This window comes from Haemaphysalis longicornis, unplaced genomic scaffold (assembly GCF_048455015.1).
Source record: "Haemaphysalis longicornis isolate Haplotype H1 unplaced genomic scaffold, Haemaphysalis longicornis Haplotype H1 scaffold_6, whole genome shotgun sequence".
NCBI lineage: Eukaryota > Metazoa > Arthropoda > Arachnida > Ixodida > Ixodidae > Haemaphysalis > Haemaphysalis longicornis.
The window spans coordinates 101,104,966-101,177,054 of NW_027526407.1; the positions used below are offsets into that span (position 1 = coordinate 101,104,966).

The following is a 72,089-nucleotide window of genomic DNA, read 5'->3' on the forward strand; positions in this document are numbered from 1 at the left end:
AAGAAAGGTTTCGCTTATAAACTTCAGTACTGTCATATTTGCTCACATTTGTTTTTACCCTTTCATTCGCGCTTTCTTCGACAGTGGAACCCGTGGAAGCAGTGGAAAAACAATCGCCGCACGGACCACGGGCCATACGTCTAGCATCTGCACAGGTCGCAATTACTAATCTATAATTGTTTCAAAAATTTTCGTTTTCAGTTTTTCGCTGTGTGCACTTGAACTTCACATTCACATGGTTTCGGCTACGTGAAGGGCGAATGAGTAGCAATAAACCTCTTTTTTTGGCCGAAACGTAACTTCACGTATCGTTTTCCGCTCTCCTAGATTTTATTGTGGTGTAGCGAAACAAATAATTTCGCACCTTCGGTCTTAGACCTAAACGTTTCTCTCTTAGCATGCGATGGATAATTTTAGCACACAGAAATATTGAATAAACGGAGGTTTGAACGCAAGTACGTTTTTTTGTTATTTAACTGAGGCCGACACATTGACTTTGGGAATGAACACGTGCCTTTCCAAAGCAGAGTGAAAATGGGTCGAAGTAATTTATATTATCACTCGGCGCAGTCGCTCCCACCACGTGTGTTGCACTTCGAATCGACCTCAGTTAAACTACAAAATCCTTCTACAGGACCATAAAACCTGCGAACCACAACCGGATGAACAGGTCGCTATAAACCGGATGCGTATAAACCGCAAGCACAGGAGAAGATCGGGCGAAACAACTGCACACGCAGGTCGGAGAGTATACAATCAGCCATCCACTGTGTGCGCAAGTTTGCTTCTAGCTCTGCAATGGCTCAACCAAAGCCCGTTTGACCAACAGCTACGAAAGGTTTCACTCTGCTCTCATAACATAGGGTGAGTGTGTCGATGAAAAGTTTACTAGCGTTTGATAAGGAAAGCTTACCACTCTGTCTCGAGTAAGGTTGCTTCTTCCAAAAAATTTTGGCGCTGCATATTTTGATAATTTCTTCTGGTGTTTTGATACATGATAGTTCGGCCACCAATATATTTCATTTTTTACAGTTGCTTCTGGCCAGAAGAGCATCCGTTTGATTGATGCAGAATGTTGTGCTTTTTGAGATAATAGGGGTGTGTTTTTATTTGTCTCTCAACAGTTAATTACCAAGAAGGAGAACTTGGGACAACAATATTCAATTCATAAAAGATCATTGAAGTTACCTCGGAGCAGTAGCCTTCAAAAAGTTCACAAAAGAGCCGCTTACTTAGCTGGTGCATAAGCGGTTGCATTTAAGCGTTGAATTCGAATCGTGCATGATTTGGTGATACGTACCATTTTTTTTCTGTTGTACGCCCTGTGAGGGTGACATTTCTCGATAAATGCCTTGCTCCTACTGTATTAAAAAACACTACAGTGCTTTAAAGTACACTTGCTGGTATTACAAAAAAGAGAAACACGACGTACAAACAAAATGGCTGGTAGTCCCGTGGGATCTAAGAGGCACGCGTGCGTATTTGCTCTGGTTTCCTGGCCAAAGCTTGTCAGGTTAAGGTTTTGCACTCGGCTCCGCTTTTAGCAGATCTTTAGATCATGCTTGGGGCGTCGGCTTCTGTGTCAGAAGTGACACGTGCATATTCAAAGTTAAGGGTACTCACCTTGCCTACAGAGTATGCTTTGCGCTGTTCTTCTTTCTTGTGTCGCTTGCCTTTCAAAAGAACACGTTTCATATCTGTTATCCCGCGATCATAGACAGGACACGGCCACTTTCCGGCGAAAAAACAACTATGCTTCTCATATCATTTCACCAAGAAACGGTTTTTCTTTTAAAGACAATAGTTTTTCTTGGGCTGCCTAAACAAGAAACACTTGGTCTGTCTGTCTGTCTGTCTGTCTGTCTGTCTGTCTGTCTGTCTGTCTGTCTGTCTGTCTGCCTGTCTGCCTGCCTGTCCGTCCGTCCGTCCGTCTGTCTGTCTGTCTGTCTGTCTGTCCTTCCGTCCGTCTGTCTGTCCGTCCGTCTGTCTGTCTGTATGTCTGTCTGTTTGTCTGTCCGTCATTCTGTCCGTCCATCTGTCCGTCTGTCTGTTCATCTGCCTGTCTGTGTGTCTGTTTGTCTGTCTGTCCGTCCGTCTGTCTGTCTGTCCGTATGTGTGTGTGTCTGTCTGTCTGTCCGTCTGTATGTCTGTCTGTCTGTCCGTCTGTCTGTCTGTCTCTCTGCCCGTCTGTCTGTCTGTCTGCTGTCTGTCTGTCTGTCTGTCTGTCTGTCGGTCGGTCCCTCCGTCTGTCTGTCTGTCTGTCCATCTGTCTGTCTGTCTGTCCGTCTCTCTGTCCGTCTGTCTGTCTGTCTGGCTGTCTGTCTGTCTGTCTGTCTGTCTGTCTGTCTGTCCGTCTGTCTGTCTGTCCGTCTGTCCGTCTGTCTGTCTGTCTGTCTGTCTGTCTGTCTGTCTGTCTGGCTGTCTGTCTGTCTATCTGTCTGTCTGTCTCTCGATTCACCTCACCGGCGAAAAAATAGAATTCTGAAACGAGAAGTGCCTATAAGCAGAAGCTCTCCACTACACAAAATTTGAAGCCACACTTCAAACCTGTAACATTATGGCGAGAAAAAACCATTCGTCGTGCTTGACGCAAAATAGCAATAACACATATGTGGTACTTGCAGCAATATTTTCATTACAAATACATGGCTGCTTCATTTTTCGATAGCAAAACAATGCTTTGACCCTAAAATACCAAAACATCTCGCGCCCGTGCTTAGACCTTGGGCGGCATTCGGAGACATCAAACGGTAACGAAAGGTTCCAACTTCCAGTAGATTGCGTGCGAGGAGAGGAACGCGGAAAAATTTATTTTACGTTTAGGAAACCTCTGCAGCCAGTATCGGTACGGTGAGGGAAACGGAGGGGACTAGAACGAGAGGTGGGCAGAAGAAGACCAACATTTCATTGCAGGGACGGATTTGCAGAGAAATGAGCGGACACGCGGGCAATGTTTGCAGGGAAGTGAGCATGCCTTGGGACGTTGTTTTTTATTATTGCGAATCAATGATATTGAGCTATGGAACGAAATAAAAAATTTAACGTGGCGAGGTGCATTTTTAGGACGTCATCCTATTTTGCCTGATATATCATTCTTGGCTGCCGTTCAGTTATGTTTTGATCATGTGATTAGTTGCGGCTTCTCTCCGTTGGATGCGAATTTCCCCTTAGATGAGTAACATGCCTTCCGGAATATTTATGTCTTGACAGACGCGCTCCAAGGTATTGTTATCACGACGCTTTTGCCTAATATGCCGCTAGGTCAGGTAAAATCTTGCAAATAATCACTCTTTAATCGAGGTGACGGTAATAATACAATAATATAAAACAAAATTACGCCCGCCGCAGTGGAGTGATTAATGACCTGCACACATTTTTTTGGTGGCATAAATTTTGACACGTGTATGCGTACCCTTAGGGGTATAGGCCATGAAACATGTACGACAGCTAACTTCCCTAGAACGATGAAAAACGAAGTTTCCCGTCCTATCTTCTCCTTAAAATGTGACAGAAATTATCGCAGCGCGTCATCTTCAGGTTGCGCAAATGATTGCAGGTTTTAATTCAATAGCAATATCTTTCATCCCTTTGTAGGGCTTCACAGTAATAAGGGGATGGGATAAATAAATAAATATACTTCTGTAGCGAGGACCTGTTTAGGGTAGGTAAAAAGAGAGAACTGTATTTCGTACCTGCGTACCACACAGAAAGCGGCTAAATATTTTGAAAAAATGTTTTGACTTGGACTGACCCATATATATTTTATCTCTAGGTTCTTCTCTATTCTTCTAGTTTTTTCTCCCTGCGTACCATTGGGCGACCTCGAGAAATCGACGGCCTTTTCTGGTTACTTGAGACCAATATATAGTAAGTTAATCACGGCACGTGAACAATTTGAGGGGAAATCTATGAGTTATTCCTGAATTTTTTTCTTGCCGTTAAACCAAGGAAACAATTAAAGAACAGTTCCAGGTTTGCCCCAGATAACAAGCAAGCGGCCCAGAAACATTTGTGGCTCCCTCTTATCCTGGAAATTTTGATTCAAGAAAAAATAACAGCAGACGTGAAATAGGTATTCATGCTTGTCTTCTGGCAAACACCTTTCTCTAGTTGAGGTACGGCCCTAAAGGGTCGCACGATTGTTTGTTCACTGATAGAAACTGCAGTCACTTACGTGCACGAAGATTTCGCTTTTTAATGGGCGCTTACGGGATGTTGAGTTGGTCGCTATACAATCCAAAGACATCAGGACAAATGAGAGATAAGTATGTTAAAATTGTTCGGCACGCGTGCTGCATCTGCCTGTGATTTTTCCCTTAGGCCTCGTGGCTGGTTCTCCCCTTGCGCGTACGGATTAAAGCTGGCCATCCCACAGCTGGGTCTGTCTCCATTCACCGCATTAAGCTTAAAAACCACACATAAATACCAACTAGTAGAGGTATTACAGGTATCACAGCTACCTCACAGCAGCAAAGGTAGAATAAGAACACAAAGTTTCGTCAGTGCCGTGCTGCAGTCCCGCTGAATTTTGTTGCTTAAAATATACAAAACAAATACCAATAGGTGCACCAATATCGACGGAAACTCCGAAAGATACGGTGCCCCAAGGGAACATCCCAATGCAGAGATGAGGAGTGGTCGCCTCTACTGGACTTGAACAAGCACTAGGACGCCTATGCGGGTATTTCACTGGTTTCTTCAATTTTGCAGAACTAGTTAGAGCATGCCATGCCGGTGAATAAGGGGCAAAAAACAGAACCATGAACAAATGACGAGGAGATATGCAGGTAACGTCTTGAATAAAAAATTTGCATAGGCTTGAATTCTTTTGTCACCTGAGACTTGGTTTCCCCCGCAATAACCGGACCTGCTATGCGGGTTGAATTTTCAAATCCCAACAGCCCTTCAGAATATCTGCTCTATAGTTTTGTACCTGCGGAGTTTGAGTGATTGGACGATTTTAGCGGAAATATTATTTATTTCAGCGTGAGCATCTAAGTAATTTCTTATGTCAAACCAAGAAGGGATCTGAGAAGAACTACTTACTGGGAGCGACAATTACAGAAAAAAAACTTACAATCCTTAAAAGGACATCGCCCCTTCTCAATAATATATAAGCTGTCATGAGATTTACTTCCTATTTTCAATAGGGTGTTGTCCTTTTCAGGGTATCAACACACGTATCTTTGCTCTAGTTTACTCAATTGTCCTAATAAAAAGTTTCAACTGTTGGCCTCTAACCATTTAAATTCATTTTGATAGGTTCTGTAGTCAGAATTCAAGTAATCGAAGCTCAGGAGATTTTTATTTGATATCTTTGAGCATGAGGCTGAGGCAGATTGCGTAGTTTGGTGGTAAAGCCTCTTGCAATACCTCAACACTGTGTTGATCAGTGTAATTCCTACCCACATAATACGTGCCGCCTAGTTATTTTAACTCGTATACGAAACAGTTCACGGCATTGCAAGAGTTCGCCAGGCACGTTTTGTACCTTCCAAACGGAAACAGCGCAGCGCTAGGCTACGTATTAACTTGGGTCTGTTCCGACAGGGGCTAGCGAAACCCAGATTCTTTCTTTCACGTGGTTTTATTCACTTCAGGCCAGTGTTCATCCTCCTTGCATTGTCTGCCCCACGTCCTTGAGTTATTTTGCCGTTAGCACCTCCTCTCAGCATTCCTTGCAGCATGGCTGTGAGCGAGGCTACTCGTATTGGTTCCCCGTTTACCTATCGTTATAAACTTATCGGTTGAAAACACGAACGGGGCTTGCGAAAGTATGCACGAATAAATTTTCGAGCGAAACTTTCTATGTCTCACTGATTGCGTCCCTGCGCGCCACTAAACAAACTGTACCAAAGGCAACCTTCTCCAACGATGACTGTAACCGTGGCTGAAGTGACGGAACACCGCTACCGAGGTCAAAATCAAACCAAGCTCCCTTACATCATAAACGCGGTGTCTAATACTCAATGCATGCTAGGAATTGCTGTGAGTTGTGCTGTGAGCTCGCCGATTGGGGATCGAAGCGGAAGGATTTGGTACTATACCCTAGTTTCCATACGCGAGGACGCAGTGAACGCGCACTTTTTCTCGTGCCCGCCGTCCGAACTATGTTTCTATTTCCCTTCTACGTGCCCCACTCTTCGGAAAAAATGGGCGCTTAGACGAGATAAAATTCACTCAGAAGCCACCGGAGGTGTTGTCATGTGTTGGCGGCTTGATGTTCTCCGAGCATGAAGGCCAGAATGACTGAAGGAGGAGTTTTCCTCGGTATGTACATGGGGTAAAAGTTGGCCGAGTATCTGCTGGTTTCGCGGCAAATGTTGTTGAATGCGATAGCCTTTTGCTATCTCTGCGATATCAATTCCTCACCTCTTTTAAAGTGAAACCTTTTGTAGTGGAACCGTTGGCGTTTTTTGAAAACAAAAAAAAACATATGGATTGCCGCTGGAATCGGTTGGAAGGCTGAAGAGCTTTGATGAGACCTCTGGCAGACAGCACGTGCGTGAAACGGGGCTTGCATTATGTCAAAACGCTTGGAGAAAATCGCAAAAAAGGAACAGTTCTAGATAAGACAATGCACGCATCGATTATGAAGAAAGAATACAATAGTGCACTTATATCTCATAAACCACGTATCAGAGTACAATTCAATCGTTTGTTGGCGCGTTTAGTTAGTTAGCGGAAAACCGTCGCATGAGTTTGTTCTTCATTTTCGGTTTGCTTCTTTGTGGGTTGACTGTAATTGTAAGCCATTTCAGCGAAGGTTGCACGAGCGTTTGTCGAAGGTTCTGACGCTATTTTGAGGCAGTTTTGAAGTCAGAAAGCTTCGCGCTTCTTTCAACTTTGTTTAGGAGGCGACGGTAAAGTTTTGTTCCGCCAACCTCTAATTTACATCTTTCTTTCTCAATGCTACGACAATAGGCACGTTGGACGTTTGCTCAAGTCTATTCAATCATATTGGAACCTTTTCAACCATATTGGAACTGTTGGATTGCTCAAAATTCCGCCCGCGGGTGCTTTCAGAGTTTTTTGAGGGAAACTGTTTTGAGTACACTTTTTAAATCACTAAGCAAAAAATAACGCAGCCAAACAATTTTATTGAAAACAACATTCCAAGTATTACTTAGATATTGATGTTTTGCCTAGTTATGTCGCAAGTTTTGTTTGTTGAACAACCTTGAAAACTGCACACATCGCCTCGAGATTTAGTAGTTTGGATAAGTTTGGTCTTTATAAATTTCCGGTTCACGGGTTTCTTTACCATTTGTCCTGGCGGCGGAATCGACACACACAGATGAACAGACGAGCAAACGTTTCGGCTGAAGTAGCGCAAAAAAGACTATCGCCTTCAAAAGGATTTCGTTCTAGAAAATTAGTCAATATCTGCCTAATCAGCGGACAAGCTCCGGTTGGCGTGTCTGACGTTTATTGGGCTCTGAGCACTGGGGAAGATAAAACCTGTGTGTTTGCGACAATGCCTTGCTGTCGAAGGGTAAGATATACATATTGAGGTTGAATGATCTACATGACTGATGCCAAAATATTTATAAATGCCGACGCACGTCCGGTACTAAATCTTACCTTCACACTAACAGACCACGCGACGAAGAGAATTAGGACAAAAACGAGGACAAACAAGTGGGACGAATTCAATAAGGATACGATGCTCAGTGCGAAGGGGGTACCGTTGTCATTACTGCAGTAAGAAAGGTGCTTCGCTTACGTGTTAACGATATATGTGCCATGGCCATTCCTAGCACGTTCTGCGCTACCGTCCGCAGCACTATAAAAGGCTCGGTCGAGAAGAATACCAGAGAGCATTCTATCTGCGCTGTACTATTTGCGGTCCCTACAGGGTTGCGGATCACATTCGACCACCGATCGAGAGCCTGTTTACCCTACATTGGGCCTCCCAATAACAGCAAAAAGCGACAAACAAAGCAGCACGGGAGATTTTTTTCATCCACATTAGTTGCCTCAAGTTGCTCTGCCGACCAGCGGACGTCATTTCCGCTGTCCCAGATTCTGAGCCTGCAGCTTTTGGCTCCACCTTGACTAGTTCGAAGGGGAAGCAAACGACTTTTATTATGACCACGAAGAAATTATAGCGAAAGCGGGTGCTCACTCACGTGCACCGCTTCTCTTGGATTAAAAAAAACAATGACCATATCCCATTATGATATCATCTGTGGCAATGGCCACACTCCAGCGTATTGGTACACAAGCATGGCACGCCCCACGATGACCCTACCAACAAAATCTGTAAACTATGCGAATCACCTGACAGCCAACAAGTCGCTGGCCTCAAGCTCGTGGACATCCAGCGAATCTAGTTTTATGCTCAAATGGTTGTACCGGTCAGGCCGAAATCGCTGAGGGAGTGGGCGTATCGGAAGAGTCTAAAGAGCACTGGAAGGAGGAACCAGACTCTTTTTACTATATTCTAAAAGGCGGCCTATAGGACCACATACAACGCAACCAGCAACTTCTTCTTCCTTTCTCCAATCTCTGCCTCACGTGATGACCAAATTCAACGCACATAGTGTAAATAAGTTTCATAAATTCTTGTGACAAAAGCATCATGCAAAAGTTTTCAGAGCACACCGCTTGAGCTCTGTCGTGCTGGACGGTAGATTCAATACTGGGACGAAAAGCGTAATTACACGCATCTTGAAGCCGTCGGCATACGTAGAAGCTCTCCGAGAACATCTGTTGGTTACAGAAGTTTTGTTGTTAGATTGGTTTAAGAGTTTTATATTCGAACTAAAATAACTTTTGTGTATTTTATTATCAATAACTGTCTTTTTGTATTTACATGCAGAGTCACATAACTGAACAGATCAGAAGATGTCGACCATTCCATTTCCTGAAGTGAAACTTGGCCTCCTCATTGTAGCCTTCTTTTGGTGTGCACTGGCAGGGCCAACTCAAGATTTTCTTAAGGTATGGCAAAATACTTTTTAAGGCTCGTGCACGAAATACCTTTTATCCCTTAAATAAGCGCTACGCCTTTGATAAAATAAACGTTCAAGAGGCAGGTTGAAACCCGCGTGAATAGGATTCGTTAATCGGTGCTTTGTCTAGGCCTCTGGTCACATCTACTAATGGCGAATGGCCTCCTCGTTGATGTCGTCGGGAAGGACGGGCCTGTGTCCCCAGTGTCCCTGACAGACGCGTCACGGTGTGCAATAAGGGCGCGTTTCTCAAGGCACCACGGAATAACTCCCGCATTTGTAACAACCTACTCTTTCACCGCCTATAGTATCGCCTATTATATAAGCCACACACCAACCACAGGCGGGTTGCATGAATTTGAGCCCATGTGCTTACGCGGAAACGTTTGCATGGTCATCTCATTCTCTTCTTTTGGTAGTCGTCATTTGATTGCTTGCTCTTTCGGAAAGCTGTTCATTCTGACGCATAGCATCGAAACCCCACGTCACGCGAAACCCGCCAGTGTTTACCTACCACGGGATGTCGAGATGGCGCGTGCAGCAGCGAAACGTATGGCACTAGCCGCAGGATTGGACAAAAGCGTGTCACTGACAGGAAGCCAATCCAGGAGCGCAGTGCGGCGTGCCCTCAAGCCTTAGTGTGTAGCACATGCCAGCGGAGCAAAGTAGGTGAAAAATGGAGGGAGAACGAAGTAGTACGTCACTATAGCACCGGAAGGCACTACAGACGCGTGGCGGGTCACGACCTTAAGCGTCGTGGCAGCTGCGATCAACAGGGACGTGCTACTTGTACAAAACCTAAACATACACACCACCTGTTCATGAGGCCCGGATCATAAAATTGGCATAGAAGAGCTTTCACTCGGCATACTCCGCAGTAGGCATCCGCGTTTAACTCAAAGGCATGTACGACGCGTTAGGGTTCTTCTAATAGTGGGGTTAATGTTTGCGTATGGGTTGCGCGTAGGAAATAACACCGATGGCATGTGCACTTGCTACGAGTGCTGCGCGTGCATCGTGGTAAGGGCGTTTGCAGTGGAACTAAAAACTGTGCGATGAAACGTGCATCATAAGCATTCGAGATAATCCAATATAATATGATGAATGTTCCAAACTTACCATTCATTAAAACATCTTTTTTAGTGTTTGTACTCAATACAATGGAAAACCAGACAAAAGAACGAAAGCGAATCGCACAGGCAAGCGCTCTCACTGACCTTTGCCAGGCCGTGAAAAAATGGGCGAAAGGAGGGGAAATGTTTGCCCATGGAATAATATGGCGTTACCTATGTTAATCTCACTTTCAGTTTTTGCACATTATGCGAATTGTCATGTCTTCGTGCTGCATCATTTTTAAGGGGCTGATACAAATGAAATTTTCCTTACATATTTCAAGAAAATGTCCGTCTTTTTTTGTTCAAATAAAAGTGTTGTATAAGCCAAAGATAGCATTCTACGAAAAACGCCACATTTGCAAGCCTGCGGACATTCAATATTCTTTTAGCAGTTATCGAAATTGTCATGTTCTCCCTGAGAGATATATCTATACTTCCTGATTTACAGGGGCAATATAAATAAATGTGAACATATTTTCGAACATTACAGGAAGCGCATACCCATGACTATTTTTAATAAATACGAGCAAAATAGGTGCGGTAAGTTGTGCCGGAAACAACTTAGTCGTTTCAAAAGCCTATTTTGTGATAGGAAATTCCTGATAGCGTACAAAAGAACAACGCATGCACAGATCTAGAGGCCCTAAAAAGAAGGGTGTTGGTCGACCTTATGCCTCAACAGTGGCTCCAGTCCGAAGGTGCTCGGGCATGAAGCATGGAAATCTCAGTTCTGGGAGTGAATATTCTAAAGGAATTGCGAAAATAAAGTGTAAGTGAGACCGCTTTAGGGATGGCCAATGACAGTGTTGCTAAGATTTGCTGTTACGGCGGCTACATCTCGTTAAATGGTATGAACAAATTTAACGGTGTTCCATGAGTGTTAAATAAAGTAGCAAAATACGAGGGAAGTAGAGCTGATTTCCAACACCATTCAATGCTTAAATTATTAACAGCATCCATTTGTGACCACTAAACTGTCACTAGAAGATAGCGTAAGTGACACTGCGAGTTTTTATACAAAGAAGCAGTGGAAATCCCCTCAAATTATCGGAAAAAATGTACAGAAGGAAGAGCTGTTCTGCAGGAGTACCATCGGGCAGATAATTCATTTGGCTAATGCAAAAAAATGCCCGTGGCTTAGCTAAGCTAACCGTGGATATGAAAAGCGAAAACATGGCTTAGCCAAATAGATTCTTTGTTTTACTTCTACAACCTAAGTGCTAGCTTTAGCTATATAATTAGATATACACTCATCGTTAAGGCAGTTGTGACGGCTGGCTTGAGGCCGCTGCCAAGAGTAGACAGGCAACGCTAGCCACACGTGAAACCTGCGGTTGTGCCCCTGTCAGAGCTTTACGCGAGCCGAACGGCTCGCTTTTCCTCAGTCTCCGATGCTGGCTTCGGGAAATTACATTCCGGACCCTCTCCAGTGAAGCAGTTTACCGGGCGATTTCTGCGGGGTGGTCAGACGCCGCTTGGAGACGACGGCTGAAAGCCTCCTGCTCCCTCGCAACGTTCAGAAAAGACGATCCGGGCTCGCTCTCATTCATGACCAAGCTCCTCTGACTAGGCGAGCTAAGCGCTGCTCTTTGCCAGGCCAATGGAGGAAAAAAAAAACATTAAGAGGAAGCGTCCCCTGACGATTATGAAGCCTGGTCCAAAAAAAATAAAGTCGTTCCATTCAAAGTATAAGCTGTCGGAAATGCAGAGCAGTGATTCGCTATAATGGGCTGTAGGGGCATTATCCTTTCATGGCTTCCAACCAATGCAATTCAAATTTCCTGCTTTCACAGTGCTCGCGCGCCCCATGCCTAAAACCGCGCCAGCGGGAGGGCTCTTCTTTTTGTGCTTGCTTTTCTTTCCGCACGTGGTGGCGTTGCATTGCCACTTTTTTTCGCTTACTCTCACATAAACCAACCCAACGAGATTTCCTAACTAACTGAAAGCGGGCGCTGGCGGTTAATTGCGTATATTGTGCCTCAAATGTACCCACACTTTTCTTTTGCGCAAAACAACGGGGAAATGTACGACAAGCACCAGGGGTTCCCGCGTTTTGAACGATTATGACATTATAAACCGGGTGGCTTTCGAAGGCTCTGGGTTACGCCGCGACGACTGCCGCTAAGACGGAACACCGTGTGGTTCTACTTGGGTCCAGCGAGCGAGCTACTCTGCACTCTGCAAGTACTCTTCACTTGAAATAAGAAGGAAAATACCACAATAAGTGCACCCTGCCACGTGACCGGCAAGCGGTAGTTCATAGCGTTTCACGTGTCCGCCTGCCCGCGCTGCGTTCGTCTGTTTGGTGCCAAGACGTCCGGGCACCGCGAGCAGCGCTGCCTCCAATCACAACCCGCGACGTCCCTGGGCTGATTCTGCGGACCAACTCGTCGAAGTTTATCGCGCCGCGCCCGTCCCGGTACTACGTGAGTATTGTGTACCTCCATACCAATGGAAGCTGACAGAGTACGACATCCGCGCCTTTATTTTATTTCACAAAACACACTGCAGTTCTCCTGGTGGTGATCAATTTACCTCTTTAAATTGTCATTCAGGCTCTCTTCTAGCTAATCAAGCGCTTATTGTCAAGGCTACAGTCAGTCTCCAAATTACCACCGCCCCTCCCAGCCGTAATCGCGCACTCGTGTTTTTCCCATATATAGCTATCGCACTGATCGAGCACACCCTCGGACAACCAGCCCGCGTACCACCTGCGCCCCAAGTCCGATATGATATGTTCTTTCCGCCCCCGCCCCCAAAACACATGGTTCCGCAAGTTTTGTGTTTCAATGCACTCAAGTTGACAAAAACTTACCCCTAAAATCTACACTCCAATGCGGCACGTGCATTTTGTCCCGAAGCCGCAGCAATGGTAAAGCTAAAGTGTAGAGACTCGGGCGAAACCAAATCTTTTTGCGCAATGTCTCAGCTGAGAGGTCCCTCTGTGTACATGTATCATGTAAAGAAAAGGTGGCGTGCAACTTCCAGCTGAAGGCCAAACGCGATCTTCCGAGCAAACCTAGCGAACACCACCCAGCCGTCGGCCGCTCGGTGCTTGCGAATGTTTACGGCCACGCGTTCGACGAGAAAACCGGTCGTGGTCCGAGCGATCCAATGTCAAAAGTCAAATTGGTCTCGCATTTCGTGAGGGTGCTTCTTGTGCATGCGACCAACCACTCGACTGGCTTCGTTCAGCGGCAACATCTGAGCCTGGGATGCCAAAAAATATTGTACGGCGCCTTCTGCGCTGCCACTCGACAGATCCACCTCCCCCGTCAGCCATCGGGAGCCTTTAAATGCTACCACGAGCCTGGGGTGGACGTAGAAACTCCCAGGATGCTGTGCGCCGGAAGTGCCCAAAAGGAGGAGGATGCGATGCCAGAGAAGGTTGGCTTGTAAAAGCTGCGACGCCTGACGCCATACTCCCTCCTAAACTTTTTCTTCTTGCATGGTTAGACGTGCGACGAGTCAGGTACTCAGGCGGGAACCCAGCTGCGAAAAGCGCATGCACCAAGCAGGCAGCGCTGGCGTCAAGCGCACACGGCGGACGCGGAGCTCGGCGTGGCGCGTTACGTGATGTATTGCCAAGGCTAGGGTGCACCTTGCGTTAAAATGGTGCTTCGTGAAATGCTGCTGCGTTTAAAAGAAATTGCTGGTGACGGCGAAACTTTGGTGGACTAGATAGAAAAGCGTTGCTTTAAATGTTGTTAAACCCAGCATAGTGTCGGATAATGCTAACTCAGTTAAACATTCTTGGATCATGACTTGAACTGCGCACAAAAAACTGGAGCGGGGAAGAGAACACACACAACACAGTTATGGAGTTCTTGGAGTTTCACGTGACGGCATTAGTGAGGCTGTTACTCGTTGGACCACTCTGACCGTACCAAGCGCAGCTTTTTCGCGGGATGGCATGGTTTGACATCTTCCCAAATAAATGCTAAGAGATAGCTTAGGACAAAAAAAGCTCCTTTGCGGTCTTCTTTCCAATGCACGTAAATATATTAAGCGAGTATGTGCTTAAAGATATACGGTGCAAAAAGATGCGTCAGCAGCAACCCAAAGGGATGAGAATATCATCAGCCGTTTTACGTTTTTGCAGGAAGGCCACGAAAGGCCCATCCTTCTTTACGAGTGCTACCGCACAGGTGTTGCCCTTCCTCCTGCCGACAAGGTGAACTTCACGTTCCTGTGGGACGGGACCCAAGCAACGAATAACAAGGGCACAGTAAAGACATGGATTGCCGGCAACAACACGCCAGACAGCTACACCACGTAAGAACTATTCAAACACCCTATACTTACCTTGTTGTGCCGTTCAGAAAGCAGCACGCATACAAAATGATTGGTTTGTTTTTCTTTTGGTTATGCCATTCTCGTTTTTTCGTATTGGTTTTATTGTTTTTTATGTCGGTGTGCGGCATTATAAAAACGAATCTAATACACTTTCAATATTCAGTAAAAACTCGTAGTCAGTCCCCATATGCAAATCGTCCTATCCAGTATTGAGTGGGACGAACGATGAAAAAAAACATTGTAGACGTTGATAAGTGTGCATATATGAACGAAATTTACGTTCTTGTATGGACGCGCGTGGGAGAAAATTGAAGATTTCGGAAATGAATCTTGCACCCTTTTACAGCAAAAGTATAAACCCGCACAATTTCATGGCCCACAAGTATTCAACAGTTCTTGGAAAAAATACACAATATCATTGGTGGTCAAGGCAACCCCTATCTCTTTTTTTGTGATGCACTCGTCGTTCTTCGCAGTGCACGCACGTTTCCAGAGTCAATTAGGGTTTTTTTCAAACTCTCGGGACAATATAACTTAAAAATAGATGTTTCAGGTTCACATGGTTTAAATGAGTGTACATTGGTAGTATTACAACTTGAGCTATAGCGTTGTGGGTTAGCTGTTCATGTCACGTGATTAACGTCATAAAATAATTTTAAGAATTATGCGTGCATACTGCAGGCTTCCGCAGGGAGAATTGCGATATCAGTTTTTGGGACATTGGTTTTAGTGACCGGTGCAAAAAAAAAAAAAAAACAATTGTATGTAAAACGAGCTGAGCGCATGGTAGGCAAACCGCTGGAACTTGTAACGTACCCAACATTCACATTCACCCTGTTAAGAGTTGGAGACGAAAGAAAACTAAATGAGGTTTTAGAGATTCGCTTGTGTTGCCTGCGGCAGCAGGAGCCCCTGCGATATCTGATCCAGCGTGTGAGGTAGTGGGGAATTGGGGAACGAAACCACTTAGCACTTCTCACTGTTTTGTGACTGTAACTTTTAAAGCTAAGGCAAAACGCACTGGAGTAAAGTCATCTGTACACAAGTTTCACAAAACGGAGTGATAAGCGAAGGCACATCAACCCCTCCCCCCCCAAAACAAAAGCGGTTCCCGTGGTGGGTATCAAACCGGGGTAGCTCCTGATATGAAGGAGATGTCTATCTGACCACGCCATTCCAGGGTTGAAGCAGTTTGGATGTTGGGCTTTCACCCAGGTTGTACGCGAGAAAACCGCGCATTACCCATTTTGCTCTTAAAAATGCGATTACACTTTTTCTTTCCTAGCTTAGTGAGATGGTAAATCACGATAAAGAATATTGTAACAAACTTTCATTTCTCAAGGTTCAGCTGTTTTCCTAGGTTTTTGTTTCATTGAAGGTGTAGTTACAAAGAAGCCCCCCTCGTCTTTTCTACGACTGCTTTGAGCAAGATTCTGAAATTTGTGCGCACCTTTTTATCGGCCGCCTTGGCTAGAAAATCCCACTTAATACGTAAATGGCCCCACCACGTACAAACGCCAACTTTAAAACAGAATGGTTCCTCCTTTAACGTTCAACTAGGGCAAAACGACAGAACTAGTTATTTCCAGTACTTCTTAGTCAACACATAACTTGGATAGTTCAACCCGCCAGTGATGTACAAAAAGAATATAAACAACACAATTTTTTGCGTGCGGAGTGTAATTTCCGACGCTCTTGCAGTGGTGAGCATCCTACACCTTTAGAGAAACTGACACCCAAAATATCAATCTTTCTTCAGCAGTTTCACCTTGGCTTTGATAAATCAGTGTCTGACTGAGTGAGTGAGCGATTATGTGAGTGAGTGAGTGAGTGAGTGAGTGAGTGAGTGAGTGAGTGAGTGAGTGAGTGAGTAAGTGAGTGAGTCGTTGAGTGAGTGAAATTCGGATATGATGATTTAAACTAGCGCGCTTGATACCTATGCTAAACGATTGTACTGATTCGAGCAATTTTCCTTATTACTTCTTTTGTGTTTGCGAGCAGTTTATTTTTATTTTTTGTGGTCATGAATGAAAATACCATTTAAGTCCAGTGCTCGACCCGTGCGTTCTCTCTTGAACTTGCATTTTTCATGAGTTATTTATTACGTTCCACAGGTTCTGTAACCAACGAACGAGATTATCGCAGTCATGGCCTTTTCACGTACACTTGTTTTCTCCTTCGATATTTGTGTATCATACAAATTCACTATGGGTTGCGTGATCGCCCCATTTATTGGCGAAACATCACCTCGTCCTTCGCTATGCTACAAAAAGGCAGCTATTTTCAAATGTTTTTTCTGGTATGCGGGAAAACTGCAGTTATAGTTGATTATATGCTCGGGAATACCTTCGCTATGCTCTTGTAACGTATTCGAATATTTAGTGACGTCTGGTGGCCTCCGTTTATCCAAAAAACGTGTAGTATCTCATGCAAGTGGCTTTATTTTTTACATCGCATCCTTCCAAAAGGGCGTTTTAAGTGTTTCTGATAACAAAAGCGCGTAAAAAAAGCGTCTTGCATTTCATCAACTCATATAAGCGGTATGCTACCAACGAAACTGCACTCTTTCAGCCTGTGAGGTTCTGCTCCTTTCCCTATCCAGCTATATTTGTTAATGCAAATCGAATGCCTTGGGATGTCTTGTAGTAGTTGCTTGAATATGTACGTAGGGCATTTCATTAAACATAACTTAAATAATAAAGTGAATGAACTGGGGAGGTATTATTTCGTCCAAATAACTTGTTCATATAGCTCTAAAGCCCGTGATCGACAAAGTCATCCGCACAAAACCCACCGTTAAGTAAATGCAGATTGTTTTATACAAGGCTAATAGCCACCACAAAACGAAAGTTGAACAATTTATACGCATCGCTGTCTTAGCAAGTTCCGCACACCGTTTTACGTTTTTTTCTTTTCTAGAGGGAACCTAAAGTTTAAATACAACAAACCATCTAAATCCCTAAGAATACAACAACAAAGTAAGTACAATACTGTTTTTCTTGATCTTAAATGGGGTAAATATTTTGGCCAGTTTTAAAATGCTCCTTCTGGTCAGGAAAAACAAAATCACTGCTGAAGAAGAGAGGGAAGGAAACAAGGATGGCTTAAAGGGACACTGAAGTGATATGTAAACATTGCGGGATTACTAGCGCAAATTGTAGCCCGGAGTCCCCAGGCCATGTTTCGACCACTCTGGGCGCGTTTACGCGATTTTATTTAGTAGAAAAATTAATTCGAAAATGCTGTCCTCCTCTCTTTACGCTCGCCCATTTTCTGTGGCGTTTTCGTGTGACGTCAGGAGGTGCCGAGCTCGCAATTGGTTGCGCTACTGCACGGCTCCCCGGCCTTCAGACAGAGTCAGTCGGCCCAGCGTTTCGTCCGCCGGCCGCTGACGAGTCGTCGCAATTCGTTCACTCAGTTGAAACGAAGCCAGGAAACGTTTGTGAATGGAAGAATGCGCCTTTCTTTACTTGGTTAGTTTGTACACTGTATCTAGCTCCAAGTCAAGGTCGCTTCACACAAGCGCTGCAGAAGCGCACATGCGACGCTTTGCTGACTGGTACGCCAGTAGGAAAATATAAGGCCTCTTGAAGGAGGGAGAAGAGTCAGCGAAGTCAATATAGGTACTAAGGAAATAAAATCAACTGATATTTTTACCGTACAGCGTAAAACTAGGGCGCGGGAAGCACTTTTTTTGCGCTGGGCGAACAAGCACAGCGGTCAGCAGCACGACTACGCATCTGCGAACGCTTTTCCGTCTACGAAATGCAATTGCTAGACGTGAGCTACTGTGGAAACTTGGGCGACGCTTACTGCACGATCGCAGTACAACAAATAGTCACCTAAGCTGCTTGAAATGCCAAAACTAAATGAAAGTGTAAACGTGTTGTACAATATATACCTTATATTACCAAGGTCGGAAGAAGACGCCGTTCGGAACGGCTGTGTCTTTTCATGCTCTCAGCTGGAAACAGCGCATCGGTCACTGACCGAGGTACTACTTCGTCTGAAACTAATATGGATAACTACAAGATCATTCTTCCTCGTCTCCCAACCGGTAACGTTGTCTTGAATACCGTTTTCCTGCATGCGGACTTGAAAGGCCGTCCTTACCGGGCTCCTGACTTTAGGGATGCGTTGGCTCGCGTTATCAACCTCCGTGATGTGTTGTGCATTGGACAATATCAAATGAGTCACGTTTGGATGCTTACCTGCGTCTCCAACAGTGTCAAGCAAAAGCTAGTCCAGCTCGAGCACATCACCGTCAAGGGACTAAAGTGTATGGTGTTTGACCCGGAAACGAGAAACATCAAAATTAAGCTACTTTGGGTGCCGCGCCATTTGGACAACCGGAGGATTTCTGAAGCGCTGGAACCATTCGGAACTACCCAGTCTGTTGCTAGAGAGATGTGGAGGTGTCCAGGAATGGACCACATGGAGACCGGAGCTCGGGAGGTGTCCCTCACATTGAAGGATGGCGTCTCGGTCGCTGACATACCGCACATGATGGACATTTATGGGAGCCAGTGCCTTGTACTGGTCCCTGGCAGACCACCTCTTTGTCTGCGTTGCAACAGGATTGGGCACGTACGGCGGCAGTGTCGTACCCCACGGTGCACCGAGTGTCGTCGGTATGGCCACACCGCAGAAAGGTGTGTCATGACATATGCGGACAAGCTCCGACAAGGTCACGAATTACCAACTGATGAAGATGTGTCCGCTCATGTCATGGATGTCACGGAGGTAGTGGACGCATCGGGGGAAGTTAACCAGCCAGTGTTGGCTGGACCTCCCGAGGCTGTGCCAACAAATCCTGCAGCGGGGAAGAGTGAGCAAGTGGAGCCCCATACGGTGCCACCTGGTCAAGTGATAAGTGGATCGACAAGTGATGAGCAGGGGGAGCCGATTGGCATGGATTCCGCGACTCCCATTGACGCCTTGGAGGAAGACCATGCTTCAGTGCCACTGCCTGCCAGCGATGATGAGAGGAGCGACTTGTCTCCCGGTGACGTTGGGGACGATGCTTCCGTTACTTGCCCCATGGAGATTGCTTCATCATCTTGGGCGGATGCTGTGGCTTTGCCTGACGACGTTCCGGGTGGTAGCAGCGGGCCGATGAAAAGGCCTGCTCCTGTGGATGGCGAGAAGGCATCCATCGCGGGCAAAAAGCAGGCGTCCACCGTACTGGACTCCTCCGACGCTGCTGTTCTGGCTAGTGGTCTTGTGGCGCTGGCTGGTTCCAAGAAGCCAGGAAAGGTACTGTCATCCAAGGCCATCCGCAAGGGTGGTTTATCTGGAGGTGACAAGGACACGTGAGATGCTCCCACAGTATGGCAAGTGTCACAGCACTGCACGCTGCCACACTTAATGTGAGAGGCTTGAGGAACAGGAGACGACAGTACCAGCTTTTGCGCCTCCTTAAACGGATGGACGTGAGCATTGCGGCCATTCAGGAAACAAAGCTCTGTGGAGATGGACATATCGGCAGCATTAGAGCCCTTCTTAGAGCAGTACAGTGTTTGTGTTAGCCACTCCGCAGGCTTGTCTGGGGGATGCTTTGTCTTCATCAGCAAGGGCATAGGGTTTTCTTGTCTCTCGTGTAGCACCGATACTTCGGGGCGGTTTATTTGCTGTGACCTTGTCATTGCAGGTGTTGAGTGGCGTGTCATTTGCCTCTACGCCCCCGTGAACTGTCGTGAGCGTACGTCGTTTTTTCTGTCGGTTCGGGATTTTCTACGTACGCAAAGAAAAGTCCTCCTCATGGGGGACTTCAATTGTGTATGTAATGTGCAGGATCGTTCTAGGCTTAGCGTGCAGTATGACCGCAGCGCAGCCATCCTGGCTGATCTAGTGCACGAGCATGGTCTTGTTGATGTTGGAGAGAGGAAAGGGAGTTCCGTGCACTTCACTCACTTTCAGTGTACCTCGAAGGCACGCCTGGATCGAATTTACATTTCTGCAGAAGAAGTTTCTGGGATTTCCGACTATACTGTGCGCCCTATTTTTTTCACCGATCACTGTATGGTATCTGTTTACTTCGGTAGCTCAAAGCCGCGTGGTGTGCTGCCTCAGTGGGATCTATGGAAGCTCAACGTCTCCTTATTGGCCGATGAAATCTTTTGCAGAAGTATTTCGGAGTGTTTACACAACACTTTCGCAATAGCTGAGCTTTCATTATATCAACATTGGGATCTTTTTAAGCAAGAGGTGCGAAACTTGGCTATAGAAGAGTCAGCTCGTCTTGCGTTTCTAAAACGCTTTCATGTTCGTGAACTTTCCCGTACACTGGTGGACCTTCACGAACTGGAGGCAGCAATGCCTGGATCAAGTATAGATGAAATTGGCGTAACTAAAGGACAATTGCAGCAATATGTTACTGAAAAATACCACGGTGCATTAATTCGGTCCAGAACACGAAGGTTTTATGACAGTTATCCCACTCGCCGTTCGCTGTGTGATGAGCGCCAATCGGCTCTTGCAAAGGAGATAATTGAGATTAATTATAATGGTACTAGGTATACTGACTCAGCTGATATTGCCGGTGCATTCCATGCTCATTACAGCAGGTTATTTGGTGGGTCCAATGTCGTGGGTCAAGAGCGTGGCTTTCATTCTCTCATTGGGGCACTTCCAAGGCTTGCGGATGATGAGTGTGCCGGGGTTTCCGGCCCTATTACACTGGAAGAGGTTAAGATTGCCATCTCTTCCCTTAAGACAAACAAGACCCCTGGACCGGATGGACTGAGCGGGGAATTTTATCAGAAGTTTTCTGATATCCTCGCTCCAGTCCTCTTGGACATATTCATAGCCGCATACGATCACGGTGTTTTGCCCCCTACCTTTTACTTAGGGCACACAGTGTTAATACCAAAAACTGCGGATGAACACAAGCTGAGATCTGTAGAGGGCTATCGGCCAATCTCTCTCTGCAATGTTGACTATAAAATATTCGCCAAAGTTTTATCTAACCGTCTTCAACACGTAATTTCTAGTTTAGTTGGTTCTCACCAAACGTGCGGTATTCGGAACAGAAGTATTCAAACGAATATACATATTCCTCGTTCTATATTGGAATGCGTGTCTGATTCGGTTGAACAGGTGGCCCTTATCCAAATTGACCTTGCGAAAGCATTTGATCGGGTGTCTCACGACTTTTTATTTGCACTTTTGGAAGCGGCTAATGTAGGTGATGTGCTATATAGAGGCATTCAGCTTTGCTACAAGAATTGCACTACACAACTTGTCGTCAATCGCATCCTCTCGAAGCCAGTTCAGATCAGATCGTCTGTTAGACAGGGCTGTCCTCTATCGCCGCTACTGTTTTCACTGTACATAGAGCCTCTTTGTGTTAGCATACAAAAGAGTCAAAGAGTACGTGGTTTTTCGTTAGCGTCATGTGAAGTTAAAGTTCTTGCGTATGCTGATGACATTGCCTATTTTTGTGTTGACAAGCGTAGTGTTCACGAAGCCCTTGCATTGACTAAGGAGTTTTGTGACGTGTCTGGAGCGGTCATGAATATGGAGAAAACTAAGGGGTTTTGGCTTGGCCTGTGGGGAACCAAACCTTCCAAATTTGCAGGTATTAATTGGGACAGCACACCGCTTGAGTACCTTGGCGTGCCTTTGCACCAAATAAGGAACTCAGGACCACACTGGTCTTCAGCACTCACGCATGTCAAGCGTGCCTCGCAGGCATGGATGGGGCGAGAACTTTCTGTATTTGCCCGTGCGCAAGTCTGCAATGTCTTCTTGGTAGCAAAGCTTGTTTATGTGCTTCAGGTACTGCACTGTGCGCGGGCGAAAGTCCAGGCTCTACACAGAGTGTTTGCTACCTTCGTGTGGGGATCTGAATGGGAGCCAATGCGCAGAGATAATTTGTTTCTTCCTTTACGGTCTGGTGGTGTTGGGTTAATGCATTTGTTTGTGCACCAACTTGTGTCTCGGTTTTTCTTCTACAAGTCGGCGGAGCATCCATTTTTACGTACTGTAATTCAAGAGCGCATAAGTTACCATTTGCCGTTTCTCCTTGTTTCTACGGGTGAGGTCAACCAAAAGCCGCCATGGGGTTTTCTAAAAGAAGTTGTAGATACTTTTCATTTCCTTACTGCGCGGTTTTCTCTGGAGTACCTGTTTAGTCTTTCAAGGACAGCTATGACGAACACTTTAATTCATAATCTATTCCCCGTGCCTCTTTATCGCCAGCCATACTTGCGGGACCATACGAATAATGTTTTAGACCGTGTCAAGCGTATGTGCGTGCCGCCAAATGCTAAAACGTTTTTCTTTAAGCTTCATTCGCAAACGCTTCCAGTTAAAACATGGCTGCGAGACAAAGGAATGTCGATCCCTTGGTCAGACAATTGCCGCTTGTGCAACCAACCAGAAACTATTGACCACTGTTTTGTGCTGTGCCGTGACGCGGTGTTTTTCTGGGACGTTTTGCAACGGACACTAAAAAAGGACATTGACATCACCCCATACACCATTCGCTTCTTGCCATTTGAGGACGTTAATCGGGTGCCGTATGACGTTTTTGTGCTCCTAGGTTTGTTTAGCTTGTGGAAGTGCCGCATGACTGATCGGCATGCTGAACCCCCTAGGCCGACCAAGGTCATTTTTCGGGAACAGGCGGCGTTGGTACGGAGCGTTTACGTCGCGCAGAGTGATCCACCAGAGTGGCTGCATCTTTTGGATGCGTGCGTTTGCTTGCCTGAGTTTTGAATTGGTGCCGACCTTTGTTAGACTGACGGGCTTACCCTTTTCTGTCTGTTAGTGTTTATATTGTGTGTCAATTGTCTTGGCTGACTTCTCTCTAAAATTTCTATGTATTAAAGAAAAAAAAAAAAAGAAAAAAAAAAAAAAAAAGGTCTCGTGGTCTAGTGGACTGGGGCGCTAGGTTTGTTGTCGCAAGTGTTTTGCTAGTCACGAGTTCGAGTCCCCGCGGGTACGTGCTTTTTTTTTTGTAAGTTAACTTTTTCGTTTTCTGCCGATGTTTTCTACATTAAGTTCACCTTTTTTTGGGGCCGCAACGTTCATGGCTCCACGAACTAGTTCACAGAACGCGCGCAGGCTGGCACTGGCACGCTAGCGAGTTCTCGTTGGCGTGCTGTTGCCATAAGCACCGACTGCTTGCGGGTAGTGGGCACAGGCCAGAATGAACAGGCCTTGACCTGGTGCGAACACGCTTTTTACGGTACAGGCATGAGTGAGGCAAGCTCCAAATATGGGGGCAAAGCGCATGACATTTGGGCGTCTGCGGGTACGCGGAGGGCGTCCATGCACTGCGTAGGCCTCGGCTAGTGAATGCTACGATTCCAAGCCGTCCTGGGAGGCTTATCTTTATGCATTTTCACAGCTGACAACATGGCAGAAGCGCGGTACGATGAGGTATTGAGAATGCTCATCCAACAACGCCACCAGTTGTGCTTTACAGAACCGAAACCGAAACCGAAACTTATTTGGTTGCTCACCTTGGGCATCGTCCAATCACGGTGCCCGCTCCTCCTAACGTCACAGCTTTAGTTGGTGCGGCCGCCGCAAACCGCGCATGGTAGTTTTTCTTCTTTCGCGCTTTGTAAAATAATTACCGATTTGTCAACCGGATAAACGATGAAAAGTGTGCTAATTTGAGCCAGTCTACACAGTCCAAGCAAAAACGGGAGCTTGACAAATTCACTTCAGTGTCCCTTTAAGGTTTGCTTGCACCTGTTCTTGTCCTGAAATTTCGTTTCAGCTTACAGTCACGTTTATAAATCTCCCCAGCTTGGTCAATGAAATTCCACATCAGGCGACGTAAAGGTTACTGATGTTGAGTCTGCCATTTTATTACAATCCAGCTAAGTGTGGGCAGATATGATTTAACAACGTGAAGGTAGGATCTAGTTGGTATGCCATCATAGGAGTTTTATGCGCTAAAATTTTCAGGCGACGGACTTGAAGGACACGGATACGCGTATGGAACGGGGAGAAGCGCATGTCTTTGTCCATTATGCCTTTCGTCTATATATTGTGGAGTTTGAAAGTCTTAGAAGGGAATAATGTGCTGGGTGGGAAAGCAGTAGTTGTGAATAAATATGATTCATTTTCAATCATTGCGGAAGAGTAAGTAATCACTACCTCATAGTTTGGAAGGTTTGCTTTTTACTGAACTGTACCTCCTATGTTTTCAGCAGATTTTGCAACTGTCTTTGCTCACTCGTTTTAAGCGGACAATTTGTACCATTGACGCAAATTTTCTTCATCCAGGTTTGAAAGAACACGACTACGAGCTTATAAAACCTTTCAATGGGTTGGCCTACTACTTTGAGATAGGTGAGATTTTCTTCATTCCTTAATCTTTCCTGCCAGCCGGAGCTGCCTTGTGTAGCACTAGGGAACACGAATGTTTTTTCAAGCATGCTGTCGGCGATTAAAGTCGAGACGCATAACTTATTGCGGTGAAGACAAATCCTTGTTCAGTTAAACTCTCGACATTCTTCATGACGACAACGTCGCAGTGCCAGCACTGGGGATGGTACTGCGGGTGTACATCAGGCTGCTTCTCATGTTTTCACACCAAAGGCTTATAGATCTCATCACTCGCGTCAATTGGTTGTAGTAGTCCTCTCTGTAGAAAACAAAGAAATATAAACAATAGGGTTTGTGCGGGATTCAAATGAAATCGCACCAAGCGCCGAGTGCGGAACCCAGTGCCGTATTACGGTGCTAAATTGGAAACTTGTCGTAGAAGAAGCAAGAATTAACGTGGTGCAACCTGTGTCACAGAATATTTGATTGCGCATGTGTAGAATAGGTTCACGCCTGCCACAGATATCTCTTATTCCGGGGAGCTGTCTCGTGAAATGTGGCTAGTTTTCCTGTCGATATTGTTTCTGCAAAAGAGAAACCAATGAACGCGAGGAAAGGGACCCAAAGATAATAAAGCTCTAAAGAACTCTCACAATCACTTGGGTTTCCCCTTCAAAACAAGTGGGCCGACTTCAGTAACCCTGCGAAATTCCATCGTTTCTCCATACCTTTCCATAGTAAACGTAAGTCCTCTATGGTACTTGCAGTACATGAACTCCATGATGAGCACGTGGTGTAGAAGAAACGAACATGAAGACCTTTTTTTTCACCCGCGACGGGGTTTTGCCTGTGAGCTCATGACTTCGAACCTCTAGAATCGTGAGCGCTGCCACAATTGATGGTTGATGACCAGGTAGGAAAAGATCACAAGCTCAGAAAGTTTCTATGCTACCCCAAAAGAACTATAAAAGGCCATCACATTCTGTGCTCAGAGGTGAAGGTTACGCAAATTCCAAATTTTTGTTTTATTTAGTGAGGCCAATGTGATTTGCCGAAGCAGCGAGCAAAAAGACCCGTTTTTTGTTCTTTAGGATGTAGCAATGAGGGAATCAAAGATAGAGAAACGACGAACGATACTAACCGACGCTAATCGGCATTCACAGTTTCCGCAAAGAAAAAAAAATAAATGGAAAAAATAATTGCCCTAACTTACAGACTATTGGGCGAGATTTTGTAAGAAGCGCGTTGCTTGTACTAAGAAAGGTGTATGTGAGTTTGCGCCGAAAATATTTGTAATCGGTTTCACATTATCTCACTTTCTGTATATGCACCAGAAACTTCCAAAAGCGCTTTTAACCCCTTTCCTGTGAATCCCCATTCCGGGCATAACTATATATTTGGAGGGGTAACAAGGCATAGGTAAATTGTAAAAAGTTTACGAATATGTCTATCCGAGTTCGAGAACTGTTATGTACGCGTATCGTAAATATTGCGCTTTCTCACAATTTAACGCCAAATTTCCAATTTGATATAGGTTTTGTGCTCTTTTCTTATTGTTTCCGGGTGCATAAATGCAAGGATCTGTGTTATTCATTCACACTACTCTTCCACCCCTTTGTCACCTTTTCTGTCTCGCTAATCCTATGTTGAAAATTTTAAGTTCGTGTAAACGCTTGGACCGCCCGGCCAGGCAAGTGCGAATAAGATGCAGATAGGTTATAAATATCTCGCTAATTATATTATGAGTTAGAGAGAAGTAACGAACATAGAGGTGACGGTAAAATTGCAAAGACGGCTCAGGCAGCATGCATTGTGACATTTTCTTGTTTTTTGAATGCCGTTTAGTCCTACGTCATTTTCTTTTATTTCTTCTTTTGTGTATGCCATTTGGCTATATTTTTGGCCTTATATCTACCTGCCAACACACAATCCGTTATAACCAAAAGAAGGAAGGATATCGGCAAGCAGGGCGAATAAAGTGATTCCGCAAGTCGTGCAAAAATTTAGTGACCTAATCTCTTAAACGTGCTCTTCATCCACCAAAAATGGCTTTGTAACTTGCTTAACCGCGGCCAGCTCTTGCTAGATGCGAGGCCCCGATTGTGAATTCCGGGAGTCTACCGTAAAAATTGTTACAGCAACGAGACACATCAGCGAGGCGTCTCCAACAAACTTAAGCGTCTACATCCATTGCTACGTTGCTGCTTTCGGTAACACGACGTTCATCACAGTACCATCCACACCACATGTAGGGCTTAAATTGTAAAAATATCTATTTCGAGGAAGTGTCTTTGTATACGTTTTACGAGTGTCCAATCTGTTATTATATGTTTTTTTATCACGCTTTTATCTTTACGCGCACAGTTGTGATCAGTGACAATGACCTGACGCTCTACAAGATCTACGACACGGACTCATCGTGTGGGAATGCTGCAGTGGTGCGCTACCGAGAGGACCCTCAAAATCAGAAGGGCTTTGTGTTCACCAGAGATGTCCGAGAACCGACAGTGAACTGTTCCATCACCTCGATGTGCCCATCGTAATCTCAGTTCTAAAATACTTTTGGGCCAGCATATTCAAAACGTAAACTTACATTAATGTTGCATGGTTTGTTGTAAAACTATATGTTTGTTTTAAATATTTGCGTCCTCGTAGAAGTAGTGAAATTCTTGTCAAACGGTGTTTAGCAATCATGGTTGGAGGTCGCACATTCTGTATAGCCACTCCAGCACCCTAATTTTAAGGCAATGATTCATTTCATAGGTGTTAGCTCTAAGGTAACCTAAAGGAGCAGTTGTACACACTTGTTAGAGAGTGCCAAACCTTTAACTATTGGCGTGTTATCGCATGTTTTCGGAGAATTGCTGAATAAAATTCTTGATTTCTAGCGTCAGTCACTGTTGAACCTTCTACACAATACTTAAGAGATGTATAGCGCAAAAAAGACGAAAGACTTAAAAAATGCACGAGAGCAAAGTCCTTTGTCTACTTGGCGCTATACATCTCTTAAGTATGCCCGACAAACTAGCCCAACAACGTACCTTATTAGAATTCTACACAATGTTTTGCCGAGATCTTACAGCAAGGCTAAGTCCCACAATGACGCCGTGTTCACTACAAATTATCCTTGCGTAAGTTTTGCAATGCAGTTGGTTGAGTGTTAAGGTGTTGCTCGCCGACCAAGAGCTGCTATTTGTTGCCCTCTAGAATATAGAAATAAAGAATCTTGTTTTGTTTCCTTCGTTGGATTACATCCAAAACCATCGTCGTCAGTTGAATTCCGGGCTTGGTCCCGCACCCTGGTTAGTGAACACACCTACTGACAAGGTCCGTCTATTCTAGTTCAGTAAATGACGGCTGAACTGGCGGAAGAGCTCTCAACCGATCTTCCTCACCTCAAAAATTTAAATGAATGGTGAAGAAAGCCCAGCAAGATCTTATTGCACGTCTAACACAGCACACAATGGTACCCCTTAAAATACTTAACACAAAAAATTGAATGCCACAACAAGATATTGCATTTCTTTTTGCAAGACACGTCGGGAGAGACACCGCTAAAACATTTAGCTGCGTTCAAGTTCGTTTTTTTATCAATGTTATCATACTTCGAACCTTTAGAAATGTATTGCTTTCATTCAGAGCCATCTAAGTACGGAACACGGAGATAATCAGTACAAAATGCACAATATTTTATCTCTTTATTATTTATCTCGATTTGTCGAAGGGTTCTAAAACTATGCCTGCCCTTCGCCGCATCGAAACGGATAGCTACGACCTGAGGCTCTTTTTTGAAAGTTTTGATGATCGACTAACGCGGGTGTCGCTTTCTTGATGGTCGTGCATGCATTGTGCGGTGCACTTCCCAAGGATCTCAGAAACTAGCCGTGTTGCGAAGGCACTGGTAATAATTCTGACAGCCGATGGAAACCGACTGCCGGAGTATACCTTCGCTGTCTTGCCTCTGCGACCAACTTCCGTTTGGTATAAGGAGTGACTGCCCCATAGAAGGTGTGCGATTGGGCCGCGAATATCAAGAAATCGTCGTTCGGGAGGCCAGGGATAATTATACAACACAGATTAGCCGGTGTCATGTTGCGCGTTCGAGGTCCGCTCATCAGTCATCATATCTGATATAAATTTATGCCAAACACAACGTTACACCTTCAACCTACGGCTGCTCCACAGAGGTGCTTAACTCTTGGACAATCATCAAAAACATTGTCTCTGCACTTCTTTATTCATTCGGTGTTTTTAACCAGTGGTGTGTTTTTCAAAGGTTTGTGTATGATTGTAGTGAATTTCTGTGTGGAGAATATTGTGAATGTCTGTATCAAATGTTGTAAAATATCACAATAAAATGACTGCATGGTTTCACAGGCGATTAGGCTTTCTTGGTGTTTTTGATGGCGTACAACAGGGCGCGTTTAAAAGGCGTCCACATCTATTTGTGCAGATAGAACATTTGCGTGGATGATTTCCTCTTAATAGAGCAATTGGGTATTATGAGCCCAGTTTTCATTGCATAATGCAAAGGAAAGAAAAAGGAGAATAAATGCATGCAGCTAAGAACAAGACGACTGCGTATTCCTGGCACTGCGCAAAAATATACCTGTAGTTGCTACGATAGCGAGTCGTTATGTACAACGCCCCACGTACATCTCTCTCACGTGGCTTCCCTACCGTGGTTTTTCGGCTGGGCACTGTAGAGTTGAAAATCTGCCAAGACTACTCGGAAATTCAAAAATGCACCCAGTTCCAACCTGTGTTCAGTCTTCTCTAACCGAGAGATGGTTCTCTTCTGTCGGTTTGAAAAACAACGGAAGCGCTTTTCGGAACGGCAGCGCTGTCGCCAAAATACTTCTAAAGTTTGCCCAGATGAATCGGCATCTAAATGTTAGCGGCTATAGACCGCCTCCCCTCTCCCTCCATCGGAAAAAAGGAGAAAAGCCTGCCTCTGCGAGACCCTGCGCCACCTATCAGCGGGACAGGGAACCACCAGTGAGGTGGTTCCCAAAGGAACCAATAGAAGACGTCTGCTGGTCTGGGAGCCAGCTACTAACCGTTGTGGAAGAAGTGAGTGAGTGAGGGAAACTTTATTGAACACTCATGTTAAAGCACATGAGGAGGCAACCCGTTAAGGCGCCAATACAGGCCGATGGTTAGTTAACCAGAGCTTGAAATGGGGCTAGTTGGTTTCTTACTCGGAACATTGCTGGCGCTAGGCGGGACAAGGACGACGAATTACACACAACTGGAGCGCACTCCTGGAGTGCGCTCCAGTTGTGTGTAATTCGTCGTCCTTGTCCCGCCTAGCGCCAGCAATGTTCCGATGGTTAGTCTTCGGTAGAGGCATCCATGGACATCCCAGGAGCGACTCGATCCAGGTCCCGGACACTTCCGGTGGTCCCTTGGGCACTGTTCTGGTGGGCTCCTCCTGTCGTTGACTTGACGGCCGTTGTAGCTCCAGTGCTGCGATGATAGTGTTGACCGCCTGGAGCTGTGTGTCTACACTCTAAGAAATCGGGGGAGCAGTTGAAGAGTCCAACCGTCATTGTACTCTTGCAAGCGTTGGTGGGACTCCCCTCGAAAGCTGCGGGGAGTTGGATGCAATGCTCGCTCCGCATGAGGAGGAGAGAAAAACTGACCGCGTACTCTTCTCATGCGCGGCGGAGTGCAGCCCCAGTTCTGCTCCCGCACCACTGAAGAGTAAACCTGCGCATCGTCTCCCATCTCCAGCACGAAGAGTAGAATTGCAATTTCATTCTTGTCCAGTGCTGGAGTAAGCATGGAGATGTACTCCTGCAATCTGCGCACACCAACTCATCAGCGATGTTTTATTTGCATACGAATATATTATATAAAGCGGTTGTGTAAAAAGCGCCCGATGACTTCTGCCGCGCATTCTAAACGTGCAAGAATATGAATTCGTGTAACGATTGCTCGCAGCGTTCAGTGGCGGCAGGCGGCAAACCGAAGGAACTAATCTACGGACCGCTGCAGACGGTCGCTTTGAAAGAGTTTGATAGACGTACGCTTGTCCTGCGCCTAGTCGAGCTAAAAAAAACGGATTGTAAATCTGAGATCGATTGAGAAAAATGGTGTTGCAAGAAGTGAAGTCCGCGCTCCTCTGATAGCTCAAGCTTCAAGCGCAACACGAACCGGCCGACCCAACAACCGTGGCTAGTGTCGCCGAGATAGGCATGTACATACGATAGCTTTTATTAGGCTAAATAAAGGAAATCCGTATACATAACTGGTATTAACAGCAATATGGGGCCTATCTGCAAGATCGGAGTGTGAGGAATAGGCGATACCACTGCGAAGGCATCTCAAATACACCCGCTACGGTGAAAACTATCTCGTCGGCTGACGAGCGACGATAAAAGCGTACACACTGATCGGTTGCTGGAACTCAAGCGCCTTTGTTAAGCAAAGAGAAATGAAGACCCCCCCCCCCCCCCGCGGCGGCGCAGGCGTGGATCACGATACGTAACGCGTCATACATCCGGGGGATCAGGTAACGCGAACCGCCCGAGCAAGCGTGAGAAAGGCACCTTCAGCGAGCCACTAAGTGCGCGTGTTCTGCAAAAACCTACACAGGCGGTGAACCCGCCAAGGCCGGACGGGCGACTTACAGGCCGCGCCAGAACGTGATGTCAATGTGCTACGAATGAAGTGGGCTTTCAAGCAGACGCTTCGTGCAACATGGGAAGTTGAACCTGCCCTTATCGTCATACTTGCTTCGACACAGTATACGACGCGTGTTGGCTAACTGCTGGCCGCTTGTGCGTCAGCGCGACATCATGCACACGCGAGCAAGTCTACTAGTTTTTCTTTCGGACCAACATCACAGCGGCGACAGCGCTGAGGCCGATTTCGGAACTATGCGCACTGTGTAGCGATGCGCGCGCTATGGCCGGACTGTATCCGCGGCCGTCGCAGGCTTCGCGCCTTGAGCTTGGGATCTTTCGCAGCTATTACGACCTTGGATTTATCTACCGGACGAAGAAACGCTGGCGGGAAGTAGAGGTAAGTAAGCCATTAGTTAACCTCGTATTCTTGTCTTGTGTATTTAACGAAGCAGAGTTACTCTCGGTACTTCGGTCGGCGGAAGCGGTTAGTCCTAACGTTTTCGTGACTGATTTTGACCGTTGCTTAGTTTTGAAGGGCGGCTTTTGTACCCGTGTGCAAACAGCGTCGATTCTTGCACCGTTTCAATCCCTGTGATTCGTGAAGTGTTGGTATCCTTGCGGAATGTTTTCGCAGGTAGGAAGCATGGTCGCGCGAGTAGTCGCAGCGCTACGCTGTACTCTTAGCTCTGCGGCTAGGGTTAGAGTGGCGGCCGTGCAGTAGCTGTGGCTACCTGCGCGGCTCCAAAGAATTGCGTACAATAGGCTGAGTGATAGGAGCGCGTCTAGCGCGTGGTATTCATTAAATTACAATAATTTTAGTGACCGCCGCGCGTACAGCAGCAGACTGAAATGCTGTTCAGACAAGTTTTTTTACGTTTTGCTTGAGGGCAGGATGGACGGAAATGGGACTTTTCGGGGCGTACTCACCGCACTGTTAAGGGGTAATTACATGTGTCTAAGGCGATGAGCGACGCGAGAAACCTCACTCAGTGTGTACGGCAAACAGGTATTGTGTGCGACACAGACAACCGAAATTTTTTTACACAGGCCGCTGACCCCGGCGACAGCGGCAGGCGACGGGCCGTCGCCGTCGCGGGTTTATTCCCGGACAGAAGCAGCCCACAAGCAAGCGGCAGCAACGACGACGAAGGGCATTGGCAGCAATGCATTACTTTTTTTCGTTTGTCGCTGTCGCCCACACTGTTTGTTGTACCCATTACATTACTTTTTTCGCGTGGGTTGTCGCCGTCGCTCGAGCGTTCTGATCGTTCAATAACGAGCCTATTGGTTCTCATCAAATGTTGCGATCTGCAGCGTGCATGCAACGAAGCGTACTCGAGAATGAAGAAAACAGTAGCTATATGACCCATTAGCAACTTTTCCACGCTAGTCTTGTGAACGTATAATTGGCCCTACGTTGCAGTCGGCTGAGGGCAAAATCCAATGCAAATTATTCAGGGATTATAACCTTACAAAAAGAGTTATGTTTCCTTAAAGTTTGTGCAATGTTTTTATACCGGGAACGATAGCGGGCTAAACAGTTGAAGCTACGGACACGTAAGCACTAATGGGTTTGGGGCGCAGTGCGTAGGCAGACAGCTGTAGGGCGCGCTGTCTGACATGACATTGGCCAAGTGGTACAATGAGCGTGGTGGCATCCAAGGTCACCACATCCGCATCTAGACTGGTTACTGCGCCAAGCAGTATGGCATTCCAATACGGGTTCAGTGCGTGCTCTCGGCGCAAAAACTAATCTATCACCCAATAAACTTCATTTAACGTTGTCAAACTCGTTAATATTTTTTTCATTGTAGAACTTATCTTTGCTGTCCCCCTCTTTCTGTCTATGTAGGAACCACGGGAAGACGCTACTTGCCCGAAGATTTTTTTTTTTTGAGAGAGAGAGAGAGAGAGATCCCCGAGGCGTCAGCAGCAGTGGCCGTCGCATTCAAGACACTTCTCCTCACACCCTTGGCCATCGTGGATGGGTTCCCATTGCTGCTGTCTATGTTTTGGCCGTTCATTGTGTAATACGCTTCAAGGGCGAAGCGCACCTTCTTGCTTCTGTAGGCGTTACTTTGGCTCAAGCACGGTGCCCTGGTAGGTACTGTTCTGAAGGCAGCCACCAACATTATGAAGCAGTCAGCCCGAACGTGTCTGTTTTTAATACCAAGTTATGCCTTTTTAAATCTTACTAGCGCATCCTCATTTGAGAACCACCCGCCTAAAAAACCCAGTGGGAATGTTTCCTGCGGTTTCCTATTGTACCACCAAAATAAATGTTGCAAAGTTGCCTTGACAATGGCTTTGTATCTTTGTGTTGATTGCACCTTGTAATGCGTTAATAGTAATCCACGCTGAATTGTTTTAGTCCCAGATTTTTCTTTCGCACAATTTATTTGTAAATATTTTTTATGTGTGCTAAATAAAAGCTGGCTTTTCCAGTCCATGTGAAGCACTCACTGATGTACTAAGGCCATTTTATTTTATGTTAATACTGTTAACTATTCTCCCACTGCTGTATTTCTACTGACGCTTTTTGTGCTAATGCCAGTACCTGGTTATTTGTGGATGTTAATGTCATTTTTATCGTCATAATTTAATGTTTGTATTTCAGTGTTTTCAATTGCTTTGCTGCATTTTTATTTGTGAATTTTTTTTGGATGCATCCTAAATAGGCGCTACGTCTCCTGTGTGCATGTGGAGTAGGAACCGTTTTTATGCCGTGATATTTTAATTCCCAAGAAATTGCATTTTGTGTTAAATTGCAGAATGAACCGATTGTTGTGGTATTTTGAAAAATAAAGTCGGAGCTTGTTTTTTTTTTTCCATGTTTCAAAATAGCTTGTCCTGTTTTGTTTGCTTGTAACTGCCTATAGTACCATCGTGGGGAAGGGGGGTCTAGTAGCAGGCGGAGCGAAAGCACGCTGCCTCGCGGGGAATAGCAGAACGCTCTTGAGGCGTAACGAGATGCTTTCCAAGAGAGAGTAGTAGTACCCGTCTGCAGTATCCGGGAACGTCGCCAATAGAGCTTATTTACGCCTAAAGGGAGTGACGGAACGCTGCCTTGGAGATGGCATTGCAATTCCCACACAGGGTTCAAGTACACCGCTTCTAAAGCAGCAAGTAAATCCCACAGGGAGTGTTTCGCCTCTCGTTCGGCCGCCACGCGCTACTCCTCGGAAGAGTCGCCCAATGCTTCCAAAGGGAGTGAAATATGGGACAAAAGTTTTTACTCCTAGACAGAGTGCCCAGCACTCCTCGAGTTCTTAGAGTGTAGGTTAGCGCTGCACTTGGCGTCTTCTATTTCAGGAGGAAGCGTTGTTTCCGTAGCTGTGTTGTTGCATTGCCATAAGATGTGAGCCAGTGTAGCTCTCTCGTCTTGACATAGGCGGAATATGTCCGTTTCGTATACCTCGGGGCATACGTATCGGGTAAGGGCTAGTGTAAGGACGGAGTGTGTTCGTAGTTGTCGGAAGAGGACCGCTTCCGCTCGAGTTAGGTCCGGGTGGGAGGAGGCACTTCCTACAGCAGACGGACAAAAAGGGTACAACCACCACAGCTCCACAATAAAACAACGGTTTCCCTCGGTCTACACTACTTCATGACTTTATTTCTAAAATACTTTTCTTGAAATCCAGGTCCGGGTGGGAGGAGGCACTTCCTACAGCAGACAGACAAAAAGGGTACAACCACCACAGCTCCACAATAAAACAACGGTTTCCCTCGGTCTACACTACTTCATGACTTTATTTCTAAAATACTTTTCTTGAAATCCAGATTACCAGTTACAGTTACCATTTTCATATTTGCAATGGCGGATGGCTTTGTATCGATATTAAAAAAAGGCGTACAAAATTTCTTTGTATAACCATTTTTACTAAATTTCCTGAAGAGAAATAGCAGTCAGCTTTTCTAGTTTCCAAAACCAAAAATTGAGAAGCGCATCTGACCAGTACGGATTTGCTTTGACGTGAAGATAGTTTATTGAATACATTGTTAATAAAAGCCAAGAAAAGCGGCAAATGAAAAACCAGGTGGTTACCAAAACCAAAACAATCAAGAATTAGTAGGCACATTGGTTCACTGACACTGAGAATGCCATTGAAATGTAGTAAAGAAGCTCAAAACCCCTTTGTCTAACGACAGAGGTGGTTAGAACGCGAAGCTTTATTCCGCAGCAAACCGAGCCGAATCAAGGTTCAATCTTGTGAGAGGTTGTTCATAAGTCGTCACATTTTGGACGTTGATGATGATGATGCCGTCTAGGTGTTTCGGACATATCCATTCGGGGAATGGGGCAGAGATAGAGCATTCAGTGCAGCCCTCGACCTTGCAGCCCTCGACCTTGTCTTGGAAGCAGAAACATTAATAAAGGAGATAACAGGGGCAGATAGGCAGGCCGGTACTTAACACTGCCCCATTCGCTCAGAGATCATCTTTCCCGCTTGTTCTGCAGTTTTGTCTCTTTCAGATCTGCTTTTTTTTGAAGGTGCACTTGTACGGACGGCCCAACTTGCTCCCAACTTGCTACATTACTTCTGCTCCTACTCGTTCCGGAGGGGAGTACTGCTGTGGACGAATTAAAGAGCGTCTACCCAAAGAAGTGCCAACTCATGCTCCGCGCGTCAAATTTCTCTTTAATTTTGTAACAGCACAATCTGTTATAAGATTCTGCAATGTAGCACACGGAACTATGGCCGGTGGTCAGGTGGTACGATGACATACTGATTGTAATGCACAAATCCGGTATAGCTATCGCAAAAGGAATTGCAGTGGTCAGAGCAATAATGATGTGAATGAGTGTTAACTAAAGCCTACTTTTCACAAAAGTGTGGGTAACGCATTCGATAAGGTGAGAGCCAACAAATTCATAAGGGTGACCAAATAATTTCATTCATTGGCAGTATTTGTGGGCATGTTGTAGGAGTTTTCTGTTTTGTTACAAATATGAAAAAAAATGTTCGTCATTGGTATTAAGCGCCGGTATTTGAACGCGTCAGTACACAGGCCTAAATTTAAGGCTTCGAGGTAAGCGTGATAGGCGATCCCATAGCGACGATTGCGATTTCAACAAAAAATGAAAGGGCGGAAAGTATATCCTATCGTCATATCTCTTGGTGGTGGCTTTAGGAATAGTGGCTAGGACAACAAAGTCTTGGCGAGAAAGTAGGTGGTAAATAGTCGCCACTTCATCTGTTTTTTTAATATCTCGGGACTGTTTAACAATTGCCTTGCAATTGCGCCACTGCATTTGGGGTTGGGGAACAGCAGCTTTTTAAGTGCAATGCACTTCTTAAGCGACCCTGAACCTGCGTCCACCGGCGATGTCCGCGCACGTGGAGATGGGCGCGCGCAGCCTGGCCGCTGACATGGCACATACCCACGTGGGGGATTGGTCAGGAATCTCCTCGTCTACCTTGGTAACGGGGGGAGCTGGGCGCGCGCTACCTGGCCGCTGACATGGCACATACCCACGTGGGAGATTGGCCAAGAATCGGGCGTGAGAAGGGCTAATGCACCTGCTTAAAGGAGTACTGACACGAAATTTCAAAGCTGAGATCCGCTCTAGCAATCAAGTACAACGACAACACAAATAGGTGTCTGTGAATAAATGCATCTTTCTTTCTTTGTAGTTGCGTGTGTGTGTGTGATCTCTCTTTCGCGAACATTACTGAACCGCGCCAATTCAACTCGTGCATTCGCACTTTCACATTCTTCCCCTCGGGGAAATGCGGGAAATTTTATTGAATTTTCGTTTGTGTTTTGATTTGACTGTCGCTTTACCTACTACACATTTTTTTTTCTAATTTCAGTGATAATTCAACCCATCGAACTGGTTCGCAAACCGGTTCAAGCTCCCGAACTGGTTCGCGAACCGGTTCAGTACGTGATTTTGTCGAACGGGAACTGAACCAGAACAAAATTATTTCCCCCGAACCCGAACCGTAACCGAACCGGTATTTTTTTCTGTTCGACACCCTGGTATAAACCCGTTGTTTAAGTTGGCTTTCCTTCAGTGCGTTTTGGGCGCAAATATTTGGAGTTCAGAGTTTCAATAAATGAGCTTTCTACCAGATAAAGCGCCACGTTTCACCCATCTTTCACCTTCCACATAATCATCATCACCATCACGGAAAGTTGGCTTTTCTGCACTGTGTACTGCCGCAGTGACCGAACGTTTCGTGCGCGGTCGCCATCAGTGAGGCAACAAAAGCCGTCGGTTTAAAACAGGTGAGATACGCAGGAGTATTACACAGGCAGAGGATCCAATCTTTTTTTTTGTTATTTTGATTGCCCATCCAATACACGAACCCGGGTAGCCTTCCCCGCATCCATAACCGTACATTGTTTCCGATGGCACATTGTTTCCTAGGGCACATTGTTTCCGATGGGGACGTTCCGCCCAGGACAACCACCCGCGATTTCATGTGGAGTAGGCATGCGAAAGCTGTACGAGGCCGTCGAGGCTGCAGTACACATGAATGAAGAAAGGTGGCGAAAATATAAGCGACTACTGGATATACTAGCCGAACCCCGCCGGGGTGCTTTGCCTTGCTTTCGGCGACCAAGTTCGTCTGTCCCAGCTCAAGACGGGTGAAAACGAAACCGGGCTCCACGATTTGGATTTAGCATGGGTTTCTGCCCTGTGGTGTGGTCAGCAGCTTGGTTTGCTTTCAACGACTTTCCAAAGCTGGAAAAATTTAAAAAACCACAAAACTATATTGAGCTTCATTTCGTCGCCCTACTTTTCGCGCACGATATCGGAACATGTTGATGGATGTGTAAGTGTGTGTAACCCCACATTTTCTTTGATCTTTATAGATACTTTCACTTTTCTTGCGTCGATGCTATGTGTTTGATACACATTCGCAGTATAGCTGGGTTATAATTTTTTGAAGGTTTGAATACAAGTCCTTTATTTACTGAATATTCAATGCTTCAATGTGACCAAATCTATTACATGAAGGTTCTGCTCACCATTTATAAGCACAAGACCCACAATCAAGTTAACATAAAATCTTCTGGCTACCTTCTCAGGCAAATAATACGGTACACTCGAAAAGCAAGAACGAGCTTTGGTGAGCAATCTTTCAGGTACCAGTCAACTGAAATAATAATTAAAGTGGGAGAAAAATTAACATTGACGCCAGTGAACTTACGTTTAAAACGGTCAAACGGTTTGAGCTTAGAGGCTCAGTTGTTAGGGGCCTATACCTGTTGTCAATCATACTTTTTAACTGACCGGTGAACTAAAGAATTTGAGACAAAGCACAGCTGACGATTGAAGAAGACTACATAAAATGTACAGACCCGGGAAAACCACCCGCGACACCCTCCAGGACAGCTAAAGTGTTCCGTAAGTGAGCGTAACGCTGCACGTACCCGGCCGTGCCTTCCCTGCAACACAGCAAAGGGAATAGTCGACATCTTTCCCAAATGCTGGCATACGGCTGAGACTTCCTCCATCTACATGGCTTCTTCCAAATGCATGTCAAAGCGCTGTCACTGAGTTCTCTATTATTTTGCTTTCACTCCACAAATGACCATTATACTGTATAATTCCAGTGGTAGAGCTACTTCCGTGGACGGACGGTGGTCCCTATGTTAAATACCGCCATCTGAAGTTCTTTTAAACAACCAATATATCTCTAAGAAAGCCATAATGGTTTAGTTTTAAGGTGTATGACTGCATTTAGAAAACAGAATTCAAATTTAGGGTTTTATTACACTGACTCTAAACACAGTAGTGAATGGTTCCGGATTAATTGGTACTACTTAGGTATCTTTAACATGGCCAGCAATCTCCACACACAGGAGTTGTTATTTTTCGCAGCTATTGGTAGACCGGTCGTGATCGCGCGTAATACAAGTCGCGTCCTTAGGCTTTGCAGAACAAGGACTTAGCTACTGCGCCACCGCAGCAGCCATGGCTTTATCGGCCGATCCCGAGGCGGATTCGATGCCGGTCGTGGCGTCTGCCTTTAAAGTACAGAAGAAAAGTGGAAACGTCTGTCTAGGGAGATTACTCTGCACGTCGAAGATCCACAGGTGGTCGACATAATTCGGGTGCGCTCCTCCACTACGGTGAGTCTCAGCCCAGGTAGAGCGTGAGCGCGTTGAACTCCAGTCTGCGAAACAGGTGGACATATAATTTTTCAACTGAGACTTCCTCTACCTGAAGGCCAAAATAAAGTAGCAATGCGACACGAACTATTGATACAAGCACGTTTCATTAGAAATGCCAAGCAAGGCGAACAAGCAAGGAATCACTATATATTAATTGGGCGAATGTTTAATAGGTATTGCTGAGAGAAGTCAAGAGTTGCCACTCCAGCCACGTGAGCAGGCTTAGGCGCCCGGCGGAATTTCCAGCTTGATATTCTATCGGGATGAACGCAATTGATGATGTAAAACAAGGATGAGGCTCTTGGCAAGCGCTGTTGTTCTATTTGTTTTGTCGCTTACTTTATAAAAAGGAAACAATGCCCTTTAACAGCGCTATGACAATAAGTCACAGCGTCTCCAAGCTTCTCGTCGAAAGCGTCAACGACCTCAACGTTACCAGCTGGAAGATGAATGCCATAAAGAAAGTGTTTACAAACTGGTTCATTACGCCTAGAAACTGAGGGCTTGAATACCGACACGCGGCCACCATACGTGGAGGACATAATTCCTGAGAGTGCAGCTGTCACCCCACAATACATAAATGCTTGGAAATGCGGATCGGTTTTGAAACGTGGCAACGATGTGTTGCTACCCTTGGAATCGGCAAGCACTTATTACCAAGCCACGAAAATATGCACAAAAAGAGCCCAGAGGGAGCCAAGGGGCCAACATCAAATTTAAATATTGGTTGAGGGCCATAACCTAGCCAATTTAGAGAAATTTGCTATGTTCTCTGAATAACAAACGACCCTAATCACTGCCAACCCTAATGATTGCCCTAATCGCAGTTGACGAAGCTGGAAGTCCCGGGAGTCAATGAAGGTTTATTCGAAGGGCTTTTCTATGCGCAGCTATGGGAATGCTCAGCGTGTGCTTTACCTTTCAAACCACGCTGCCTGGCTAGTTGCATTGAGCCTCTACAATTGCATGTTCGGGTGGCATTGCCGCTTTTAAGTAGCGATTCGTTGTAAAATTTTGTTTCAAAACAGACAGTTATTGACCATCACTTGGAGCAGCCTGGCGCATGCTTTGGTCATGATAACGTATTTTACTAGTTACTTTTTTACTATATGGAAATAGTATTTTTGGCAGATCAATGATAGTAGTAGAGGGCCGCCATGCGGACTGCTGAACGTTCTACACATTAGGTGAGTTAGGGGCAATGAGACGTGGTGACTATGCGATATAGGGGAGGAATGGATCCGCAAAGGGATTAACATTAGTAGAGATAAGTGCTTAAGAAATGAAGAAAAATACATTTAATTGAACTACAATGTTTCAAGTGTTAACCACTTGGCATGTGGACCTTCCAACGGTGGTGTTTTCGCTGATTTGTTGTCCCGAATGCAAGAAAAGAACCCTACTGCAGTGCACGTTGCGCCCTTGATACAGCGCACCTCTGCAGAACACATGCATTTGCATGGCGCTACTGCGTCGTTTTAATACAACACGTCCTTTTTTGTGATAATTCGCCACTTGATTGCGTTCTTTATTTAACCTACGCTGAAGCGCTAAGGTAGATGCCCAGTTTTTGCCTTATATATATTTTACTTTCCCGTGCACCTTATAGTTTGCGCAGGCATGGGCTATACCAGCAGTTCATTTGAAGTAAAGTAGACGGCTGGGCGGGAAGTAGCTGAAAGAAGGGCTGCCTTGTGTGAGGTTGGGACAATAATAAATAATATAACTCTGAAAACGAGACTTTTTGTTTATGTTACCCTAACCCAAACAAATACACACAACAAACAGAGGCCAACTAAATAAAAATGGAGCACAATAAAGACCTAGAAAACAGGGAACAGTACAGAAATAGATGCGGTAGAGAAAACCGTAGCCAGTACAACCAAACGAGAAAAAGTCAAAGGCCGGTAATGAAGGTGGAAGACGCAGTCGTGGTTGTTACCGGCACCGGCCGGAAAGTAGCGCGGATGCCCAGGTGAAGTGTGGCCGCGGTAGTAGTTCTGCGTGCTCCGAGCTCCCGTCCCCGTCCTGGCGAACGCAGCTCTCTGGAAGCGCCGCTGTCTTTCACTGATGCGCCGCCACCCGACTTCCTTGCTGAGGAGGGGTCCTGAAGGTTGTGATTTTAAAGGAGATCTACAAGCACGGCATGGGTCCGGTCGCCCCACCACCGTGTATCCAGGTCACGCTCCACACTCCGACTCTATTCACTCTCGGTGTTCTTCTCCGGGCTCACCTCTCCCCGCCAGTAACTCTGCTCCTCAAGCACCCACTGTTCAAGCTTGTCGCCGCTAACACCAAACGCTTTCTCACCTCAAGTAGCTCTGCCGCGTCCATGTTGGTTTTTAAGAGTATACACACGCAACTAGTCTGTAGTAGATGCCACTTATTTTGAGGGTCCTGGACAATAGTAAATAGGAGAAGAAAGTGGAAGCGAGACTAGTTTATGTAATACCCAAAACCCAAATAAGTACACACACCACGGGCAGAGATACACTAAAGAATAAGAGGGAACTATAAAAAACTAGCGAACAATGTAGAAACTAGCAAGCATACGGCAGAGCAAACGGTAAAGAGTTCAAAGAAATGGGAAGCAGTTGAAGTCCGGGAATGAATTAATATGACCCAGTAAGTGGTCGAGCGCTCGGCGCCGTAGCCGGTGTCGATGACCTTTGTGCCACGTGCCTTGCGTCTTCGTTGTTAGCGTCTTCTTTCGGTGTGTCTTGTGGTCCTGGCCTTTTGTGTCATACGATTTCTTTGCATGACACATCCCCCCACTTAAAGGCCAACGGCACTGAAAATTTGGACCGCTTGGAAATCAAAACAAATAGACACAAAAAACAGAGGCCAACTAAATAAGAATGGAGCACAATAAAGAGCTAGAACGCAGGGAACACTACAGAAAGAGAATGCGGTAGAGAAAACCGTAACCAGTGCAACCAAACGAGAACAAGTCAAAGGCCGGTAATGAAGGTAGAACACGCAGTACGTGGTTGTTACCGGCACCGGTCCGAAGTAGCGTCGATGTCCAGGTGAAGTGTGGCTGCAGTAGTATTGCTGCGTGCTCCGAGCTCCCGTCCCCATCCTGGCGGGGAAGCGCCAGAACTGGGACGGGAGCGCCTCTCTGGAAGCGCCGCTGTCTTTCACTGATGCGCCACTACCCTACTTCCTTGCTGAGGAGGGGTACTGGAGGCTGTGGTTTTAAAGGAGATCTACAAGCACGGCATGGGTCCGGTCGCCCCACCACCGTGTATCCAGGTCACGCTCCACACTCCGACTCTATTCACTCTCGGTGTTCTTCTCCGGGCTCACCTCTCCCCGCCAGTAACTCTGCTCCTCAAGCACCCACTGTTCAAGCTCGTCGCCGCTAACCCCAAACGCTTTCTCAGCTCAAGTAGCTCTGCCGCGTCCATGTTGGTTTTTAAGAGTATACACACGCAACTAGTCTGTAGTAGATGCCACTTATTTTGAGGGTCCTGGACAATATTAAATAGGGAGAAGAAAGTGGAAGCGAGACTAGTTTATGTAATACCCAAAACCCAAATAAGTACACACACCACGGGCAGAGATACACTAAAGAATAAGAGGGAACAATAAAAAACTAGCAAGCATACGGCAGAGCACGTTTAACGGTAAAGAGTTCAAAGAAATGGGAAGCAGTTGAAGTCCGGGAATGAATTAATATGACCCAGTAAGTGGTCGAGCGCTCGGCGCCGTAGCCGGTGTCGATGACCTTTGTGCCACGTGCCTTGCGTCTTCGTTGTTAGCGTCTTCTTTCGGTGTGTCTTGTGGTCCTGGCCTTTTGTGTCATACGATTTCTTTGCATGACACGTCCCCCCACTTAAAGGCCAACGGCACTGAAAATTTGGACCGCTTGGAAACCTTATTTTCGTTTAGTCTGCTTAAAAAGAAAGCAGCATGCAAAGTACAACAGCTGAAATACGCGCGTAGACGCCGCAAGCAGCCAGCAAAAATCAGCGATTTTGAAACTAAGACCGAGGAGAGCGCGGCCGTTGTAGTGACGTTGCAGCCGTCCAGCGGGCGGCCGAACGGTCACCAGCTCGGGAGAAAGTCTGCGCGCAAGCTCTACGCTTGCACGGGGCAGCAAATGCGAGAAGTGTGCGCAGCAGAGCTCGACCGGAACTCCGGCTGCGTGGCTGGCCAGAGAAAGATGCCACCGTCGGCTGGAACGTCACAGGCGCGTCATGGCTGTTTACGTGATCCGATTGCAGGTGCAGCGTGGTCTGAGGCGGAGCTTTTTAAAACGCTTCTGACTCATTTACGAGGCGTTTCGAGGGGCTACCACTTGTGTGCCAGCTGATTTGGGCGTACTTACCACGCATCAAAAATAAATTTGTTATAAGTAAAATTTGAGAGCAGTTGGCCTTTAGAATTCTTCAGTTGAAAAATGTCTTTTCATGGTCCACTACACAAAGTTCTTGAGATGTTCACTTTCACGATCGTCCCCTCGCACCGACCGTTGTCGCTGGCAGGTTCTCATTTGCCAGCGCCAGGCGTAAGCCCGGTGATGATGATAGTGCACCTGGTGTCTTTGAAACGTACCCCAAAGCGCGGGTCTGTGTAAGGTAGTCGTCTTCTTTTATGGCGTTCCGTCTAGTCATGATTCTTTCTCATCGCACCCAGACCAAAACCTTCGCGTTTAGGAGGACCACAAAGGCTACCGCCTTTTAAAAGTTGCGGTAAAGTACCTCCAAATGAAGGCAACGTGTTACTTCCTAATTTTACCTTCTAATTCATACATAACGGTAGTGTTGCAAAACAAAAGCACAGCGTGTTACTTTTGTGAAACCATCGTACTAACTAACACTGTTCCAATTTGCGGACAGCATGGTAGGCAGCTTATGAACTTGTTTAATAAGCTTTTAAAGCTACAGGAAATGGGACGGCGCAGTGTCCACCACCGCTACTGTAAACATCTGAGCAGACATGTTAACAAACTCAAACCACAGTTTCGTAAAAATATGAAGCATTATCATGAACATTACGCGATTTACTAAGTAAACGAAAATAACTTCACAACTAGTAAATTATACGCAAAATTTACATTAGGGTACACGTTACTTTATTGCAACACAGTTTGAACCAAAGGTGGCCCTGGCGTCGTTTCTCTAGACAGAGAGGTAGCCGTCATAACTGTTGACTTCAATGGTGTTTCGGTGAAGCACTTGTCGTTGCCGGCTGCGTTCGAACTGGAACTGGGATTAACATGGCTGACTACCACGAAGACTGCAACCAGAATCCCTTAATACAGAAAGCATTGGAGGACTGTGGTGCATTTAAGACGTATAAATGTAAAATTAGAACGGAGCCTCCGTTGGCAAAAAGTATACGACGTCCAGGACACACAAAATAGCCCACTGATGAAAGGGTTCAAAGCGGGATAATGAACATTTGAAATGGTACTACATTTCTCTGCGACGCTGCACAAACTAAATTGAGTTCAGAAGAAGATTATTAGAATAATCTAGTGGGTGGATCATACCTAAGTCTCGCCTGAATGCTGTGCCAGAGCGGACCTCCTGGGCCACCACTGCTCGACGACGACGATTCGTATGACTAGAGATTAATCTAACAAAGAGATTGTGGCCTTCCAATATAAAATATGTGTCAAATACTTGAAGTTTGTACGACACCCAAAAACCCTGAACGGGGTAATTACAGAAGTAGAATTTAGGTGAGTAGCTAAGGACGGCCCGCTAAATAAGTACGTCCTTATATCAAGAGCAATTTGCCAAGCTTTAAGTCATGGTAGCCAAAGAGGAACAACCATCGTTTAAGCAAAAGGGTGATGATGATAATTAAAGGGCAAATTCTTACTCTGGGCAACGTCATCACAATGCATAGAATGATGGCACTGCCTTCTCTGTGACTTTTGTTATGCAAGTAACATCGATGCCGTCGATGCAGTGATGAGCTCTGCACCGTCAACATCAACAGAAGCTGGTAATTTCTACCGCGCACACAATACCCTTATACTCATAGCACAATGCAAAACTACTGCTTTCGAATTCTCTACATACCGAAGGGTGTTCAGTGCCGTATAATTTTTAGAGTTACCGTTTTTATCTACAGTTTCCAATGTACCAGAAATGAATGAATAATATTATGATGATGATAGTTGGACTTTTTTGGCGCAAGACCAGCTGGGCCAAATAGCGCCAAACAAAAGTGCATAACAGAAAACAGTGGCTACTAAAATGTGTAAGCCAGAATAACAGTAAAATCAATTAAAAGCAATGGTGATGGCTGGTGTATAGGGCCAGTTTTTATTACGCATGATAGGATACCCAGGCAGCACAGGACTGTTCGGCCCAAGCCGGTGCACTTTGGCCGGTGATTTTCTGTCCGGCCTTTTTCCGGAAGCCATGTTCGGCCCGTGTCCAAATGTGGAGCTTTTGGCCGTATACGGCCGTACTCCCATGGCTGTCCAAAGGCAAGTGTCCGTCGGCCAGTCGACCGGGTTACGTTCATACGGTCAGATTCCAGCCGTAGGGCTTCGGCCATTCCAAAACCAACCGTGTACGGCCCAAGTACGGCCACCGGAGGACAGCTGAGATGTGGTCGTCGGACTCCAGCTGGATTAAAGCTGCCGGAAATACGGCCGTGCTATGAGCAGTGGAGTTCAGCCACAGTACGTAACTGTACTGAGGCTGGTAATTCCGTGTCGCGCCAGCAGATGACTCAGTCGCGCTGTGCAGCACAAACCCAGCATTTTGGGTCCAATGCAGCCACATGAAAGTGAGCCCGTGCGCAACCACCAGCCGTCCAGCCTTCAGGGCATCCTTGCTTAATTATCAGCGTCAGTTGATACCAAAATGCATTTATTAAACAGTGCTCACAAATCGTCGTTCCTTTAATTGCTCTGCCTCTTTTACTGTCAAATCCAGAACATTTTCAGTACTTTGTAGAGCTGGAATAGATGTATTGTTCATGTCCTGATATCTACTGTAGTAACACGGAAAGTTGGGCCAGTTTGTAAATCGCCCAAGTTTGAACACTTGGGCGATTACCTGTAGGGCGGCTTACCTACAATAAACGGGGAAGGAGGGGGTGAGGCTGTTGAATGTCGCGAAGACGAAAGTGCCGCTTTTATCCAATTTTATTAAGGGCAATCTTCCTGAGCGCTTTCATGCTCTCACTAAATAAACTATTTTTACAATAGTGCTTTACCAGTTTTGTTGTATATAAAACCGGCGCGAATGCTTTTACGAAGCGTTTTGGTACTCCACAAAAACTGAGGATCATTCAATATAATTTCCTTCACACAAAAAGTATGTCCAGTATTTGCCCATATTTCTTGCAAATAAATTTTCTGCTGGATCAAATTTTCTGATGATCTTTCACAGGGCTGATCCTAGGAGAGATCGAAGAAGTTATTTCATTTTCAGTATATTTTTGAGTGGTTTTCTTGAGTTACGTGCACACCACTCAATAGCCCAAGAGAAGTGAATTTTCCTAAAATGTCATACTGCGGTAAAAAATTCTAGACGCGTTGCGAATGATGCCTTGATTCATGTGGCTGCAGTTGTATGCCTCTGTGTTCACGCAAGGAAAGGCGCAAGACTAGAGTTTTATAATTTGTTTAAAACCAATAACATAGCAATGGTATTCATAGTACTCATACAGCAACCCCTGCATACTGCAACGAATAAAATAATAGATATTTCATTGGTCAAGTTGCAATGCGTAAGGTTCTCAACCCGTAGTAGACGATCTTGCGGCTCCGCAAGTTTATTTATTTATTTATTGTTTATTTTCTTGTTTAATTACTGATTTGTTGAGTTATTTATTTATTTATTTATTTGATACCTGCTTGCCCTTGCATGTATTACAGCAGGGAGATACATAACACTAAACATCCAATATGAGACCAAATAACAAAATAATTCTACAAAGCGCAATGAAAATTGCCATTATAAACAGTTGGTACAATCACAGGTGGAGGATAATTACACTCTCGTATTGATCTAAGATAAAATGAATCGTGCAAGGTGTCACGGTTAAAGGAAATTTAATAATTTGGTTTAAGCTTGCGGTCCCACTTTGGGATATGTAGAATGGGGCTTGGATATACTTCTCGCCTTCTATTCCAGTTTTGGAGTGACAGATATCACGAAAAAATTTCAATCTGAGGTTTCCTCTCTGATCTTTCCCGTCTTACCATTCAAGTTTATTTTTACTTTCCATTATGCTAAGTAGACAGTGCCAATTACCTAATACGAATCGCACTGCCCTATTCTCTATGTTTTCGAGCGTGTCAACCAGCTCTTTGGTGTAGGGATCCCAGAAAACACATACGTACTCCAACATTGAGCGCACATGAGTAAAATACGGTTGTTCTTTTGAGGTAGGTGGAGGTTCGCTGCAATTTTAACCCAGAAAGCGAAAAACACGTAACATTCGTGTTGTGAACGTGCCTATTTAACCTCCGACCTCCTGTTAAATAAACTCCTAGTTATTTATATTCCGCGGCCGTTCTTAAAGCAGCGTAACTTATGGTATACGTATTCAATTGGAATGAAAGTTTCTTGTAAAAGTGGCGTTAACACACTTTTAAACAGTCAGCGACTTTTCTGAATCAGCACACCAGGATGTTATTACATTAAAATCATGCTGCAGCTAATCGGAATCACATTCATTCGCTTTAGTCCTGTAAGCTACAGAGTCATTCGCGAACATTTTGAACACAGATTTGAGGCTAATAGTAATAACATTTATATATAACAGAAACAAAAGAGGGCCCACAACTGACCCTTGGGGAATTCCTGAGGTCACGGGAACATACCCGGACGAACAACCATTGAGAGCAACCGATTGCTGTCTTAGAGAGATATACTCGGCTATCCATGCAATAGCCGATTCATTCAGTTTATAGCCCGCAATGTACTAACAAGAAGCTCATATGGAACACCTCCGAATGATTTTTTTTTGCAGTTCAAGAAAATACAGTCAACTACTTTCAGCTTATTTATTGCTAGAGCCAAATCGTGCGTGAACTCAACAAGCTGGGTTTAGCAAGAAAAACCCGACGAAATCCGTGTTTCCTAGGATGCTGGCGATTATGTTTAAACAAATGAGTCATTTCCGAAGTGTAGTTAAGCTCACCTTCAAACATCGCAACTAAATTAACATCCAGGGTTCGTCATTCACAAGGTTCTGCTGATATGGCAAATTTAAAGTAATACGTGTTTTTAAATCAACAGTAATAAAACCCCATGAAGCAGAGCACGAAGTTGAGCCTACCAATGCGCGAGCTTAGCCTCTTCTATATTTATCACCCAAAAAATAGTACAACATTGTTTTTTGCTCTATAATTGTAAGAAGAATAGCCGCAAACTTGCGCTTTTGCGCGCCCTTGCCTTTCTTTAGTGGGGAGTCCTTGACATGGGGCCGGTTGAGGTCCTCCGTGGCGGTTGCTTGCTGAACGCCCTTTAAGCCCACTTATTTTGGTGAACCACCACCACCTCGCGTCGAAAATTTCTGCCGAGTCGATGTCTCCTATGGTCTTTATTTTTTTAAGCGGCCAATAGCCTCGAGCTGATGCGCCGACGAAGCCGGTGGGCGAGGCGTGGTAGTGGCTATGACTGGCGAGGCTTAGCTCACCCGTCGGTGTGGCACAGTCTTCTTGTGGCAATAAATGGAATTCCGATCACCTAAAAGTTTCCTGGAAATGTTCACTGAGTCCTTGCACTTTGCCCGTTCACCTAGAACACTCATTACTGTTTGACAAACGAAGTTAGTTCGTTGAAAACGTAGAAACACCGAGCGGATAAAAAACGCGTCTGCGCCATTCGGCTCCTGAACGGCTCTTTCTTCACACAGGGAAAAACTGGTCCCACACCGGCAGGTCTCCTCCCAAACACGTCTGTGCATAATTTCTTGGCGCCCCGACTGTGGCGTTGTTCGGCTCTACGCCGCTTACCGAACGAATGACGTATAACCTGAGACCTTACGTAGGCTGGTCTCCAATTGAACTCCGGTTGCCAAAAATTTTGTGGCCGTTCACTTGCCGTAATTCGGCCGAGGACCGCTAACCGAATGAAAAATGTACATTCTGGGGCCGTGCGTCGGCCGGTCTTCTGTATAACACCGGTTGCCCGAAGAAAACGAATATTCTGCCGCCGGACGTGCGGTTCACGGTTGAAAGCGCGAATGCGAGGAAGCAGCGCTCCGGCCGGCCTCCTTTCGTACACCAACTGCCACAAGAATACGGATATTCTGTGGCCGGGTGCTTGCCGTGCTTCGGCTGAACGCCGCTTCCAGAAGAAAAAATGGATGCCCTAAAGCCGTACTTCGGCCGTTCTCTTTCTCAAAATCGGATGCCGAAAAAGAACTCATTATCTGGCAGCCTTGTAGCTACCGTTGTGCGGCTGAACACGGGTGGCCGGAGAAATACCGAAGCGCTGGTTGCCGAATGTTTTCCGCCCGTGGTATGATCAGTGGCTGCCAGAACCTGGATGCTGGCCGGACATGCCAGAAAGTGGCCGTAGAGGGGCCGGTCTCGGGACACACTTTCTTTGCTGCCTGAGTATATAGTAAGTGGCATCCGAAAGTCGTCGATCCAAGATGTAAGAAATGTAAGGGGCGAGCGGACCTCGTTCCCTGGTGTGGACTTGTCCTTCGTACAAGAAACCGCACCGAAACGTAGCATCCTGGAAGGCACTACTCCTCAGCCGAACCTCCGAAACCCAGCGCAAGATCATCAGTCTCGCCCTAGAAGCCGCCAAGTCCCAAGGGATACCGGCCGACTGATGAGGGGAGGGGGCACCTAACGCTCCCTTTCTGACTGGTGTGTAATAAAATTTTCACTGACTGGCTGACTGGGCGAGGGCCCATTGCCGTTCGAGCCGGAAAAAGATAACCACAGCTCCTCTGTTTTAGGAAGTGTCACACAAGATAAAACAGAGTTTATTTATAATTCTTATAGTTATTTCAGCTGTGGAGCCTCCCGTCAGGTAAATATGTTTTCATGGCTAAAAATAGCGTGGCTATGCCAAGTGTAATTCATTGTAAATGTTTGTAGTTTTGATTTCTAAATGGCAACATTGTTTTCTTGGAGCACATGTGCATCATAAATAGTTGAAGTCATGTTTTATGAGTCGTCTCCTTCGCTTACGTACGGAATCGCACTAGAGATATCTCACCTTGCAGCAAAAAGCATTCAGATATCGGGGTATCTTCTCAGAGTCCATGTTCTGGCCCCAAAAACCAATCCACACTATTTTCAAGAAAGGATTAAGACTATGCAAACAGGATTTAATTATGTGGGAAGCGGCAGGAATTAAAAAAAATTGTGGTGCGCGCAAAAGTTTACAAGATAATTACGATGTTTATTGCACCAGATACCTCGTGTCTCTGAATATTTTATCGTAGGGTCAGATGCCCCTAAAAAATTGATTAAATTGTAAGGAAAAAAAGAAAGCAAAACAGTTTGCGTCTATTTTCCCTTAACAACTTGCTTTTGACCATAGTATTCATTTCACTGCACTGAACCAGAAGCAATATTTGAGACATACTTATTCGAAGACTCATATCCATGAGGTATTTATATGCATCTTCACAATGACGACGTCTGAGGTAACACCCGAACAAGGAAGATAAAATATTGATGAGATTGTATAAGTGTTGCGTTTTATGAAAGAATAAACTTCGTCTTGAAACGAAATACCGTTGATCTCCTAATGCAAGGCATGGGTAACACAGTAGTCAGCCCGAGGTGGTTATTAGAAAGTATTTATGTTTTATTAGTGAACGGAGATTTTAATCACTTGAGTCCAATGCAAAAAGCGCTTCGTGGCACCGGTTGGGGTGGACAAAGTAAACATTTTTGTTTGACTTTTTATTTAACTGTGTTCTCGTGAGTGGGTATTTAGGTGTGACGTGGCAGAAAAAACTCATGGTAGCTTATATGCCGGTTTACAAAACGTATAAGGTGTAGTAAACTGTAAGTGTGTATTTATAAAAGTAAGATACTGCAGAAACAAAAATACGCATAGTACGGTGTTTTTTATTTCGCCTTTTTAACCAGGTCTTGTAAAAGAAAAAAGCAGTGCTATTTTTACCTAGTTTGATTTTGGAAGTATGCTATTTTACAGCTTTTCCTAGTTTTGCTATTGTGACCAGTTAAATTGATTTGGGAACGCCTTCTTCCAATCAAAGATAACGTTCGTCTTTATGGCACTTTATGACGCGTTTTTTCATGTGGTTTAAGCAATAAAGGAAGCCTTCCAAAGAATATTACCCAAGACACTACAACAGCTTTTGACTTCGGAAACCTCTTTATATCTGTGTGTTTTATAAACACCCTTACTATTGTGTTTTTCCAGAAAATATTTTGTTTTTTAATCCAGGACGTGGATGTCGCTACAGTTCAGCATGGGCTTCCACGCAATTATCCACACATGAGCTTCAAGCAGTAAATTTATTGCTCATAGTACTTTGAGAGGTTTTTCTGTTTAATCACTTATTGGAGACCATAGAGCCAAACTTCTTATCTAGAAAGTGTTCACCTATCAAGGCAATCACAGTATATCAGCGGTAATACCTTACCGCAAGTTCTCGGAAGGAAGCTACCAAGGTAACTTAAAGCCTTGTGTTGGTGTTGCTCTGGTTAAAAATTATAATAACCAGACGCATGGAAAATTCAGAGAAACCCGAACACTCATTCGGTTTATTGCATGCTGTATCCTAACTCTCTAATAACCATGGAAGGGCACGGCGGAGTTTTCTGTAGGTATAATGACGAAACAGGTCATTTCAATTTGTGAATGGCACGCGACCTTCTGACAGCAGCTGATATCTTCGATGGATAGTCATTTTGACCTTATACCTGAAAAACACCTAGCTACTTTGGGAATGTCACGGCAAGCAGGTAATAAGAGAGTTGTTTTTCGCTTCTCACGGTAAATATCATCTTCACTGGAGAAACCTCTTGAGGATGTAGTGAGATTGTTTGTATAGCGATCGATAAACTGGCAACGAGGATCGGCCACAGGAGTGTTTGTCACTGGCCGGTCTACCTCAGTGGGCATGTTTGGCCCAAATTGAATATAATTGCTCAAAAAGGTAGATTTTCAATGTGATGTTGTAGTCAGCAATGCCAAACTCGTAGTACATTAGGCTACCGGAACAGATTGATAACATAGACTTCAATGGGTACCGTTATGCCGAACCACTCGTAAATAAACACCTAGTTATTTATATTCCCCGGAGGTTCCTAAAGTAGCTCAATTTACAGTATACGTATTCAATTGTAACGAAGGTTTTCTTTTAAGGTGACGTTAACACAATTTTTAACATTCAACCACTTTTCTTAATCCTCACACCACGATGTTGTAGAATTCGAATCATGCTGCAGGTATTTGGAATCACGTTCACTCGCTTTAGTCTTTAAAACTACACAGTCATTCGCGAACATTTTGTTCAGAGATTTGAGGCCAATATTGATATTACTTATATATAACGGAAACAAAAGAGGGCCTGCAACAGAGCCTTGGAAATTCCTGAGGTCACGGGAACATATCCGGACGAACCACCATTGAGAGCGACCGACTGCTGTCTTAGAGAGAGATACTGGGCTATACATGCAATAACCGATTCATTTAGTTTATAGCCCGCAATGTACTAACAAGGATTTCATATGGAACACCACCCAATGCTTTTTTTGCAGTCCAAAAAATGCCATCAACTGCTGTAAGCTTATCTATTGCTAGAGCCAAATCGTGCGGGAACTCAAGAAGCTGCGTTGCACAAAAAAAACCTGACCAAAGTCATGTTTGCTAGGATGCTGGCGATTATTTTTACCAAATGGGTCATATCCCAAGTGTAGCTAAGCTCACCTCGAAACACCGCAACTAAATTAAAATCCAGGCTTTGTCATTCACAAGACTCTGTTGTTATCGCAAATTGAAAACAAAACACTTGTTAATAAATAGGCGGTCACAAAATACGATGAAGTAACCTAGTTCAGGGCACAAAGTCCAGCCTACAAATGCACGAGCTTAGCCTCTTCTAATTTTACCACCAACAAAAAAGTGCAACATTGTTTTTCGCAGCATTATTGTGAGAACAATAGCCAAAAACTTGCGTTTTTGGGCGCCCTTGCCTTTCTTTGGTGGGGAGTCCATGACATGACGCCGGTTGAGCTCCTGCGTGGTGGCTGCTTGCTCGATGCCCTTTAAGGCGAGTTATTTTCGGTAAGCCATCGCCATCTCGGGTAGCACATCTCTGACAGGTCAGTGTTTCCAATGCTCTCCATTTCTTGAGGGGGCGATAGGCTTCGAGCTTATTCGTCGACGAAGCCGGCGGTCGAGCCATGGTATCGGCTAAGACTGGCGAGGCTTAGCTTACCCGCCGGTATGGCACAGCCTTCTAGTGGCAATAAATGGCATTTCGATGGCCTTAAAGGTTCCCTGGTGATGTCCAGTGAGTCCTTGCACCTTGCTCGTTCACCTAGAACCACTAATTACTGTTTGACAAGCCAAGGTCATTTAAAGCGTAGAAACACCAAGTGGCTGAAAACCGCGCCTGGATCGTTCGCCTCCTTAACGGCTTTTTCTTCACCCAGAGAAAAACTGGTCCTACGTTGGCCGGTCTCCTTCCCATCAATAGTGCGTGAGCTCTGGCGCCCAGACTCATGCCGTTATTCGGCTGTACGCTGCTTACCGACAGAATGACTTATAACCTGAGAGCTTATGTCGGCTCGTCTCCTACTGAACACCGGTTGCCAAATACCCTGCGCCCGTTCGCTTGCCGTAATTCGGCCGGGGACCGCTAACCAAATAAAAAAATTGTTCCTGCGAGGCGTGCGAACTGCACTTTTAAAGAAGGGCGATGACCCCGCGCCGGCGCCGGTGCCCGCGGAGGCCGCAGACGCGGCCGCGGATACGCCAGCGCCATCGCTCGCCCCCGCCGCGGATCCTCCCGCGGCGAAGTGCGAGGAGGTGGCGCCGCTCATCGGCACCCCAGCAAAGAAAGAACTGAAACTCAAGCGTGGCAAACTGTTCGCATGGCGACGCAGTGAAACATCCCCCTCGCGAGGGGCACGATCAACTGCAGAGCATTTCCGGGGGCGCACGACGTTAAGTAGTTTGCGTTACGTTAATGTTGTTGCACTTGTGGCAACTGCTGACGAGAGAGCGCTCCTCAGCAGTAATTTGAATGAGTCAACGATATAAGGCGCGTTCGTTGCGTCCCATTCTGTGTCGGCTTTGTGGCGCAGTGGGTAGAGCACCATGTACATTGCGTTCCGCCCGCAGGGTCTAGGGATCGAAGCCAGGCGCCGGATAGTATTTTCTTTTATATAGTTTAGGGGGAGGGGTGCGGACAATGACGGTGCGGACTAAGACGGGACAACGCGGGTGACATGGTGAGTTACTGAAATGCTCTGCATTTAAAACGTACATTCTGTGGCCGTGCGTCGGCCGGTCTCCTTCATAACAGTGGTTGCCGGAATAAGAAGAATACTCTGCCGCCGGACGCGCGGTTCACCATTGAAAGAGCGAATGATCGGCAGCCGCGCTCCGGCCGGTCTCGTTTCGAACACCAACTGCCACAGGAATGCGAATGTTCTCTGGCCGGTCGCTCTGTGCTTCGGAGGAATACAGCTTCCAGGAAGAAAAACGGATGCCCTAAGGCCGTACTTGGGCCGTTCCCTTTCTGAACATCGCCAGCCGAAAGTAAACTGAACATCTGATAGCCGGGTATCTCCCGTTGGTTGTCTGAACTCGGGTGGCCGGAGAAATACCGAAGCGCTAGTTGCCGAATGTTGGCTCTTCAACGTATGATCAGTGGCTGCCAGAACCTGTATAGACGGGCCGGTCTTGGGCCACACTTTCTGTGCCACCTGGGTTAGTAGTTAGGCACGCCACGAAAGAACCGTTGGCTAGTAGAGCTAGAAAAATTTGCTGTTAAAGGACATTGTAACATGCCGTGGCTATTCCGCAGCCGCATTCCTTCGACTTCTATGAGACACCCCTGATTCTTGTCTGTGGGAAGAGCAGCCGCCAGTTGCGGCCGCCACCAAAAAACACGACTAGGTGGTCGACGGAGCCCCAAGTCCCATTTGATCGTATCTCGGGTGCGAACGAGCAGGTAACGCACTGATAGCTACGCTTATGGGCAAACTGATATTACCTCCCAACTGCCCATAATATGTCATTGTACCGCAAAAAGTGACGTTTTTCACTGTTCCTTGTATTCTCTTAGGAGTTTTTCACAACTGAGATCAAGGTAAATTATCTAGTGCTATTCTTTTTAAATTAAAAACTCAATATTGTTTCTTTGGCCTTGTTAGCAAAAATTCCACGTTAGCTCAATACGTTGCTGGTCACAGATACACACATAGGATAGCAATATTTGCCGAGTACTTCCCTTCTCCCACCCCCTCTGCGCGAGGATGGTGTAACGCCCCGCATTTCTACAAATATACAGATATCGCGGCAGTTCCACCTGTAATCATTACGACAGCATAAAAAGAGAAAATTGGACGAAGAGGATTTTAAAACCATAACGAATAAGAACTATTAAAAATGGAGAAAATGACGAACCGTGTAATATCCTGCATTTACACAAAAATGCAGATATCCCGGAAGTCCTCCCGGCAACCGTTATATAAGCCTAAATGGAGACGATTGGTCGAACAGAGAAAAAAAAATACTAAAACTAGAAGTATGTCGGAAACTAATGTAAATGGAAAATGGCGTAACACCCTTCATTTACAAAAAAATTCGATTTGGCGTAACACCTGTATTGGTTAAAATAGCGTAAATAGAGGTAATTTGTCGTAAAGGTTTTAAAACCAAAAAATTTGGCTGTGCTAAATTCACGCTGAAGACAAGCGGCATAAGATTGCTGTTCATTAGAGGACAATTCTCTAAATTTCTGCAGTTTTTTTTTGTCATAGCTGCAGCCCGAGTATATTGCAGGGAGCGACGACAATTTACTTATGGTCACTACTTTCTGTCACAAAACTTACATACACAGATCTAAGCGGTTTAGGTTCTCGTGGCGGCCCACCAAGGCCCGCTTAAAATACTCGAGTGGTCTAATTGGAATACAGTTTTACCTCCTTCGATCTTTCTCACTCCCTCTCTCTGTATGCGATACTTAGTGGTGCGGGCAGAGGCCGTTAATTTACGTTATTTTACATCGCCTCAACCTATACTTCTGTATTGCCGGCACAACTGCGCAGCAGAAAATGCCAGTCTGTGCAGTCGGACGGTGCACCCTACCACTAAACAATGCGAGTCTGTTGTTTTCAGGCAACATGCTGTTTTTTTATGTGGCCGCTATGCATGCCATGACCAACAGACAAAATAAATATGTGTATTAGTTAAGACGACTCTCTTTATTGGACTACTTGCAGAAAAAACCTTGGTCCTTCTGCTTGTCTGACTGTCTCGCCCGGGATTCAGCGGCCTCGAAAAGACAAAAGCATTCTCGAACGAGACATTTACATAGGCAAAAAAAGTTCCAAACTACTAAATGTGGTGGCAAAGTTCATACTTGTCAACATTGCTGTGCTAAGACAGCCCAGCCGTAGTGCAGAAGGTAAAATATCAATACGTAAGTGACCTTTGCATTGTTCTTTTATTAAAAATTCAGGGCAACTGGATATTTGTCATAGCAAATACACAATACCCCTTGAATAAAAATGTTTAAACCCAGCATACAAAAAGTGATGGAGAGAAACCTAACCCGCTTTCGCAGAACTGTATAAATCACCAAAGTAACGAACCATTCCAATATATGGTGTCAGATGTGTAGAACGGGTTAACATCGAATTGACTTCATCAAACCTTTCAGTTTACCGTGAGGGCAGCGATGAGGGAAGGGCAAAGCGTCACAAGTGGGCGCGAGAGAGAAGAGAGGTATTTACGTGGGAGTGGCGGCACGAGCCTACCGCCTTTACACGATATTTGCAGCAAACTGAGCAGATACGCGGCAAATTTTATGCAGAAATGCATTATAGTCGGGGGTTGTCGTGCGTCCCTTGGCCGGCGTGCGCAGCGCGTCTGATGATGATTGTGGCATGATGCCCCTAGGAATTGGCCAACCAAACAATCCATCACGAGATAGCTTCGCGTTCAACCACCATCGTCATCTTCCCGTAGGGGAACCGCTAAAGAAGAAGACAAAGCTGCGGAGAGGAGGGTTGCGTGAGTTTTGGCTACCGTTATCCTCCTCGGCCGGCGCATCTTCCCGATCTGAACCCGGTCGAAGAGCGGCTCATCGCGCCTCGACTCCCCTTCATGAGCATCAGGCGGCTGACTCGAGGCAACGGGCAGTTTGGAATCAAGGGACAGGCGGTTAACGTGCCCATCGACGTATCGAAGGTTGTGCGGTGCCTTCTTCGCATGGTACCCGAGGACGTTACGTTCGACGTTCACATCAAGCGGAGGCTGATGAGTCAGGCAACGTACAAGCGCGGGTTAGTGAAGCGCGGCAACATCCTGGCTTGGCTCAAGCACCTGGAACACACCCCGCTGTATCGCGCCATCAACGTTCGGGTCGATTGGAGTCGGCTCGATCACTTGGATGACGGCGGCGAACGAGAGGAACCGCAGGAAGACGACGTCGGTGATGCTGACGGTGAGTTCGAAACGATTCCCGACGACTTTGATGTGAACGATCCTCAGCAGTTGGCGGTTGCGCTCAACCCGGTCTCGAAGACGCTTCTCTAAAACGAAGCGGAAATGACAGGTGTGGGAAAAGAAAAAAATAAATGATTACGCTCACACTCTCGCCTCTCTCTTCGCCATTAATCGCATCACACTCATCAGTGCACCCAATGCATTTCTGCAGCCTCACAATCCCCCTCGGGGAGGTGCGGGGGAATTTTTTTTATCTCTCTCTTTGCTGATTAACTTTGCGTTTTCTTTGAGACCATGAATCTGCTACAACTCAGTGGATGAACTACACGAAAACGCTTAGAGCTGAATAAAACAATCGGAGTAAATTCTCCGACCAGTTCCTGCCTGAAGTTGGGGCTTTCCACAATGCATCGCATGTGTTGTGGTTGATTCTGTCGATACGCTACTCGTCTCGTACATGTTCGCCTTTATCTACTCGAAGGATTACAGGACAAAACAAAACATAAATCTGTAACGTTTGGTCAAATTTGTAAAGCAAGTTCCAAAGTTAAATAAAATTCCGAAATGTGCAAAAATTGCCGATATTCCGCAATTTAGAAAAAAATTTGATATTGGTCTCCTAGCGATAAATATAATTCGAAAAGAACGGGCTTTTTCAGTTGGTGGTTGAAGCCCGCTAGGGAACTTAGGAATTTTATCAGAATTTTAGTTTTAAGCTATCTGTGGCAAATTGTTTACCTGTGAATGTACGGCAATAACTCTTATCCAAACAAACCTGGTCGTATCACGACGCTCAACGAACCGAAACCCACCCGGCATCATTCGCGCTCACAGACCACAAGCTCCGCCACGGGCGCCTTCACATCTAAATTGCTGATCGAGTTAGCGGTTGCAGCACAACCACGAAAAATGGGCGCATTTTACCACCCAGCTCACCAAAGCACTATCAGCTGTCATTTTCTCATTGCGCAGGCGCTGTAACGCTTCCAGTGAAACGCCGGCTCACCGAAGAGCGCTGGCGAGGGCGGCGACTGAATTTTATCTCTCACACACCGCACACACCCGCATACATCTGGTGACACTCCGTGACCTCTTTTTCTTTCTAGTACAATAAAGTTTAATCTTCACATGTCGGCACTCGCCTTACCATAGCTGCATTTCGGAGACATTTTTATTACGTAAACCTCAAACGTTTCCAGGAAGAGTAAAAACCGTTTATTGCTCCAATTCAACGGGAAGAATGCAGCGCGGGATGGGTTTCGCTCATCCAGGGTGGTGGCATCCTTAGTGCGGGATGCCATGGCCAGCTGCAGCTCGAGTGGCCCTGGTCACCAGGCCACGCTGGTTTTCAGAACATTGCTTCTCAGCAGGACCTCCCACTGCTCATTTGTCGGTGCGAGGACTTCGGGTAGTTCGGTGACGCCTTCACACTCCCAGATCGTGTGGTAGGGGGTTTTGGGCGTCCGAGAGGAGAGGTGTTAGTTCTAGCAGAAGAGCGTGGGGTTCATATTGGACAGCTGTCTGGCATGCGTAAATGAATTTTCGGAAGTCTCCGGTATTGTGTGGGTTCTTTGGTCAGCTTCGGGTGGGGCGGCGGGTACTCTTCTTTTTGATAGCCTGCACTGCTCTAGTCTGTGTCTTCTGCGTTTGGGGATGGAAGGGCGGTTCTCGGCAGAGTGGTGAGTGCCTATGAGAGTTGAAGCCCGGTGTGAGTGGCCTGGGGCTGCAGTATCTGCGACTTCATTACACTCCAAGGAGTCGTGACCTGCTGTCTAAATGATACAATTTTCTAATAGAGTTTTCCGTTCTCTTGAAGCCTCACGTGTAGGGCAAGTGCCATCGGTGAGATACGGCCCTTTTGAAAATTACGGCCGGCCGCTTGCGAGTCGGTGATGACGGTCACCCGGCCTTGGGTATCTGGTACTGTGGTGGTTGCAAGCACGACTGCTCTCTACTCCGCAGAGTCGGTGTCATCTCCATTGACCGTTGCTGAGCACAAGTTAGCTCCGTTACAGTTTGTCACAATAACCGCGTACGCCCACTTGTTTCTTACCGGGTATCTCGCAGCGTCCACGTTTCTTGTTGAGTGGTCCTAGCTGTAGGCTTTTCGCAAGGCCTTGGCCCTGGCTTCCCTTCGCCCCTTGTGGTAAACCATGTGCATGTTGCTTCGAACGTTTTCAGTCATGATGTATTCCCTCAAGGCATGGCGAATGGGTTGTTTTTGGTTTTGGGGTCACACGCTTTGCTCGTAATCGAAGCGGTGCTAGGTAGCTCGGCCGGTCGGAGTAAGTTTGAGTCACTCCATTGACTGGCTTTATGTGGATTTCGTGTTGTGGATTCCTGAGTGAAAATGTTTCTCTGTGGAGCTCTTGGCTGGCAGTCCCAGTTCTAATTTGCAGATTTGAGGAATGAACATATCGGGCGTCTTTATTTCAGCAATTCTTAGCGCCAAGTAAGGGGTGCCTTAGGTCATTTTGTTAATTACCAGGGCCCCTGGCATTCGGATTGCGTTATCTTCTTTGCACCCGTGTTTCTTGCTTGTTACTCACTTGATTAAATGGGTAAACTGGGTGACAGTGTTTTGTAGTTTCTGGAGGGTGGCAGACCCTGGCCCGTCTTTTTGAAAAGCGAGACCAAATACTCGGAGTGTAACGACCTTTGGGATGGCAGCGCCATGAAGTCATCTCTGGGTCGGGCATCTCGGAGGGGGGTCTACCTCTTGTTCACTTCTTGAGTATGAGAATTTCAGATTTTTCAGGGCGTCTTGTCGTATTCCTGCTGAGAATTTCAGGGAATATGGAGAATTTCAGGGCGTCTTGTCGTATTCCTGCTGTACCTTTGGTAGTCCAAAAGATCACGTCGTCAACGTAGATGGCATGCCTGAGACCTGGGCTTACATGTAGCTGGTTAGGTAGGTATTTGAAAGTAGAAAACACTCTAAAGTTTGTTTGACTTAATAAGTTTCAGTTTCCTCATCAATTACTTCGCGTCGTCGTTCGACTATCATGGCACAGCACGCTGGGGGTAAGGGGGTAAGGCAATGCACTGGACTTTGCGTTCCCTTTACTTTGTTGAAACGCAAGACCAATTGTCACAATTAAGAGACCACGCGAAGGCCGACATTCTCGCTTCCGTGGCTTTAGAGCTGGGGACGCGAGATCCCCTGACAAGCCATGTAAAAAAGTGACAAGAGCACCTTTCAAGGAAAACAAGTAGCTGTGCTTAAACTGAAGTTCTGAGAAATTCGGGAACAAAAAAATTTATAATAAACACAACTGGATCATTCTCTAAATGCCCTTGATTGAACAAGCAACTACGTAGAGATTTTCGTTAAGAGCACTCTGGTGACGCCAAAAACTTTTGGGCGAAAGTAAACAAATCGACACCTGTTCATCACGTAGTGTATTTGGCATTGACTGGCGCTATTGCCCTTATTCTACTTATATGTCCCTATTAGTACGAGCATATTCGTAGAATTTAAGATGAAGAAATGGGCTTGGGCAGGGCATATAATGCGAAGGAAAGATAACCGTTGGCAATTAAGGGTAACAGAGTGGATCCCTAGAGAATGCAATCGTGGCAGGGGGTTTCAGAAAGCCAGATGGGCTGGTGAGATCAAGAATTTTGCGGAGATAAAGTTGTCGCAGTTAGCCCAGGACTGGAGTAATTGGAGATCAATGGGAGAGGCCTTTGCCCTGCTGTGGGTCTAGATGGGCTGGTGATGATGATGATGATGATGATGATGATGACATCACTGCAATTATTATTTGCTTTCCGAAGCAGATTCTGAAACAGGCCTGGATTTTAAGTGCGAATGCACTTCGTAAGCGAGCCTGAATCGTCCGCCGCCGTCGTCCGCATAGCAACAGCTGCGGGTGCGCGAGCTCCTCGTCTTCCTCCTCGTCTTCCCTAGCAACGGGGGGAGATGGGCGCGCGCTACTCTCCTCCTCCTCTCTCCGCTCAGTGACTGCGGGTGTTGGCGCCTCCTCTCCACTTCGGGCGGGAGAGCTCTCGCTCGCGTAGCGGGCGCTCCGCATTCCGACGCGTGAGGGTGCTCGTGTAGCCCTCGCCGTAACGGCGGGCGTTACTCTCCTCCTCCTCTCTCCGCTCAGCGACTGCGGGTGTTGGGCGCCTCCTCTCCACTCTAAGATCAAGATATCCACCGTAATCGCGCAATCAACAACCGTGCATTCGCACTTACACACTCTCCCCCTCGGGGAAGTGCGAGGGAATATTTTAATTCGAGACAACAAACAGGTTAATAGCAGTGCCTGACTCGCGAATGACACACAACTGCGAGTATCTCAAAAGAATGCCGAGGCCATGTTATCAACAAAACCGGCACACATCTGCGAATCACAAAACAATGGCCGTTGCCATGGCATCCTGCTGTCTCTGTGGAATGTAATGGTAAAATATTTTAAAGAAAAAATCCTCGGGGTCGTCGGCCTGCTTTCGCGATAGCTGCCGAAATCCTAGCGTGCAGCAAAAAACCTTTTTGTGGTTATATTGTGTTTATATCTATTTGTTTGTTTGTTTCTTTTTCTTTTGTCGCGAGATACTCCGAGACGCAGGCTGACGGCCACTGACGATGTAGCCTACCAACAGCTACATGGTTTGTCTACGTGCACCTGCTCTTCAAGTGGCACCACGTGCACTTTTCACGGCCACCCATCAGGATAAATTGTAGTCCAACCTGCCAGGATGACGCGTTAGCGCTGAGTTCAGCGCTCTTTTGAAACTGATTCTATTCATAGACATAGCAAAAATAATATTGTTTGTTGTGTTCTGACACCAGCGGCTGTTTCGGTAGAAGTATTTTAGAAGAAGGACAGTAAAGATCATGAATATGATCATTTTTTGCTAAGTATGGAGCAGAATGCAACAACTGTTTAATAATTGTTGTGTAAATGTGCATTTTCTGTTTTACAAAAGTTTTTGTGGACGCGTCGTCTGTAATAATGTGAATTATGTTCTCTGTATTTGGTCCCTTGAGATACTGGTTGTATCGAGAAGGAATAAATGACTCTCAGGCTTTAAGCAATAAAATGTGATGATTAGATTGCGGTTTATCAGTAGCGCCGCTCTATAATTTCTAATAATGAGACGCGTACGAATCATGGCCCAGTATGGTTGTTCTGCGTTATTTTTTTTTTTCGGAGATAATTGCACTGACAAGGCCTCCCGTTTATTGGGAACTGCTAACACTTTTTACTGCGAATAAGTATATGCGTAACCTCCGCAGTATTCATTCGGGTGAAGCCGCTTTACTCGGCGCCGCTCCGAGGCTCCTCCTCAAAACCGCTGACCCCCTATCACAACGGTTATTCCCTTCATCAACACCCATGCCTCTTTCACAAGTTGCGCCATTGGCTGATAACGGCGATAGCACCGTTATAAGATGATTGCAGAGGAGACACAGACGCGCGAATGGGCGTAAAAATGATAGGAAGCCACCGCCACCGTCGCCGTTTCAAATTCAACTTCGCATGGTAGGTGCGAATACCTACCGCTTGCAGAGTTTGGTTGACTGATTTTGGTTTAAAGCGCCGACATCACGCAGGGGATGATGCTCTTCGTAGCTGTGGGGCGCTGAATGAATTTTGACCACCTGGGGATCTTTTACGTGAGCCGACATCTCGTGCACACCGGCGTTTTCGCTTTTCGCTCAATAAGAACAGCAGCCGCCGTGGCTGGGAAAAGAACTCGCGTCCTCGTGCTCAGCAGCGCAACGCCTTAACCACTGAGCCAATGCGGGGAGGTCCGCTTGAAGAGCAGTTTACCCACTTGGAACGCAGGCGTAAGCACCATAATCCTACTGTAGGCTCAAATGCTTGACGAGTGACATTTTCGCCGGTGTATTCCACGCGAAAGTGTGGGCGCGTCCCCGGTCGGAAGTTTATTTTCTATCCAATGGCTTGAGTGTTATTTCAAGTCTATTTTAAATTAAAAGAAAAGTACCACTATCCGTTATCTATTCACCGATGCTTCAAGTATGCCTAATAATTTTATTCAGAATAACAATTTAGGCAATATTCCGTGTGCTCCAAGATTTAGATGGTGAGTAATCTCTTGTCTATAAGATTTCCTTGATCATGTGTACTTTTGAACTCTTCTCTGTGCGGCTATATCAAGGGACAGACAGACAGACAGACAGACAGACAGATAGACAGACAGACAGACAGACTGACAGACAGACAGACAGACAGTCAGAAGGACGGACCTAAAGTTTGGCGTTTAAGCAGCGCAGCAAAAAAGAATGTTTTTACTGCGAAGCACTATACCTGTACCAGCCCAGAAAATTTTCGTGTCCGCGTCAGAGGAAAATGCCAGGCTAAATGTAAGAAATTACTGGCACAGCCAGGACTCGAAAATTGACCAAAATAGAGAAACGGAGCGACAGCCGACTTACCTACTTTTACTGTCTAAGCTACGCCCAAACGACGACACGGGCAGATGGACGGTGCACTCAACGAACACTAAACAGCGGCGGGTCTACCCCCTGTGCTCATTAAAAGCTCACGTGTGAAGTGCAAACCGCATAATACATGATGGCAGCGTCCACGTGTTTGAATTAACGGCGAACGGAACACTGTCTGGGTAGGGGTAGGGCGGGAAAGGCACTCCTTGGCCTCGGCGCATGAAATAAGAGTGAGGTGGAGGGCATTCAGAGAGAGATGACGTCATAGCCTTGCATGGCACCCTCCTCCGCACCCTTCCTCACCCGCTTATGCAACTCAAATATCAAGTGAACAAATATCAAGTGTTATCACTTAAATGAAAAACTCCCCTTTGGGGTTCTTTGCACTCAGCCGGCCTTGCGCCACAAAAATACAATCATCATCATCCTCTTCGTTTCCTTTCTACCGTCTCTGCAGCCGTTCTTACTCGGTGATGCGGACGCCGCCCCCTCCGAAACCCAAGTAATGGCTGCCAGAGTTTCTAGTTTCACTCTTTGTAGAGCCCTGTGTGTGACTTTCAGTGACGTAGCATGGGTAATTGTTGGGGCTGTTATTTACAGCTTCGCAGTCCAACCCCCTTAGCGTGGATGGCAGCCATGTTGTTGACGCGGCGATCTAAGTCGGAATCGCCGAAAATTTCCGCGTGTTTGCTGTGTGACCGCTCATGGAAGATGAATCAATGCCTGGGACGCAGGGGCATGGGCAATGTTTTCAAACAATGCTCCAACTAAGATTTCTTGAAGACGTTGGTCTTTTTCTGGCTATTTACCGCAAAAAGTTTGGTTTGTCTGGGTGTGTCTCCCTTGATTTACGGGAGCGGCCCGAACTTTAATGGAATTCTTAAAAGAGGCTCAAAAATGGGCAAAAAACCTTTTATAATAACTGCAGTAGACATATCCTTATTAGACATATCCTAGGGCTGATTTGTTTCCATTAAAAGCGTTAGAAAGACGTTAGAAAAAATATTTTCAGCACAAAACACCGAAAACTTTTGAAGGTCAATACTGCAACTTGTGGCGCTAACGCGAAGCAACGGGTAAAAAAACCCTCTGAACAGATGCCACACCAGCAGTGTGAACGCGGAAAAAGTCATTGAAGTCGGAAAAGTTCTACTACATTTACAACGAGAACACCGAACCTAGACGCAACACCGTGAGTCGTGGGCGGACGAGAGAGGGGAGAGAATTTCTTGTCAGCGGTTACAGAGAACTATTGTTTTTCGACGAAATTTGTAGCGGAGCAAGGAGATGCGCGGCCAATACTTCTTAATTGCTTAATCTTGACGTCAATACACAGTGACACAGTAACAGAGGCCATGTTTATGCACGCACAGACGAAAATCAGCCAGTCTAATCAAGTATGGGGTTGCCCAATCAATATTTTTTTCATTTATAACAAAGTATAAGTTTCAAAAGTCTTCTCATCACACACTGTTCGGCATTTTGCCCTTCAACAAGGGAAAACACGAGTTCTTTAAATGCGTGAATGCATGTCTGGTAACTTCTTCAGAGCACCGCCTCGCCATTCACGAACGCTTTATACAGTGCAGCCCCAGATACTTTGCAAGGCGAAACAAAGCAACCCAATGTTTACATTCGGCACCTCGGCTCTGATGACGTATGAGCATATTGGCAACTATTTCTGTAATGATGGTTGGAGGAAGCTTCAAATGCGGACTGCTTGCTTAAATGCGGAAAAGAATGCACGAAATGTTTAGCATATTTCCATGGGTAATAATCTTCCCCAGTACACCAACAGTTCCCTGTGAGTTATGTATATCTTTAACGTCAAGGACTGAACATTAACTGCAAAATTAATAATTTTTTGCTAGGATAAAAGAAAGATCATGCACCCCCCCCCCCCCCCGTCTCAAACGGGAACGACGGTGGAACGCGAAGTTTGCCATGACGGATTCCTTGGCGGTCGTCTGAGATTTCCAAACCGCTTCCATCATGTCGAAATGTTCCAAGCGGGTAGACGCAGGCTTCAAAATGCGAGGGATCCAGTTTCGATTCTGCTCACTGGGAGCTTTCGTTACTTCTACTTCGGCGTTTTCGCTTTACATATGCCATCAGTGACAACACTAAAACTTCGCTTTAAAATGATCGCGCTTGGAGAAATCTTGTTCTCGGCAACAGGGTACGAGGTTTCCTACTCAAACAACGCTCCTTTTTCAGCAATCATGAAAACCAGCGACCTATAAGCTTGTGGCGTCCACTGCGGTGTTCGTAAAAGGGATATCAAAGGGTCAAAAACAATAGTATACCTGCTGTCTCCGGTAACCGAACATGCACGGTGTCACCACGTAAGAGACTGCAGGATGTTCGAACAAGATGTTTTAGGTTGCGATTTGTGTTTTTTTTAAAATATATAAAATACTGTTTCGGGTAAACTCCTGAGCGCAAAAATAATGTTTGATTTCAGTTCATATAGGTTCGTTTTCGAGCACATGAAAAATTAAGATGTATGAAACTATTTTAAAAACTTAACGTCATCTTAATTGTTTAACTGTAGGTCCTAAATAAATGAACTGCGCTAAAAAAGACATGGACACCTAAGCGGTCCTTGTAGTATACCTCTGGATCATAGTCACCAGAAACGCATCCCAAAATCATAGGTCTAGCTATACCGAAAGTTCTCAATTTGTTACGTAGCTTGTTTTGAGACACTCTTGCAGGTGACAAATCTGTATGAGTGACTTCTTTTCGGATGCCCCATTTGGGTGATGGGTACATTTATTGAACGTGAACACTCCAAGCCTCCGAGGAACTTGGGGGTCTTGAGCGTACGCTCAATTCTTGAGTATACATGCCTTCGAATTGGACCAGAACACTGAAACTGGGCAAGCGGAAGGTATTCGCACCTACCATGCGAAATGGAATTTGATGCGGCGACGGTGGCGGCGGCTTCCTTTAGTTTTTACGCCCATTCGCGCTTCTTTGTCTCCTCTGCAATCATCTTATAACGGCCCTATCGCCGTTATCAGCCAATGGCGCAACTTTTGAAAGAGGCATAGGTGTTGATGAGGGGAATACAGTTGTGATAAGGGGTCAGCGGTGTTGAGAAGCAGCCTCGGAGCGGAGCCGAGTAAAGAGTATTCACCAGAATGAAAACTGGGGAGGTTACGCATATACTGATTCGCGGTAGAAAGTGTTAACAGTGCCCAATAAACGGTAGGCCTTGGCAGTGCAAATATCTCCGGGAAAAAAATTACGCAGGAGAACAACCATACTGGGACCAGATTCCTACGCGTCTCATTATTAGAAATTCTGGAGCTGCGCAACTTATAAACCACAATCTAATCATCACATTTGATTGCTTAAAGTCTGAGAGTCATTTATTCCTTTTCGATACTGCCAGTATCTCACGGAACCAAATACAAAGAACCTAATTCACATTATTAGAGACGGCGCGTCCACAAAAACTTTTGCAAAACAGTAAAGCACTATTTACACAACAAACATTAAACAGTTGTTGCATTCTGCTCCATCAAAAGCAAAACAATGACCATATTCATGATCTTTCTTGTGATTCTTCAAACAAACTTCTAATAAAACAGCCGCTGGCGTCAGAACACAACAAAAAATATTACTTTTGGCTATGTCTATGATTAGAACCAGTTTCAAAAGAGCGCTGACCTCAGCGCTAACTCGTCATCCTGGCAGATTGGACTACAATTTATCCTGACGGGTGGCCGTGAAAAGTGCACGTGGTGCCACGTGAAGAGCAGGTGCAAGTAAAGGACACATGTAGCTGGGGTAGGCTACATCGTCAATGGCCGTCAGCCTGCCTCTCGGAGTATCTCGCGACAAAAGACCAAGAAACAAACGAACAAAGAGATATAAACAAAATATAGCAACAAAAAGGTTTTTTGCTGCACGCAGCGGTTTCGGCAGCTATCGCGAAAGAAGGCCGACGAACCCGAGGATTTTTTCTTAAAAATATTTTATCATTACATTCCACACAGACAGCAGCATGCCATGGCAACAGCCATTGTTTTGTAATTCGCAGATGTGTGCCGGTTTCGTTGTCAACATGGCCGCCGCATTCTTTTTAGATGCTCGCAGTTGTGCGTCATTCGGGAGTCAGGCACTGCAATCAACCTGTTTATAGTCTCAAATTACAAATCCAGGTCTGCTACAGAATCTGCTTCGGAAAGCAATTAATTGCAATGATGTCATCATCATCATCATCACCAGCCTATCTAGACCCACAGCAGGGCAAAGGCCTCTCCAATTGATCTCCAATTACCCCGGTCCTGCGCTAACTGCGACCACTTTACCCCCGCAATCTTTTTGATCTCATCTGCCAATATCACTTTCTGAAACCCCCTGCCACGCTTGCTTATCTGGGGATCCACTCTCTTACCCTTAATGGCCAACGGTTATCTTGCCTTCGCATGACATGCCCTGCCCGAGTCCATTTCTTCTTCTTAATGTCTACGAATATGTCCGTACTAATAGGGACATATAAGTAGAATAAGGGCGATTGTGTCAGTAAATGCCAAATACACTACGTGGTGAACAGGTGTCGATTTCTTTACTTTCCCCCCAAATGTTTTTGGCGTCACCAGAGTGCTCTAAAGAAAATCTGTAGGTAGTTGCTTGTTCAATCGAGGGAATTAAGAGAATCATCAAGCTGTGTTGAGTATGACTCCTTTTTTTGTTCCCAAATTTCTCAGGACTTCAGTTTAACCACTTCTACTTATTTTTCTTTGAAAGGAGATCACGTGACTGGTTTTTACATGGCTTCTCAGGAGATATCGCGTCCCCATCTCTAAAGCCAGGGAAGCCATGTTGGCGTTCGCGGGGTCTCTTAATTGTGCCAATTGGTCTTGAGTTTCAACAATGTAAAGGAAACACAGAGCCCAGTGCATTGCCGTACCCACAGCTTGCTGTGGCATGATAGTCGAAAGACGACACGAACGACTCGATCAGGAAACTGTACCTTAATAGGACAAGCAAACATTAGAGTATTTTCTACTTTCAAATACCTACCTGACCAGCTAAACGCCATCTCAGGTCTCAGGCATGCCATCTACGCCGACGAAGTGATCGTTTGGATTACCAAAGGTACAGCAGCAATACTACAGGGCCCCCTGCAGGAAGCCATGAACTGTACGGAAACCTATCTGAAAAGATTTCGGCTCTCTATTGCGCCGGAAAAGTCAGCAATTCTCATAATCAAGAAGTGAACAAGAGGTAGACACCCCTCCGTGACCCCCGACCAAGAAATGACTCTCCATGCGCTGCCATCCCAAAGGTCGTGACACTGCGAGTATTTTGTCTTACTTTCAATAAGAAAGGGCAGGACTGCCACCCTCCAGAACCTCCAAAACACAGTCACCCAGTTAACCCACCTAATAAAGCCAGTAACAAACAAAAAACATGGGTTGGAAGAAGAGGACACAATCGGAATGTCACCGGCCCTGGTAATCAGCAGAATCACCTACGGCACCCCTTACTTGGGGCTTAAAATTGCTGTAATAAGGACGCGCCACATGTTAATTCCTCAAATCTGCAAATTAAAACTGGGACTGCCAACCAAGACCTCTACAGAAAAACATTTTCTCCTAGGAATCCACAACACGGAATCCACATAAAACCAGCCAAATGGAGCGACTCAAGCTTACCCCGATCGACCGAGCTACGTTGTACCACCTCAGTTACGAGGCACGCGTGTGACCCTAAAACAAAAAACAACGCATCCGCCATGCCTTCAGGGAATACATCATGGTTGAAAACGTTCCACGCTTCATGAACACGGTTTACCACAAGGAGCGAAATGAAGCCGGGGTCAAGGCCTTGCGAAAAGCCTACAGCAAGGACCGCTCAACAAGATACGCCGACGCTGCGAAGTACCCGGCAAGAACCAAGTGGGCGCACGCGGTTATTATGACAAACAATAAAGGAGCTACCTTTTGGTCAGCAATGGTCAGTAGAGATGAAACCGACTTTGCGGAGGAGACAGCAGTCGTGCTTGCAACCACCACAGTAACAGATATCCAAGACCAGGTGACCTTCATCAACGACTCACAAGCGGCCTACCGTAATTTTCAAAAGGGCCGTATCTCAGCGATGGCACTTGCTCTACACATAAGGCTTCAATAAAATGGTAAAATCAATTGAATAATTTTATCATTTGAACAGGTGGTCACAAGTCCTTGGAGGGTAATGATGTGGCAGATACCGCAGCCCGAGGCCACTCACACCGGGCTTCAACTTTCATAAGCACTCACCACTCTGCCGACAACCACCCGTCCATCACCAAACGCAGCAGACACATACTAGAGCAGCGCAGACTATCAAGAAAAACAAGAATACCCACCGCCCCACCCGAAGCTGTCCAAAGAAGCCACACAATTCCGGAGACTGCCGAAAATTGATTTTCGCATGGCAGACAGCTTTACAATATAAACCCCACGCTCTTCAGCTACGACTGCAACTTCTGCTCTGGGACGCCCAACACCCTCTATTACATGATGTGGGAGTGTAAAGGCGTCACTGATCTACCCGAAGTCCTCGCACCGACAAATGAGCAGTGGGACGTCCTGCTGACAAGATATGTCCTGGAAATCCAGCGCGGCCTGGTGACCTGGGCCATTAGAGCTGCAGCTGGCAATGGCATCCTGGACAACGGACGCCGCCCACCCTGGATGGCCGAAACGCATTCCGCGGAGATTTCTTCCCGTTGAATGGGAGCAATAAATGTTCTTTCCTTCTCCTGGAAACGTATGAGATTTAGGACATAAAATGTCTGCAAAATGCAGCTATGGTAAGGCGAGTTCCGACATGTGAAGATTAAACTGTATTGTAGTGGAAAGCAAAAAAACGTCACGAAGTGTCAGCAGGGTTATGCGTATGTGTGCGGTGGGTGAGAGCTCAAATTCAGCCGCCGCCCTAGCCAGCGCTCTTCGGCGAGCTGGTGGTCCACTGGAACGGCATAGCGCCTGCGCAATGAGAACATGACAGCTGAGAGTGTTTCATGGGCGTGGGAGGTGCAATACACCTATTATCGTGGGTGTGCTACAACCGCTAACGCGATCAGCAATCTAGTTGTGAGGGAGCTCATGGCGGAGCTTGTGGTCTGTGTGCGTGAATGACGCCGGGTGGGTTCCGGTGAGTTGAGCGTGATTTTACGACCAGGTTTGTTTGGTTAGGAGTTATTGCCGTACATTCACAGGTAAACAATGTGCCACAGACAGCTTCAAATTTAAAGTTATTTATAAAATTTAAAGTGCCCAATCGGGCCTCAACCACCAACTGAAAAGGCCCGTTCTTTTCGAATTATATTTATCGTTACCAGACCAATATCATGACATTTTCTCAATTTCGGAATATCAACAATTTTTGCGCATTTCGGAATTTTATTTAACTTCGGAACTTGGTTTTTAAATTTGATCAAAAGTTAGAGTTTTGTGTTTTGTTTAGTTCCGTAATCATTTGAGTAGAGAAAGGCGAAGAAATACGAGACGAGTAGCTACTCTACACAAACACATGCGGTGCGTTGATAAAAGCCCTAACTGCAGGCAAGCACTGGTCGTAGAATATACTCCGATTGTTTTATTCGGCTCTAAGTGTTTTTGTGTAGTTCAACCAGT

The 72,089-nt window shown here is 45.8% G+C and overlaps 2 protein-coding genes across 2 annotated transcripts; both read left to right on the forward strand.

Annotated features, from left to right (window-relative positions):
* The first annotated feature begins 655 nt into the window (after positions 1-655).
* LOC144141815 (uncharacterized) lies at positions 656-28,985 on the forward strand. The gene is made up of 6 exons (XM_077673306.1): positions 656-864; positions 8,825-8,946; positions 14,175-14,347; positions 17,288-17,346; positions 24,614-24,679; positions 27,020-28,985. Exons 2-6 carry the CDS (start codon positions 8,851-8,853, stop codon positions 27,196-27,198), a joined length of 573 nt encoding a protein of 190 aa, XP_077529432.1. The 5' UTR covers positions 656-864; positions 8,825-8,850; the 3' UTR covers positions 27,199-28,985.
* On the forward strand, positions 18,312-19,684 carry LOC144141677 (uncharacterized). The gene has a single exon (XM_077673204.1). The coding sequence runs from the start codon at positions 18,323-18,325 to the stop codon at positions 19,682-19,684; it is 1,362 nt and encodes a 453-aa protein (XP_077529330.1). The 5' UTR covers positions 18,312-18,322.
* Positions 28,986-72,089: the final 43,104 nt, after the last annotated feature.

What these genes read in the sequence shown, in the direction of transcription:
- LOC144141815 (XM_077673306.1), top strand. Translation starts at nt 8,851, where the DNA reads ATGTCGACCATTCCATTTCCTGAAGTGAAACTTGGCCTCCTCATTGTA. An exon ending in CCTAAGAATACAACAACAAA is followed by an intron (nt 17,347 to 24,613) that starts GTAAGTACAATA and finishes TTCTTCATCCAG; the next exon opens with GTTTGAAAGAACACGACTAC. An exon ending in GGCCTACTACTTTGAGATAG is followed by an intron (nt 24,680 to 27,019) that starts GTGAGATTTTCT and finishes TTACGCGCACAG; the next exon opens with TTGTGATCAGTGACAATGAC.
- LOC144141677 (XM_077673204.1), top strand. Translation starts at nt 18,323, where the DNA reads ATGCTCTCAGCTGGAAACAGCGCATCGGTCACTGACCGAGGTACTACT.